The sequence below is a fragment of the Pinus tabuliformis genome, chromosome 8 (genome assembly GCF_031772625.1).
Source record: "Pinus tabuliformis cultivar Carrire ecotype Pingquan chromosome 8, CPIR1, whole genome shotgun sequence".
NCBI classification, from domain to species: domain Eukaryota; kingdom Viridiplantae; phylum Streptophyta; class Pinopsida; order Pinales; family Pinaceae; genus Pinus; species Pinus tabuliformis.
Genome location: NC_142294.1, coordinates 1,616,266,242 through 1,616,338,330, shown reverse-complemented (window position 1 = coordinate 1,616,338,330; position 72,089 = coordinate 1,616,266,242). Strand labels below are relative to the sequence as shown.

Genomic DNA, 72,089 nt, shown 5'->3' with positions numbered 1-72,089 from the left:
TAAACTGGTAAGTTAACTTACATCTGCTCAACTATTTCCCTAGTACTTCTCTCGATAGTTTCCTTTGATGCAACTCTCTTGGAGTCCATGTTAACTATAAATTCTAGAGAGATGCTCAAAAACTATTGTACTTGGAGATAGAGAAGACACCATAGCATGCAAATTTTAGCTCAAAACCAAAATCAATATCAAGACAAGATCAAGCAACAATCAGGCTAATGCTGGGACAAATTGTGAAATCCTAGTTTACAAAGTTTACTGGATGCCTGCTGGAACTATGCACTATGTAGTCCCAGCAGTCAATGGGGGAGGCTTGCTGATTGGAACTGTGCAATCCACACTTCAGTCTAGGCACATGCCAGGAGAGACTGCGTATTTCCCAATCCCAGTGGCTAGGACTAGGAGGATTGATTTGAATGGAAAAATTAGTTTTTCTGTGCTAAATTCCTCTTTAGAATATGTAAAAGCGCTTAAGGATTCATGAGGTAAATTGCAAGTTTAAACATGCGTTTTGAGTGTTTTTATGTAAATTATATGTACAAATTAACATAAACAAATGATTTAACAACAACATATAACAGACATGAACATCACCAAAACAATATCACATCAGCACATGATGAAGGAGTTCACCCTACTTGCGCTATGTCTCCTTCGTCCAAATTCCAATGGCTTGGCCCTCTCTTTTATGCTCAAAAGTGTTAATACATCAGTTTACAATGCTCAGATAGCTCCGAAACCTATTCTAATGGCTCTAGAATGCCCAAACATGCCTGTCTAGCCTATATTTGCTCCTGATTTATTCAAAAGTTGAAGAAGTTATGACTTCCCCAAGTCTTTCTGCTAATCGCACTGCAATTTACTCAAAGTCTGGCACCGTCCTACAATTTTGCCCAATTTCGCTAATCAAGCAACATTTCCATCGATTTTAGGGAAAATTTGTCGGACGCGTTAAATGGCCTATAAGGCCTTAAATCCACAAATTATGGACATATGGGGGGCCACATGCCTGATGATAAAGCCAACATCCTACCCCCGTCGGTCGAGTCCACCTCCACTCCAATGATGGTCTCGTGGGGTGGCGCATCGAAGGGCTGGCCCTTTCCCTAGAGTGTGCACAACATCAAACTTAAATACATGTCACATCCATAGTTTATTAAGAACTATTAGAATGGCGTGTTGGTAGGAGGTGTGACTTGTTACTTGGAGGTCACGAGTCCGACCCCCGCTGCTACTGCCCAGACCTTATCCAAAATTTTGGTGGCCCTCGAGCTACCACGTGGTGGCCCCTGGCTGGACAACGTGGCAGTCTGTGGTTGGCCACCGCCCATCCAATATAATTTTGCCAAATGCACCCAATAAAATTGTGCCACTTAGAACCACACCATTCACCGGAGTTGCACAGTCACCCTACCACATAGGCATGCCCAGTCAGTGCCACATCAGTAGTATGAACTGTTGACTGGGTTGTCTACATCTTTTTTCAAATTTATCTGTTTAGGAAAATGGCGATAATGAGCAGTTACGCAGTCATTCAGGTTCCACACCGATCTGACAAATTTGAATTTTGAGCTATTTTTTTGAGCACTTGATCATTTCTCCCCACTGGAAGCATTTTGAACCCCAAAATATAACTTTCAGTTGTTCAACAGGTGAGGATATAGTTCCCTCAACTTTCCAATCTCTATCCATTTGGCCTCGGAAGGATTTTTTCCTTTGAGCCCCACACGAAGTTAATCCACATTCCCTCATTTTGAAGACCTTCTTCTTTTGTCAAGAATCATGTCTTGTTGTAGTTCATCAAGGTATCTAGGAGAAAAAACTTCAATGGAAGGAATTTGGACATTTTCTTCTTGATCTTAAATCAAAGTATGCTCATACAACCTTAAGTTCTCAACATTAACAACAACATAAATTTTCATATATGAAGGCAAATCCAACATGAAGGCATTATCACCAATCTTTTCCAGAATTCTGAATGGACCATATCTAATTGGTTTCAGATTTTTACCTTCTCCTTGGAGCCTCTCTTTGCTAAGGTGAAGCCAAACTTCATCACCGACTTGAAACTTGTGATCTACCCAATTCTTGTCGTGCCTTTCTTTGTAATTTCCTTGGCTCTTTTGAGATGTTCTTGAACTCTTTGGTGTACCAATTGGATTTTTTCAATGAACCTCCTTTGTCTATGTCACTATGACCATCAATAGCAACATCCTTTCCAAAAATGAAATCCAAAGGATATTTAGGCAAGTCTCCCAAACATGCTTCAAATGGCGATGTTTGAGTTGAAGAGTGCTTGGCCTGATTGTAAGCATGTTGAATGTAGTGCAAATGTTCATCCCACAACTTAGGATGATTGCTGCAATACCCCCGAAGAAGATGTATCACTGTCCTGTTCACCACCTCTGTTTGACCATCTGTTTGTGCATGAAATGTTGTACTCTTTTCCAATTTGGTGTCCATGAATCCCCACAATCTTGACAAAAAGTTCCCAACAAAGAAAGAATCTCGATCACTAACAATGGATGTGAGCAATCCAAAATCCACCCATACATTCTGAAAGAATAACTTAGCAGTTTGTTCAACTATAATTTGCTTTTTACATGACATCAAAATAAACATTTTGTTGAACCTATCCACAACTACATACAAATAATCATGACCTCTCTTTGACAATTGAAGACCTACTACAAAATCCATAGAAACACTCTCCCATGGTCGTGAAGGTACCAGAAGTAGTGTGTACAATCCTAACTTCCTATTGCTAGGCTTATTGACTACACATAATGAACATCCTTTAATAAAATGTGACACACTTTCAAGCATACGAGGCCAATAACAATACCTCTATAGATGTTCCACCATCTTACTTACACCCAAATGACTAGCAATAAGAGAAGTATGTGCCTCTCTTATGATGTTGATTCTTTCTCCCTGTGGAATAAAAAGCTTAAAAAGATGGTACAACAAGTTATCATGCAAATGATAATCCAATTCCTCTACTTGGTTATCTTGACTCAAGCTTGCATAAACATCCTGAAAATCATTGTCTAATGCATACTGCTCAATATAACTTTCATGCAAAATAGAATTATGCTTGAGTAAATTAGTTGCACTATTAATAGGCCTAGAAAGCTTATCAACAACTTTATTGTATATACCTTTCTTATACCTTATTACCAATTGGAATTGTTGAAGAAAACCCATCCATCAAAAGTGTCTTGATTGTTGCAACTTAGATTGAGATTGCAAGTATTGTAATGGCTAATGATCAATGTGAATGATTGTTTCCCTACCCATCAAGTAATGTTTCCACTTTTTCACACTTTGCACCAATGTTTACAATTCCTTGTTATATGTAGGATAATTAATCATTGCACCATTGAAAGTTTATGAATGAAAACAGATAGGCTTACCATGTTGCATGAGGACTTCACCCATGGCGTAGTCACCAGCATCAGTTTGGATCTCAAATGACTGTCTCAAGTCTGGAAGTGCAAGTACTATGGTTGAACTGATCTTTTCCTTCAATGCATCAAAGGAATTTTTTTGTTTGCCTCCCCACTGAAAATCCTTTTTCACTCTAGTCAATGCATGCAAAGGAGCTACTATAGAAGAAAAGTTAGCAATGAATTTCCTCCAATATTGGGTTGCTCCCACAAAAATTCTTACCTCAGTAATTGTCTTGGGCCTTGGCCAATTCAAAATGACATCAACTTTGGAGGGACCTATTTTCAACTCACCTCCTCCAACAATATGAACCAAGTAAACTAAAGAAGTTTTTCCAAAATCACACTTTGACATCTTTAAATACAATTGTTCTTTCTTTAAGACATCATGTAGAAATTCTTACTGTAGATTAACCTGATAATGCAATATAACTAAAGCAAAATACTTTAATCTACTTCTACAATCAATTAGCGGAAGCTTAAAAGATTTGAGCAATATCAAGCGGAACACATGTAACCAGAGAAGAAGAATTAATACACATGAAACACATAAAATACTCAGGGGAAAGCCTCAGCTAAAAAACCCCACTATCTGTATTATCATACAAGGTGGAAATACATTAAGATTACACAAAGCCTTAGCTCTCACAGCTAGCCAGCTCTCAGTACAATCCTCCTAGATGTTCACAGGCAAACAAGGCTTCTCACAAACCTTCTCCTCTGCCCTCCAAGCCTCTTATTTCCTTGCACAGTTTATCCTAGGTGATCCTACTATTACCAAGTGTAACACTGATCACTCTGTTATGAAACCAGCACAAGAAAAGATAGAAAATATAGATCAACGCCTTAGAATTCAGCCTCTTCGTGGGGGCAACCTCCTTTACATTACATAATGAACAATTCTTCGATGATTCAAATGAAAAAACCTCCTTTCTATATATAGGAGTCTAAGGAGTCACAATATAACCCAACCGACCTAACAATAATAATATAAAGCCACAAAAATAACAATAGAGGGATTCTATGGGGCACAGTAATAACAATATGGGGATAATAGGGGAACAACAATATTAATAAGGGATGCAACTACAATAGTAATGGGGTAATCACTAGTATTATAGGGACCCAACATGCCCTTCTCCTTCAAAAAAGTGTTGTCCTCAACGCTTAAGTAGTTCTAGATGCTTCTGTATAAAATTCTCATCCTTCCATGTGGAATCTTCAGTGGATAAGTTCTTCCACTTGATAAGATACTCCAAAATTGATCGATTTCGTAGCTATCGAGTTCTTGTTTTTGTGACTGCTTGTGGTTCCAATATAATTTTTCCTTCCTTGTCAAGTTCTAGCAATATTGTTTGAACTGGGAGATTGTTGCCTATAACCTTCTTTAAACATGAAACATGCAAAACTGGGTGCAATCGAGAAGCTGCAGGAAGCTCCAATTTGTATGCCATAGTACCAATCTTTTGCAACACCTTGTACGGACCATAATACTTTGGTGATAATTTATTATCCTTCTTAGCTTGCTTGAGGGACATTTGCTTATATGGTTGTAGCCGTAGGAATACCCAATCACCTACATCAAAACTTCTTTCGCTGCGATGTTGATCTGCCTATTGTTTCATTCTATTTTGTGCCAACATGAGGTTATCCTTTAAGAGTTGAAGGACTTGTTGTTGATGTTCGATGTGATGTTCCACTGCTTGAACCTTAGAATTTTCTCTTAAATATGATGTGATGGATGGTGGCTGATATCCATAAAGTGCCATAAAGGGGGTCATTTTTGTTGTTGTATGGAAGGAAGTGTTATACCACCATTCAGCCAGAGGCAACCATTTGACCCATTGTGTCTATTTATCAGATACAAAGTAATGAAGGTATCCTTCCAAACATTTGTTTACTATCTCAGTTTGCCCATCAGATTGAGGATGATAAGATGAGCTATGAGCTAATTGAGTACCAAGACAAGAAAATAATTATGTCCAAAAATTTCCAGTGAAAATGGGATCTCTGTCACTTACAATAATCTTTGGGTTTCCATGTAGCTTTTAAATTGTTTCCATAAATGCAGTAGAAACTGTACTGGCTTTAAATGGATGTGATAATTCACAAAAGTGTGCATACTTGGTAAGTCTGTCAACTACCACCATGATGACACTATTTTCCTCAGACTTGGGTAAACCTGTGATAAAATCCATTAAAACCTCCTCCCAACGTTGGCTTGGAATGGATAAAGGTTGTAATAGACCCGGTGTCTTAATTGTTTCAACTTTATTTTGTTGGCAAACCAAACATTCTGCCACAAATTTTTGAATATCCGATTTAAGGCCATCCCAAAAAAATTCCTTCTTAACCCTATGGTAAGTTTTTAAAAATCCTGAGTGCCCTCCTAAAGGAGAAGTGTGCAATTCCATAAGAATCTTTTGTTTTAGTGGGAATTCTTACAGAGGTATAAGCGATCTTTGTACCATAAAGAATCATTTTGCCAGCTAAATGTATTAGATGTACTGGAATCTTGTTGTAACTTTCGAATAAGTGCCCACACTTCTTCGTCATTCTTCCATTCCTCCCTTGCTTCGTTTATCCAATCTGGTTGGATAATAGAAATGGCACACAACAATGCTTCCACATCCTCATCCTTTCTTGAGAGTGCATCTGCCACCACATTTTGCTTCCCTTTTTTGTAGATGATTTCAAAGTCATAACCCAACATCTTTGTGACCCACTTTTGTTTCTCTTCAAAGGATAATCTTTGTTCTAAAAAGTATTTATGGATATCATGATCCGTTTTTACCTTGAAGTGTCTTCCCATTAGGTAGGGTCGCCATTTCTTAAGTGCATGGAGTATTGCCAACATTTCCTTCTCATAAATAGCTTTGTGTAAAAACTTTCCCTTGATTGGATGACTTTCAAAAGCAATGGGTCTTTCATCTTGCATTAAAACAACACCAATTCCATTTCCTAAAGCATCACATTCCACAATAAAGGTTTTTGTGAAGTCCGGTGTGGCTAAGACCGATGCTTGGCACGTTGCCTCTTTAAGATGTTCGAAGGCCTTTGTTGCTTCTGGAGTCCATGAAAATGCATCTTTCTTCGATAATGTTGTTAGAGGTGCTGCTATTCTCCCATAATTCTTAACAAACTTGCGATAATACCCTGTCAACCCGAGAAATCCTCGCAGATGCTTTATGGATGTGGGGATTTTCCATTCCTTAATGGCTTTAATTTTGCTAGGGTCTACCTTAACTCCTTCATGAGATACAATATGACCCAGATATTCCACCTCTTATACTCCAAAGATACATTTGGATCTTTTTGCATATAATTGTTTCTCCTCCAATAGTTATAGCACCCTGTCAACATGTTCAACATGATCCTTCCAAGACTTGCTGTAGATTAGTATATCATCAAAAAATACTAACACAAATTTTCTAAGGAATAGTTTGAAAATGGAATTCATCAAACCTTGAAATGTTGAAGGTGCATTGGTAAGTCCAAAAGGCATGACAAAAATTCATAATGACCCTCATGAGTTCTAAATGTTGTTTTCAGAATGTCTTCAGTCTTCATTATGATTTGTTGATATCCTGAATGAAGATCCAACTTGGTGAAGTAAATTGATCCATGCAATTCATCCAGTAATTCATCAATGACAGGAATGGGAAACTTATCTTTAATAGTGAGCTTGTTGAGCTCCCTATAATCCAGACACATGCGCCATGATCCATCCTTCTTGTGCACTAATACTGCTAGAGCAGAGAAAGAACTTTGACTCGGTTGAATTATACCAACCTCTAGCATTTTTGCAACCATACGTTCAATTCCACTCTTTTGGTCATAGGGATATCTGTACAACCTAATGTTTGTAGGAACACTTCCTGGAATCAAATGAATAGCATGATCATGATCACGAATAGGTGGGAGCACTTTGGGAGTCTCAAATACCTTGGAATGATTGTCCAAGACTTTTTGGAGATCTGGAGAAATAGATGATTGCAATGTGGAAACATCTAGCGAACATAATTGTGCAATTACACCCCTTTGTTCCTTTTTTAGAAGCTTTGTCATACCATTAGAGCTAATTATCTTTCCCGGTTTCCCTGCAATACCCCTTAATTCAACTTCCTTTCCTTCCACGGAAAATTTCATGAAAAGTTCTTTAAAATTAAAAGCTATTGTACCCAAGGATTGTAGCCATTGGACTCCTAGTACAACATCAGCACCTCCCATTGGAATGGAAAGCATTGGGCTAGTCAATACATATTCTCCCATTGATAGCTTGATATTATGGCACTTTCCAGAGCAATTTATTGTTCCTCCATTTGCAACCATCACTTGACACTTTGGTGCTGGATATAAGAAGCAATTCAATTCTTTTGCTACCTTACAATGAATAAAATTGTGGGTACTTCCTGAATCAATAAACACTATTACCTTTTTCTTCTTGATTTGTCCTTCTATCTTGATGGTTTGAGGAGTGGTAATTCCCACCAATGCATTACAAGATATGGTCGGATTCATTTCTTCTTTATCTAGGCTTTGTTCCTGGAGTATATCCTCTACTTTTGACCTTTCTTGCTCCTTTTCTTCTTCCTCTTCGCAATCTATGTAGAATAATTTCTTCTCAGCACACTTATGACCTTTAGTGTACTTGCTATCACAATTGTAACAAAGCCCTTTTGCTCTTTTTTCTTCCAATTTTTGTGGTGTCAACCTTATAGGTTGTGGAAGACTAGAGGCAACCACACTTCCATCTTTATAGTTGTGAGTGGTATGCTTCCTGGTTGCCATAATTTTTCTTTCCATTTTTTTTACTAACCTGAATGCCTTCTCTAATGAATCAGGTTCCCAAAGGCGAACATCATGTTGGATATTATCCTTTAAAGTCCCTATGAACACATCTATCCTATGCTCCTCTGGAATATTTTTTACCCTTATGTTCAATTTTTGGAACTCCTCAATGTGCTCCATTATTGAACCCTTTTGTTTGAGACTTATCAATTGGCTAAAAAAATGGTTGCTTTTTGTATCCTCATAATGTGCTATCAATTCTTCCGTAAAAATTGCCCAAGTGATAATTTGTTTACGAGAGAAAAGCCATTGATACCATACAAACTGATTTGGTTCCAAATATAAATTTGCAATACATACCTTTTGTGTGTTTTGCACATTATTGAGATCGAAAAATTGCTCCATTTGTAATATCCATGTTGCGGGATCCTTGCCATCAAACTTCCTCATATCGATTTTTGGAATATGGTGGGTCTTTGATCCCACATTAGAGTCTAAGAAATCATGATTAACATTTCTTTTGTTCACATCATGAGTTTCCTTTACTACCTTTTCACCATTAATAAGTATTTCTTGTAGAAAATTTGTCAAATCTATCTTCAAATTTGTGTTCAAATCTATCTTCAAGTTGTCCATCTTAGTTTCCATGCCATTCATCTTAGCTTCCACGCCATTTATCTTAGCTTCTGTTAGCTTTTGTGAGAGTGACATTTGTTGCACTTGTTCTTGTAATTTTGATATATCATGTAGCATTTCTTCCTCTTCTTAATGAGTCATGCTAGAGCTTTCAGGTTGCTTACTAGGTGTTTGCATTTTCTTTCCTCGGGGAATCAGTTACCAATAATAATGCTCTACTATGCCCTTTGAATTCCTTCAAAATAAATTTTCAAACCAAGCTTAAGCAAAAATTTAAAAAAATCTACACACCTTTTTTTACTTTGTAGGAGCTCGATATTGCCTCTGATGTATCTCTATACTTTATGATCATCCAGTTCTAAAATTGTGACCTGCAGTAGCCCTCTGTGTCCTCTTTCCAATGCCACTAGTCTGACCCAAATTGGATTCTCCAAGGAAGATTTATGTGAAATCTCCCACAGTGACTTGATTATAGACTAGTTCAGTAGAGCGAACTTGTACGACGTGCCATGAGTCACTGTTTCGACCTTTGGCTCTGAAAAATATCTACAAGAATCAAAATTTCGTCCTCTTTCTGTAACTTCTTATGAAATTTCAATCCAATGCTCAGAGAGAAAGTTATGATGATTTTCCCCAAGTCACCTGTTTGGAATGTAATTCAGGAGTCTGCAAAAAGACCAACTTCCTCAGATCATATCTTCGAAAATGTAGCGCAAAAATATCTGAAATTCGGACCCGAGGTTTAGTGCAATGTCTTCTCAAATGGGTTTTGTTTTTAGCTTCTGAAACATCACAGAAAAAAGGTTATAGCGAAAATTCCACGATGACCTATTTGGAGCAGCGAAACCCTAGAATCCAAGGCTCTGATACCAAATGTTATGAAACCAGCGCAAGCAAAGATAAAAAAGATAGATCAACGCCTTAGAATTCAGCCTCTTCGAGGGGGGAACCTCCTTTACATTACGTAATGAACAATTCTTCGATGATTCAAATGACAAAACCTCCTTTCTATATATAGGAGTCTAAGGAGTCACAATATAACCCAGCCGACCTAACAATAATAATATAAAGCCACAAAAATAACAATAGAGGGATTCTATGGGGCACAATAATAACAATATAGGATAATAGGGGCACAACAATATTAATAAGAGATGCAACTATAATAGTAATGGGGTAATCACTAGTATTATAGGGACCCAACACACTCACACCGATCTGACACCCTATAAACCTGCGCAATCCTAAAGGAACCTTGTTCCTTCTGCATGGATGAGTTTCCTTTATAGGAAAAATCATGCAACTGATAGTAACCTATCCTTGACATTTAGCTCAACTAGGACTTTCTTTGAATAGACATGCATGAGTTTCAGATGAGAGAATCTTTAGTTATCTGGAGTACACTAGTTGGATGCATGCATGCATTAACTGACTGAACTCACAATTAGTTCCTCAAAAAATTTGGAACTAATTTAACTAGACTTAACTCAATAAACTGAGCTAACTAATTAAAACTCAAATACAACTCAATCTTATCTCCTTAATTAAGGGATAATCTCCTTAATTTAAGGGATAACTGTTGCATGACTTCAAAAAGACTTGTAGCTTGAATTTCTCCACCTAATTAACTCAATATGAATTAATTAATTATTTTTCAAGCAGCTGGTGAGACTAAATTCGAATTTAATTCAAAAATTTAATTCAAGGACAAATTAAAATTGGAATATAATGGATTCTATTTTTATCATTTCTTTTTTCTATTTTCAACACTCCCTCTCAACAAGAAAGGAATCCAACTCGATCCTCATCCTAAACCTTTGGAATGTTCTGCATGCAACACTTCTCTCAAGTTTTGTTGCTCCAGCAACTCCAGAAACAAAAAAACATCCAATCTGAATCAGAATGATGCCTCTGTCACCAAAGTCTCTGACTTCTATTACCTTTGTCGACCGAAAACTTTGCGCGTCTGCTAACTCAACCTTTTTGCACTGTTGTCAATCCTTCTCTGCACTCTTCAGTATATGACTGCTCTAGCCTCTGTCACTTTGATCTTTGACTGCATCAATCCCACTGATTCCTCCCACTACTATGTACTTTGGGCTCCCGTATCAAGGTACGATCCATGAGATAAGACCTCTCAATGAACCTTACCCAATTTTAGCCTTCTTGGGACTATCACTTCACATCGCCCCACCTCACACCTGGAGGTATGGCTACATGTGATCCCTCTGCTAACTTGGCTTGAAATTTCCCCCTACTAGAGGTCTCTACATGAGTGGATGCCTCCACTCGGTCTCCTCTCAGCATCTCTAAGTGTGGTTCCTCCACAATTTTCTAAGACTTCTTCTGGTGTTGCATGTTGAGAGGTAATTTACTCTCCCTCTCAACCACCAAGTCTCTAACATTTTCCTTGCTCCTCATGGCTTTGCATGCATCTTGAACCTTAAGACCATACAGGTTCTTGACTCATGAACCGATCTGTTTCACCTGTCTCGTGGTGATGTGTTTAAGGAAAACCTTTCCCTTACTAAAGACGACATCGTAGCCTTTCTCCTCCAACATCACGACTGATATCAAGTTCTTCTTCAGTCAAGGCACATACTTCACATCTGTCAAGGTGATAGGAGCTCCATGCTCCCTCTAAAAAGGAACCGTGCCCACTCCTGAAACACTAAACCTTTTATCGTCAGCCATCTCTATGCGCATCTTCAGGTCTTTCTCCTCGAGGGCACTGAATAAAATTTTATCGTTGGTCATGTGGAATGAGGCTCCATTGTCAATATACCAGACAAAACCCATCATCGATGACACCGTGCATGCGATGAGGGTAAATTCCATTTCGAACTGAGAGGCCAATGCCTCACCTTCCGATCCTATCGAGGATCCCTTCTTGGACTTCTCCAATGGGAAATTAATCGTATAATATCCCATCTCAATTTGAATTATGATATGAATCTGATTTGCTCCTGCAACCCCGAACTTCAAACTTCGAATTCTCTTCTCAGTATACTATTCACAGCTCTGATAACCTTTGCTCCGATACCATGTAGAAATTCTTACTGTAGATTAACCTAATAATGCAATATAACTAAAGCAAAATACTTTAATCTACTTCTACAATCAATTAGCAAAAGCTTAAAAGATTTGAGCAAGATCAAGTGGAACACATATAACCAGAGAAGAAGAACCAATACACATGAAAAATAGAAAATACTCAGGGGAAAGCCTCAGCTAAAAAACCCCACTATCTATATTATCATACAAGGTGGAAATACATCAAGATTACACAAAGCCTTAGCTCTCACAGCTAGCCAGCTCTTAGTATAATCCTCTTGGATGCTCAAAGGCAAACAAGGCTTCTCACAAACCTTCTCCTCTACCCTCCAAGCCTCCTATTTCCTTGCGCAGTTTCTCCTGGGTGATCCTACTGTTACCTAGTGTAACACAGATTACTCACACTGATCTCACACCATGTAAAATTGTGCAATCCTCAAGGAACCTTGTTCCTTCTACATGGATGAGTTTCCTTTATAGGAAAAGTCATGCAACTGATAGTAACCTTTCCTTGACATTTAGCTCAACTGGGTCTTTCTCTGAATAGACATGCATGAGTTTCTGACGAGAGAATCTTCAGTTGTCAGGAGTATACTAGTTGGATGCATGCATACATTAACTGACTGAACTCACAATTAGTTCCTCAAATCGTTTGGAACTAATTTAACTGGACTTAACTTAGTAAACTGAGCTAACTAATTAAAACTCAAATACAACTCAATCTTATCTCCTTAATTAAGGGATAATCTCCTTAATTTAAGGGATAACTGTTGCATGACTTCAGAAAGACTTATAGCTTGAATTTCTCCAACTAATTAACTCAAGATGAATTAATTAATTATTTTTCAAGTAGCTAGTGAGACTAAATTCGAATTTATTTTACAATTTCTATTCAAGGACAAATTAAAATTGGAATATAATGGATTCTATTTTTATCATTTCTTGATGCTATTTTCAACACTCCCTCTCAACAAGAAAGGAATTCAACTCAATCCTGATCCTGAACCTTTGGAATGTTTTGCATGCAACACTTCTCTCAAGTTTTGTTTCTCCAGCAACTCCAGAAACAAAAAAAAAATCTAATCTTAATCAGAATGATGCCTCTGTCATCAAAGTCTCTAACTACTATTGCCTCTATCGACTGAAAACTCTACACTTCTACTGACTCAGAGTTTTTGCACTGTTATCAATCCTTCTTTGCGCTCTTTAGTATCTGACTGATCTAGCCTCTATCACTTTGATCTCTAACTACATCAATCCCACTGATTCCTCCCACTACTATGTACTTTGGGCTCCTGTAGCAAGGTACGGTCCATGAGATAAAACCTCTCAATGAACCCTGCCCAATTTCAGCCTTCTTGGGACTATCACTTCACATTACCCCACCTCACACCTGGAGGTATGGAGGCATGTGATCCCTCTGCTGACATGGCTCAAAATTTCCCCCTACTGGAGGTCTCTGCATGAGTGGATGCCTCCACTCAGTCTCCTTTCAGCATCTCCAATTGTGGCTCCTCCACAATTATCTAAGACTTCTTTTGGTGATGCATGTTGAGAGGTAATTTACTCTCCCTCTCAACCACCAAGTCTCTAACATTTTCCTTGCTCCTCAAGGGTTTGCATGAATCTTGAACCTCAAGATCATACAGGTTCTTGACTCGTGAACCAATCTGTTTCACCTGTCTCGTGGTGATGTGTCTAAGGAAAACCTTTCCCTTACTCAAGACGACATCGTAGCATTTGTCCTCTAACATCACGACTGATACCAAGTTCTTCTTTAGTCCAGGCACATAATTCACATTTGTCAAGGTGATAGGAGCTCCATGCTCCCCCTGAAAAGCAACCGTGCCCACTCCTGAAACACTAAACCTTTCGTCGTCAACCATCTCTATGTGCATCTTGAGGTCTTTCTCCTCCAAGGCACTAAATAAACTTTTATCGCGGGGCATGTGGAATGAGGCTCCACTATCAATATACCAGACACAACCCATCATCGATGACACCATGCATGTGATGAGGGTAAAGTCCATTTCGAACTGAGAGGCTAATGCCTCACCTTCCGATCCTACCAAGGATCCCTTATTGGACTTCTCCGATGGAAAATTAGTCACATAATGTCCCATCTCAATTTGAAGTAAGATATGAATTCGATTTTCTCCTGCGACCCCGAACTTCACACTTCGAATTCTCTTCTCAGTATATTGTTCACAGCTATGATAACCTTTTCTTTGATACCATGTAGAAATTCTTACTGTGGATTAACCTGATAATGCAATACAACTAAAGCAAAATACTTTAATCTACTTCTATAATCAATTAGCGGAAGCAAAAAATACTTGAGAAATATCACGCGGAACACATATAACCAGAGAAGAAGAATCAATACACATGAAACATAGAAAATACTCAGGGGAAAGCCTCAGCTAAAATAGCCCACTATCTGTATTATCATACAAGGTGGAAATACATCAAGATTACACAAAACCTTAGCTCTCACAGCGAGCCAGCTCTCAGTACAATCCTCCTGGATGCTCACAGGCAAACAAGGCTTCTCACAAACCTTCTCCTCTACCCTCCAAGCCTCCTATTTCCTTACGTAGTTTCTCCTGGGTGATCCTACTGTTACCAAGTGTAACACTAATCTCACACCCTGTAAAACTTCTCAATCCTCAAGGAACCTTGTTCCTTTTGCATGGATGAGTTTCCTTTATAGGAAAACTCATGAAAATGATAGTAACTTGTCCTTGACATTTAGCTCAACTGGGTCTTTCTCTGAATAGACATGCATGAGTTTCTGATGAGAGAATCTTCAGTTATCTGGAGTACGCTAGTTGGATGCATGCATGCATTTACTCATTGAACTCATAATTAGTTCCTCAAATAGTTTGGAACTAATTTAACTGGAATTAACTCAGTAAACTAAGCTAACTAATTACAACTCAATCTTATCTCCTTAATTGAGGGATAATCTCCTTAATTTAAGGGATAACTGTTGTATGACTTCAGAAAGACTTCTAGCTTGAATTTCTCCAATTAATTAACTCAAGATGAATTAATTAATTATTTTTCAAGTAATTGGTGAGACTAAATTCGACAATTTTAATTCAAGGACAAATTAAAATTGGAATATATTGGATTCTATTTTTATCATTTATTGTTGTTATTTTCAACACATCAAGTAATTTTCTCACATGCATGACATGTTCATCAGGAGATTTACTAAAAATTAAGATTTCATCTAAGTAGACTATAACAAACTCAACAAGAAATGGCCTTAACACATCATTCATCACACGCTTGAAGGTAGCAGGAGCATTACATAAACCAAAAGGCATAACTAGCCATTCAAACAAACCTTGTTTTGTCTTGAATGTTGTCTTCCATATGTCCCCTTCAACAATTCTAATTTGATGGTAGCCACTCCTTAAGTCCAACTTAGAAAAATACTTTTCATCTTTCAATTGATCAAGTAGATCATCTATTCTAGGCAGTGGGTAATGGTTCTTTACCATAATTTTGTTCAATGCACAGAAGTCCACACACATGTGCCATGTTCCATCCTTCTTTGGCACTAAAACTAGGTGACCAACAAGGTGAATAACTTGGCCTGATGATCCCTTTATCCAACAACTCTTGAATTTGATTTTTAATTTCTGCACTTTCCATCACTGACATCTTGTACATGCCAATTTTAGGAAGAGGAATATCTTGTTGCAATTGTATCTCATGTTAGATTCCTCTCTTGGGAGGCAATCCTTTTGGTTCCTGAAACATCTCATCATATTGGTTAATAACATCAACCAATTCAGATTTCAATCTTGAGTCACAACCTTGAAAAGCTTCATTATCAACCTCATTTTTGGGTTTGATAATTAGAAGCACAAAATTCTTGCTAGAATTCACTAGTCTTTTCATCTGCCCCACGTTTACAAGTGAAATATTTAGTTTCTTGCTATGGGCTCTTACAATGTATTTTACTCCATATTTGAACAAATGGCATTTGTTTTCATGTCTATGGAAGATAGCTTTTCTGTCATAGAGATATGGGCCGCCCAAAACTATACCACATATATCTAATGGCACAACATCAAGTTCCACTTCATCTATGAAATTTGCAGTAATGGCGAATTTCAATTTACACTTTCTAGTTACTTGCAATTGTGCATTGTCACACACACATCCTAATGGATATGGCTTATGATGTGGTGGTTTCAAAGTTTAAAATTTTGAGAATGTTTACAGAGATGAGATTGGCTTGAGAGCCACTATCAAAAAGAGTATCAATTTTGTTATGTTTTTAGATTACCCTTATGTGAAAAAGTTATATCCTCTTCTTTTCATTTGGAGTTTCATTGTGTAAATTTGAGGTACTAGTGGTAGCAATGGAATCTTTTCCTTTCATACCCACAGCTGTAATTTTAGTTTCAACACTCAAATCAGATCCCAAATCTTGTTGAGTGGTTGTAGTTGTCTTTTGTTTTCCCTTGTTGTTGAATTTGTTTGGTTTCATTTCAGGATGAAACTTCCAATAATGAGCTTCATCGTGACCCTCTTTGGAATAATGTTTGCATGTTAATTTCTCTCCTTCCTTCTTAATGGATGCATTTTTCTTTCCTTTCCCTTTGAAACCCTTTTCTTTTCCTTTACCCTTAAATGGATTTTTACTACCCTCTTCTGGAGTATTTTTCCATCTTGCCTCAAGATAAGTGGTTTGCACACACACCTCATCTAGATTATTGGGATTAAACAAAAGGATAGTATGCATAAGGTAACTGTGTGACACCCATATATACTTCAACAACGTGTCTTGTGATTTCAAATCTACACCTAACATTAGAGACCTTCTTCTAAATTCTTGGGTGTAATCTTGCACATTTTGACCTTTAAGTTTTCTAAAGTTATGCCAATTAATGATGGCTTTCTACATATATGCTATAGGGTAAAACTGTCTTTTAATTGCAACAATGAAATCAGACCAAGAAATTGAGATCTTACCATGTTTTTATCTCTTCTTGTGTCTTGGATTCCCACCATACTAGTGTTGCACCCTCCAGCCTCAAGGAAGCTAGCTGAATCTTTATGGCATCATCTTGAAGGTTTTGAATTTTGTAATAGACCTCCAATTGATGAACCCAATTGTCAAGCTTCTCTGCGTTCACTTCACCATTATGCATGGGCAATTCAAATTTAACATCAAGTTTTAACAGGGGTGTTTTACCAATTACTTTTGAGTATGAGTAAGGGTTGTATTAGTGGAAGAGGATGAAGATGAAGATGAAGATGATGGTGGAGAAGGTGGAGGTTTACCTCCATTTCCATTACCTCCTCCTCCTGAAGAACCTTCTCATTTTGGAGGCTTGGAGCTTTCACCCTGCAGTCTTATATTCCTCTCTTCATAGAGGACTTTCACCATCTCTGTCATGTCAAAGAAAACCTTCCTAAAGAGCTTCTCATCCTCTGTCATATTTGTAGGCTCTCCTTCATGTGACATGCTCATTAAAGCTTCAATTGCAACTTGAGGTAAAACTGGTGGTGGAGATAGTGGAAATCTTGCACTCCTTCTCCTTAATCCAACTTCAGGACTTTCAACCAGCTTCCCTTCTCCTCTCTTGAGCTTCAACCTTGTAAGAATCACATTCACTTCCAAACAGTTAAATCCTTCTTGCACAAAGAAAACCAAGAGCTTTGATACCAAACTTGATTTGAATGGGAAAATTAGTTTTGTTGTGCTAAATTCCTCTTCAGAATATGTAAAAGTGCTTAAGGATTAATGACGTTAATTTCAAGTTTAAACATGAGTTTTTGAGTGCTTTTATGTAAATTTTATGTATAAACTAAAATAAATGAATGACTAAACAACAACATATAACAGACATGAACATCACCAAAACAGTATCATAACAGCACATGATGAAGGAGTTCACCCTGCCTGGGCTACGTCTCCTTGGTCCAGCTTCCAATGGCTTGGCCCTCTCTATTATGCTCAAAAGTGTGAATACATCAGTTTACAATGCTCAAATAGCTCTGAAACATGTTCCAATGGCTCCAGAATGCCCAAAAATGCTTGTCTAGCCTCTTTCTGCTCCTGATTTGGTAAAAAATTGAAGAAGTTATGGCTTCCCCAAGTCTTTCTGCTAATCGCACCGCAAATTCCCCAAAATATGCCACCATCCTACAATTTAGCTCAGATTTCCGCTAACCGAGTGCCATTTCCATTGATTTCAGGGTGAATTTATCACACTTTTTAAATGGCCTATAAGGCCTTAAATACGCAAATTATGGACATGTGGAGGGGCACATGCCCAGGGTTAAGGCCAACGGCCTGCCCCCATTGACCGAGCGCCCCTCCACTCTGATGGTGGTCCCGTGGGGTGGTGTGTCCCAGGGCTGGCCCTTTCCCCAAAGTGCACATGACATCAAACTTAAATACATGTCGTGTCCATATTTTATTAAGAACTATTCAGATGACATGTTGGTAGGAGGCTTGACTTGTCACTTGGAGGTCGCGGGTTCAACCCCCGCCACTCCTACCCAGACCTTATCCAAAATTTTGGTGGCCCTCGGGCTGTCACGTGGTGGCCCTTGGCTGGGCCACGTGGCAACCTATGGTTGGCCACCACGCATCCAATATAATTTCGCCAATTCAGCCAATAACATTGTGCCACTTGACACCACACCATTCATCAAAGTTGCACAGTTACTTTCATAGTCACCCTACCACATATGCATGCCCAGTCAGTGCCACGTCAACAATATGGATTACTGACTAGGCTGACTACATTTTTTTTAAATTCATTTGTTTAGGAAAATGAACAGAATATAATTATGGGATCATACGGAGCTTGTTTCATGCGAAATGAGTTGCGTCAGATTCAGGATGACGAGTACTATGCGGTCATTTAGGTTCCACACCGATCATACAACTCTAAATTTTGAGCTATTTTTTTGAGCAACTGATCAAGGATGCTCCTGGAACTGTGTAGTGTGCAATTGGAGCTAGGCCAAGGCAACCTCTGTGTAGTTCCAGATGCCAAGGCAGAGGCCTTAAGCTTGCAGAATATGCAATTCATGCAAGGGAAAACGAGATCTGGGAAATGGATGCCTAGATCTCCCCAAAGGGAGTGTGAAATAGAGCATATCTGAAGGACAGTGTGATTTTGAGTGAATATTTGACTAAGTGATGATATATGCAAGTAAAACAAGTGCAGGAATCAATCAAACTGAACGAAAATGAAGCATGTGGAAAGAGTCACCGCAACGGTGACCGTTAGTTGAAAAACGGGGTAATGCATGCAACACTTGAGAAAGGAAATGCAAAAATTAAAACAACACTCCTACAAGATAAAACATATTAAAACACCAACATTCATTCAACAAAACAAGTGAAACAACACTCTCACAAGCTAAACAAGCAAAAGTGACAGGAAAAGCAGCCAAAGGCTAGAAAAGAAAAACTTACCCAGAAAAGTGACAACGATCGCACCGAAGGTTCCTTGATCTCCTCGGGAATGCCAAACCTCCAAGATTGAATGTGAAAATGAGATTTGGTAGCATCGATTAAATAGATTTGACCAATTTAGGTTTATGACGTGAAGGCCAAAAATCAAGGAAAAGGCAACACTTGGCAGCAGTTTCCAAAATAACTCAAGTGCCTCCTTTGGACGGCTAAAAATAGATCCCTATTTTCTAGGGATGTTTATTTTCTTTTTGGTTTTTTCTTTTTTGGGAAAAGTTTCCATGCATTTCCAAGAGAGATTGCATAGTTATGGGAAGGAATGGACTACTCACTAGCTCATGCACTGAGCAGCTTCTAAGCAAGAGGCTTTTGCACAATTTCTAGGTTGAGTGGCTTTGGGATGCCTCTCATTCCCTATGCAGTTTCCCAGCTGAAGGCTAGCTGCCAACTAGCTATGTGAAATTTTAGAGCTGAAGGTTCACTATCAACTGGGACTTAGCAATTCCTAAGAGCAAGGTTGGTTGCCCTCAAAAATTGTGCAATTCTCTAAGGCAAGCCCAGAACAGGATGAAAACCAAGTCAAGAGATCATCTTGTGGGTTAGACAATCAATCAAGTAAGAAAACGCAAGCCATGATGAAAAGGATGAGGCTAAATCAAAGCACAAGTACCTGGATAAGTGCGAGATGAGCTGCTATAATTTATAAGGGAGGCTCCAAAACAAAGCATAAGAAAAATTTTGGAGGGTGGTTGTAGTCGCTACAACATTGGCAACACACTAGTAGAACTCCAGCTCTCTGCATGGACCTTATCTCGCGTAAAGAGAGTCTAATTCTTCTGGAATTATTGTTTGATTCTTCGATTGTCATTGCTTCTTCACTAGCTTGAGTTAAAGATGCAGTTCCTACCATTCTCTTTATCGACAAGACACATAACAAGCCAAGTCAAACTGAGTTGTTTCAACTGGGGATGAGGGTTATATAAATGCACAAATAATATGTATTGTCAGAGTTTTACTTTCATATCTATTGTTTCTCCGCTACCAGCAGGCCTAGACAGTACCCCGGTTGAGTCACTTTGGGAACACAAGCATTGCTCCGCTGCGAGGGTGTTATGAAACCAACTCACAAAAATATAGAAAAGATAGATCAACGACTTCAAAATTAGCCTCTTCAATGGGGAAACCTCCTTTACATTACACAAATGAATAATTCTTGGATGATATAAATGACAATACCTCCTTTCTATATATAGGAGTTTAAGGGGTCATAATATAATCAGAGCCGACATAAAAATAATAATGTAAGGGCACAACAATAACAATAGTGGGCTTCTATGGGGCACAATAATAACAATATGGGGACTACATGGCACAAAAATATAATAAGGGGGTAACAATAAGGGGTTACAATAGTAGTATAGGGACCTAACATGCCCCTCTCCTTCAAAAAGTGTTGTCCTCAATACTAGATGCTTTTGTATAAAATTCTCATCCTCCCATGTGGAATCTTCAGCGGGTAAGTTCTTCCACTTGATGAGATAATATGAAATTGATCGATTTTGTAGCTATCGGGTTCTTGTTTCTGTGACTACTTTAGGTTCCAATATGATTTTTCCTTCCTCGTAAAGTTCTGACAATATTATTTGAACTGGGAGCTTGTCACCTATAACTTTCTTTAAGCATGAAACATCAAAAATTGGGGGCACTCAGGAAGATGTAGGAAGCTCCAATTTGTATTCCATAGTACCAATATTTTGCACCACCTTGTAAGGACCATAGTACTTTTGTGATGCCCCGGAACATTGTAAATATTTTACCATAAATATTCTATTTACCATGCTTTATTTACAAACTAAAGGACGACGGTTATTTGAATTAAATAATTTTTTTTAATTATTAGTTATGGAAAAATGTCTTGAAGCATTAAAAGAAACTTGCAACTTCCGAGTAAGGAAGTTGGAAAAATGAAGTTGCTGGAATACAACCCTAACTACCTCCCTGAAGGGGAGACTCCAAGAAAAGGGAGCAAAAGGGGGGGAAAACCGTGCTGAAAGGTCAGACAGGAAAAAGAAAATTGCTAAGTGTGGTAATGACCAGGTAGCATGCACTTGGTGTGCAACGAACTTGCAGAGGGTAGTGACCTTGCAAGAGAGATCGGGAGGAGATAAAGTCGATGAGGACATATCTCATGGTTGGGTGGACAGCAAACAAATAATAACGTCAAAGAACCTTCTAAGGAGTGCTATTTGTTTCAGCAGAAGCCAGGTAAGTGGTCTAACCTGGAAACTTGAAGTTGCTGAATAAAAAGAATAATACTGGATGTTCTCATAAACAGTCAAGGGTTGTAGGTTCTTTTGTTAGTATCTGGAAAGTTGTGGTAGATAGATGAATATAAATAAATAAAGCCAAGTGTCACATGGAATAAGTCGATCTTGCGGACAAGATAGACCTTCTTAGAATCTAAAAAAGACCTAATGACAAGCAAACCAACCAGACACTATCTTTCTCTAAATATGCTTTTATAAACAATGGCAAACAAGTGTTTTTAGGGCCTACCTTAGGTCCAACACAAGCTTGTGGATGCCCTCGCTCCTTTGATCCAAATGAGCTCCTTTGTCGCGAATCTGCAAACACAAACAAGGCAAACAAATTAAATAGCACCTAAAAAGCCAAAATCATAAAACATATTTAACATGAAAGTCAAGGAGTCCATGAAACAAATAACATAAGATACTTGTTGAGAAAAATGAGTTTGATTGTATTAATTCAAAATAAGAAGAACTTTACAACCTTTGCCTTGATGTTGTACAAGCTCCTCCTAGGGTCCAGCAAGAAGTATCCTCTACTTTGACAAGTTTCACTCACTCCCCAATGAAGCCAAAAAAGTATGTGATCTCTCCTCTTGAGCTCAACTAGGAAGTCTTGATTTCACCAGCATTTACCCTAAAAAATGTTCAGCTTCTAACCTCTCCAGCAACCAGCCCAATGCTTGTATTTATAGTGCAATGGAGGGAGGTTACTAGGTCCTCCTTCAAAGGGATAAAGCCCTCCTTCAAAGGGATAGCTCCTCCCATCAAGGGATTAGCTCCTTCTCTTTTGGGATGCATGAACCACCTCAGAGTGAACAATCCACGTCAAAATTCCTTCTAGAATCCTCTAGAATTAACCCAAAGTGAGTTTTTTAAGATAAAACTTGCGCCTTTTGACTTTCACATGGGTCCGCACCTACACCGTTAGGGATAGAGTGGGCAGGTCCGCAGTTTTTGTACACAGAAGGTGCGGGACTGCAGGTGACAATGAGAGAAAGTGCGGAACCAGAGTTACATTGATTTTTAATGTCTTTCTCCCATTTCCAAAGCTTGAATTGAAGAGCTGAGGTCTGAGACTTGCTTAGGAGGACAGTACAAGTGATGATGGACCCATACTGACTGCAAATAATCATGGTGATGATATTTTTGTGTAACAGATTGCCCCCTAAAGTGCGAAATCTGTAGTAGATGAGGATTTCATTGATCATTTAGGAAGAGTGAAGTACTTTATCATTTCGAGGATCATCTTGTGGAGAGCCCGGTTGGAACCTGTAAAAACATTCAATGCAAGATATATATATGAGATCATATCATCGTTGAGGTAGGCATTCCCATATTCAGATCAAAACTGACTAGAAAAACTAACTACTGCTCTGATATAGGAATGATCTTGTAAAACATCACAAGTATAGACTCAGGTGGACACAGTATGAACGCAGCCATCTGTTTATGAATAGTCCATTATATAATGAATACAAAATTCCTCGTAGCTTGGATTGTGGAAACCAGATCCAGGGTCTTCATTTCTACTTCCCAAAACAGTACGATTCTATCCATGTGAATGAATGTGTTGATGTAGAACATGGTAGAAACCACTTGATTACCAATCAATGATGTAAACTGTTAACAAGTGTGATAGAAACCACCAGTGATGTCAATGGCTCTCAAAGTACCCAGTACAATCCATGAGATGCGAATAAATGTGTTGATGTCGAACATGTCACGGAATCCTTTGATCGAAAGTCAATGATGTAAATTGTCGTCAAAGGCAAGAAATCTGCCATTGAGGCATGCAGATCTCAAGGTACTGACGATTTCTAGATCATCTTTCTAGATAATGAGCTGATGTCGATAGAAAGCGATCCGTCGTAGGCAAGCCCACAACACGAAATCATAGATCAAGTTGAAGAAATTTAGTTGCAAGGACTGACTTAGGGATGGTCAAGATGGATGACAGATATTTTGCAGATGAATGGCTTATTGGCAGTGACCTCTTGAACACATAACGACATGATAGATGGTTTGGTGACAATTGACCCAAAGTTAATACCCGAAAACCGGCTGAAGACTTTCAATGTGGTTTGATCAACTATTAGGCAAAGGATTTCCCAACCCAGGTGAACAAAAGTGTCATGTTCAAGAGTGGTTACAAAGTATGACAAACAGATTCATTTTTCTCTCTTTTCCCCCACCATTTCTGGCAAGTACCTCTTTATTTTTGACAAGCTTGAGGAGGATAACATTTGCTTGTTTATAAGTTCATCCTTCGGATGAGTCCAACTTAGTTTAAATTCGAACCCTAAGAAGGAGTGGTTCGTTCCTATTTGTAATTGAACAGGTCCTTTACTGTGAAATTTTAACGAGTCCAGTATAGGAGAAACTCAGCGTTTTTCAATTTTAGAGAGTTTGAAAAAACTTAAGAAGACTCCAGGGTTGACCTTTTTCGTAAATTTGTGTCTCCCAAGCCCGAAAAAGTATAAAATAATACTTGAGAGAACCGCTTTATCTTTTACGACCAAGGAGTACTTTTCGTCATTAGTGCCTTTGACCCGAAAAAGTAAAAAAGCGATCAACGACACGTCGTTTTATAACCAATATCAAATTTGAAACGACAAAAATCCGGCGATCTTTTCATGTTTTTACAGTCGGAAAAGAGCTGTAAGTGGACCGTCTTTTAATTTCGTTTTAACGAGTTTAAAAGAAGAACTCGGCAATCTTTTCATGTTTCAGGAGTTAGAAAAGAGCTTAAAGGTGACTCTAAATGTTTTTTGTCGAAAATGATAGATTTCGCCTGAATAATCCTTTATTCTGCACAAAAACACAAACATTACTCATACTTGTTTGAAATGGATAAAAATGTCGCAAAAATACCTTTCCAAAGTGAAACATAAACAAATTTGCAATTTATTTACTCAAAAAACTTATAAAAAGGGCCTTTGTCAATTCATTTTTATCGTTTGAGTTTGGGTGAGAAAATAGTGCTTTTGCTCAGAAAACTTCCCATGAAGATTGCGGAAAATCCAACCGTCGGAATAGAACGTCGTCTTCTCCAGGTAATCCACATCATCCTACTCTTCATTTTTAATCGTTTCATTTTTTGTTTTAGTCATTTATTTTCATTTTTGGGAGGATTTTTAGGCATAAAACCCGCGCGTGGGGGCCCACAGGTTTACCACTGCTGGCCTGCGGATCCCAACTTTTTCTCCATTGGGAAAAAGCTTGGGGTCCGCACCTTCCATGTAGACAAAGTGAGGTCCCATGCACTGTGTCTAACCCAGAGGGTGCGGTCCCCATCGCAAGGGTTTTTAACCCAAAAATTCTCAAAAATGGACCAATCAAAATAATTTCTAGCAATTTAATTTATCCTTATACTTGATGCAGAGAGTACATCATGCTAGATTGGCGTGAACGAGAGCATGAGGACGTGGATGCCGCCGCATGGAATCATCATCCTTCACTTGATGCTTTGAGGGCGTGTGGCTTGTACAAATTCTGGGCCATTCCTGGAATGAGGGCTCAGGTGGATTTCTTACAGTGGATGGTTGACAGATGGAGCGTACAGGACCAGTGCTTCTGCATTGGCGGCCACCAACTCGAAATCGAGCTGGCAGACATATATTTCTTGACTACTTTGCCTAAGAGAGGCAAAGACTTGACTCTGTTTGGGGCTAGGGCATGTGGCCAGTCTGTCGATAGCCTCAGGTTAGAGTACTGCAACAGCCAGGCTAGAGACAAAGGGATAGACATAAAGACCATATCCCGTCCTGAGCTCATGGCGATTGCGTTCACTGTCACCAGACTTTGCGGGGCTGCCGCATTACATATTGCCACCGGATCCCAGATGCGTATGGCAGTTGATTGCTTTCGAGGCACCATCTTCAACTGGTGCGATGCTATGTTGGCCAATGTGAAAGGCCAACTGACCAGGGCCAAGAACGGACGACTAAAGACCTTTGGTTATGGGGCTTTGGTCATGAGTTTTGGCCTGGAGAGGGTTCCTATGCTGATCCCGCAGCACCTTACTGTTGGAGCTGGGCTTCCTCGAGAGCCCAAACTGATGCGATGGGTTGCAGTTATGGCCCGTCACCCGGACGAGAGGACAGAGGTTTCTCGATTCAAACTTGAGTATTTCCAATGGCTGGAAAACCAGGTCTTTTCTATTCAGGACTTCCCTTACGCTGGGATAGATTTTCGTGGTGACCCAGACATGGTTCTTCCACCAGGAGAGTAGTGGGATGAGTCAGGTAAAATCCTTTTCAACATTTTTCCTATTTTAATTTTTTGTTATTTTTCCATCGTCTCAAAACTGATAGTAAAAAATTTCAAATGCAGATGTGGGTCCACAGCGACCAGCCGCTCTCCGGCCTTACGAGAGGAAGCAACCAGTTGCACTCGCGCCAGCCCCACAAGACGAATCAGCAGAGGTTTTGGCCGAGTTGGAGGGTCATCTCGAGTGCTTGACAGGAGATATTCCGGAGACCACTATAGATGACATTCCTCGTCGACTTCAGCGCTATGTGATTGGGGTCCCGGGACCTTTTAGGAGGTTCCTTTGCAAGGTGGCCTGTGCAGTGGTTTCTTATAGAGATCATCACCAGTGATAGGATGATCGCCTATTGTGGGCACATGTGACATTTTTGTTTTTTTTACTTATCATTTTTGCCGATCATAAGGTGTTTTTCAACCTATGATCGAGGACGATGTATTTTTTGACACACTCCTATATATATATATATATATATTATCGGTTTATCTCATAAATCATGTTATGGAATAGTTTTAAATTTACATGTACGATTATTGCAAATGTCTATTTAACATTCGAGAGACAATTGCATCTGCTAATGTATTTAAAGATCTTGGAATATGCTGATATTCAATATAATCAAATTCACGTTACAAGAGACGCACTCTCAAAAATAATCTTAATAACACTAGATTTCTAATGGCATACACTCTATTAAGCTGTAATACAACGAGTTCAGAATCTAACCTCACTATCAAACTCCGAATCCCAAATGAAATAGATTCAGATAATAACTCAATCACTGCACTATACTCGGCAATGTTGTTCGTTGTTTGACTGAGGCTTACCCCATGCATAGATACTAACTCGTCAGAGGGCGAATAGATAACCCAAGCTGCGGAAGAGATGTTCCGTGTATTACGACAAGCACCATCAACGAAACCAATGTATGTTTGGAGAGGCATCGACATCTGCAATATCAAGAGTAAAACCAAGATAAGCAGGAATAATGACGAAAAAACACTCTCTAATCTAAGCACACTGTTTAAACTAAAACACGCCAGCTAGAAAGAAAAACTATCCTAACTAAAAATCTCCATACCCATCCATTAAGCATAATACCTCTTCAAGTAAAGACCATTTCTGGGTTTACCCAAAGAGTCCCCATCAAAGTCTACCGATTCATAGGCCCCTTTGGCTAGCTTTCGCTTGACAACATAGGGACTAATTTATCATTAGCTTGATCGTAAACTAAGACTAGATCTCCTTCCGAAAAATTTCAAGGGGTCACATTTCGATCATACTGAGCTTTCATGCGTTTTGCGCGAGTCTCGATCGCCAATGCAGCATCGCGTCGATTCTCATCTAATTGAGCCAAGTATAACAAACGTTTTTCCTCTTCGGAAGTGGCTAGAAGTAACTCGATGGCCATTTGCAGTGACGGGATTTTGCATTCAATGGGTAACACGGCTTCCAAACCATAGACTAGTTGAAAAGGAGTGAACACTATTGATGTTTTTACTGAAGTTCGGTACGCCCAAAGCGCTGAAAATAGCATGTTGTGCCAATTCGACCGATTAATCCCAATGATTCGTCGGATCATGACAACTAAAACTTTGTTGATGGATTCAACCAGACCATTCGCTTGTGGATAATAAGGGGTTGAACTATCGTGACGTAAACCAAGCTGGCCTGTAAGTTTGGTCATCATAACGTTTCGACAATGGTGCCCATGATCAGTGATTATCGCTTGCGGGACACCAAACCTAGAAACTATATGATTGAATAGGAAAATTGCAGTTGTCTTGCCGTCTGCCTCAAATGTAGCCATCGCCTCGGCCCACTTAGTAAAATAATCTACCGCAAGGATGATATACACATGTCCCCCGGCCGAGTGAGGGTTACATGTAATAAAATCGATACCCCATTTGGAAAAAGGACTAACGACAATTATAGGGTGGAGAGGAGTAGGTGTAGCGCGCATCTTTCGATCAAAAATTTGGCAGTTGTGGCATTTTCGGACCACCGTAATACAATCTTTAAATAAAGACGGCCAGAAGTAGCCAGCGCGCAATATCTTTTGGGCTGTGGCAAACCCAGACATATGACCGCCACACGCTCCAGAGTGACAGTCATTTAGAACCCTTTCAGCTTCCTCGTGAGTTAAGCAACGTTGAAAAACAGAGTCCGCCCCACGACGATAAAGAGTATCTCCAATAATCCTGAATTGTTGGGACTGGAATCAAATTTTTCGACGTTCTGACCTTGAAATTTCTGGCCGAAAGGATTGGGTTTGGAGATAAACGATGATATCCCCATACCACAGATCTAAAGTTCTGATTAGAAACAAGGATTCGTCCGCAATGGGCTCCTCCGCCACAGTTTCCGTGTCAGCACGCGGGAAGTCACACATTAACTCCGCAAAAACTAAAGATTTCTTAGACTTGGATTTCTCAAATTCCAAGTCGAACTCCTGCAGGATAACGATCCATTTAGAGTACTTGCCCCTTAGCAATTGCTTGGTCAAAATGTAGATCATAGGGTTGCAATCCAAAATTACTGTAGTTTTACGTAGTAAAATGTAGTGACGAAAACGTTGGACAACTTGAACGGCTGCCAATGCCAATTTCTCCACATGTGAGTGTTTTAGCTCAGTTGGAATTAAAGTTCGACTAAGTTAATATATCACATGTTCAGTTCCGAATTCATCTTCCTGTATTAAGACAATTCCAATGGTGGAATGAGAGGCGGCGAGATACAAGAAGTAATCCTGGTTGTAGTTGGGAGGATGCAACAACGGTGCATGGGTCAATGCGTGTTTGAGTGCATCAAAAGATTTATGAACTATCTCATCCCAATAGAATGGAGTATTCTGCTTCAACAACCGGGTAAAACCCTTTGTAACCTTGGTGTAGTTAGGAATGAATCATCGTAAAAAGTTTGCTTTCCCTTGCAAACTTTGGAGTTCACGAAGACTCGAAGGAGGAGGCAATTTGATGATAGCTTCGACCTTCGAGGGATCAACGCGAATGCTGGCTTTCGAAACTACAAATCCCAGAAATCGACTCGTTTCTATACAGAAGACACATTTGTGTGGGTTCAACCGAATCCGATAATGCCTACACCTCATAAAGATTTCTCGTAGATGGACGAGGTGATCAGCTCGATGTAATGAATGAGCAGGTAAATCATCGAGATAGGGTTGCACAATGTGCTTGATGTCATGAAACGCATAAGACATCGCCCTTTGAAAAGTTGCTCCGGCATTCTTAAGCCCAAAAGGTAACTTGCAATAAGCAAATGTACCCCATGGACAAATGAAAGCCGTTTTTGGTTGATCGGCAGGTAGAATATTGATTTGATTGTATCCGGAAAAACCGTCTATGAAGGAGAATATTTCGCTGCCGGCACAATCATCAATGATTTGATCGATATAGGGTGTTGGATAATTGTCTTTTGGACAGGCTCGCTTAATGTCCCTATAGTCAATGCATATTCTTATTGTTCCATGTTTTTTGTTAACCGGAACAATATTCGATACCCAATCCGTTAACGGGATCGGATAAATGAAACCTGCTTTCAATAATTTTTCAACTTCTGCTTTAATTGCAGCAGCTTTTCGTGGGTGAATCTGATGCAAACGTTGCCGGACGGGTTTAGCGTCCGGGTAAGTCTTGATCTCATGAACAACAATCGTGGGATCAATCCCTGGCATTTCCTCATAGGACCAGGCAAACACGTTGTGGAATTCTTGAAATAGGGCCTTATATAGTTGAATTTCGTCATCTGTACATGAGGCACCTATATGAATGTTCTCAACAATTCCGGGCTTAACCGAAATGTCAATAGGAATAGTTCGAGAGATGTTTCCCAAATTTAACTCTGAATCGGGATGTTGCATTGGATTCTGAGGTTCCTTGACATATTCAGTTGTAAAAATTGATGAGAAATCATTTTCAAAACGATCAATCTCAGGTAAAAACGAAGATCTGTGATGGAGATCTTCCCATGGTAAATCATCTACACATAGGATTTCACGAATTTGCTCATCAGAGTGAACAAGTTCAGAAAACGTGATTAAATCCGAGCTTGATGTGAAAAGTGATTCCTCACGGACCACATTCATTAAGTCATTTTCGGTTGAAAATGGGTCGGCAAAAGACTACACGGCTTCATAGGCAATTTCATATGGACTCAAAGGCATGGCATTACCAAATGAGTCTATCTCAGATTCAAAAGGAATGATCCAAGGATCATCATAAACAATGGTGTCTGATGTAATCATATGAATGGTTGCAAATGAAGACGATGCGTTGATCGGAGGAAAAGGAAAAGTTCCCAGTAAACCGGCATCTTTAACTAGTCCTACTCCAACATCCTTATATGGGATAGTCGTTTTACCGACATGCTGAATACTCTCAGAAGAGGCTGGGTCGGATGAAAAATAAGCCAGCTGGTCTATTGTTACGATCTTTCCATTATGTGGAAACTTTATTACTCGAAAGACCGATTAAACGACCGCTGTCATAGCGTAAGACCAACTTTGACCCAAGAGAAGGTTGTAATCTAGAGGGGCATCAACCACCTCCACATCTAGACTAACAGTTTTTCCTTCAACCCCTATAGGCAAATCCTGTAGAATGCCAAAAGGATGAAACCCAAGGCCATCAAAGGCCTTTAGAATCGTCGGGGATTGATTTAGCGAAGGAGAACCAAGCGATCTCCAACACTGTATCGACATAATACACGTTGAGGCTCCCTCATCAATTATAGTTCGATGAATAGGCCTGTTTTTTACTATCATTGGAATCTGGAAAGCCATTTTATGAGGGAAACGCGGTGTACTATTTTCTAGATCGAAAATTATTAGGTTTGAGTCCTGAACGTCAACAGCTCCTATAGCCGACAAAAGTAATTTACGTTGTGCTGGACATGATTGCAGCACTTCCAAAGCCGACATTGCCGAGGGTGAAACAGCTAAATCCTCAACAATGTTATAATTCTGAGCCGCTCTCGCATGTGGATTGAAAGCGGACTTTCGAAGTATACCCTTGGCGGGCGGTTTGATTACCATGTCTGGATTAGGTTTCTCGATTTGTAGTGGATCGGAACCGGGAGCTGAGGTTGATGGATTAGAATGAGAAGATTCTGCTTCTTTACCATCAACAGGACTTTTACTACCATAATCTTGCGATCGAGTCGCAATCCTAACATGGGACATCATTAGTATGGGTTCTTCATTGGCACTCGAGGATGAACCTATCATCTTACTGTCTTGAGCCGGAAAAGGATCCTTCAAAACAGCAGGAGTTTGGGAACCCTTGACAATCTTCGCAACCTCTGCACGATGAGGGTAGTCTCTTGTAAAATGTTCATCGTCACAAATGAGACAAGGATAACAAGGTTTGCGCTTTTCATCATTGGATTCCGCCTTTTCAGTTTTCTCCTTTGAACTTTTGTCCGTTTTATTCTTCTTCTTTCCTTTCTTCTTTCCATCGGATTTTGATTTGGCTGTAGATGACTCTACAACGTGAATATCGACGGAAATCTCTGCAGAAGAATCTCCTGTTGAGGAATCAGGCAAGGTTATAATAGGAGAAGAATTCTTGGAAGATTTCTTCTTACTTTTAGTGTTAAGCGCACCAATCATACCATCGGCGGCATGAGATCCCGAAGGAGCTGCAGCGATTTTATTTTGCTTGGGAAGATCGGGGATTTTCTCGTGTAACGTACCTGACTGAGTATAGACCAAGTCAAGGTACTGTGCTTGAGCAATCACTTGCTCCTCAGTAACAACTCCGGCTTTAGCTACATCTTCAGTGATTTTTGGCAACAAAGATTTTACAAACCACTCGGCCAAAATCTGATCCAGAATAAATACCTTCACTAAACGTCGTCGACGTCTCCACTCATGAATATGATCTGAAATATAAGTAGACGTCGATTGTTTTAACGAAGTTAACAATTCCGTGCCATTGTCATATCGGACTGGAAACTGAAAATGAGTTAAAAATGAGGTAGCTAACTGACTAAAATTATAAAAATTGCCTCGCGGTAACTCAATGTACCACTTGGCCGCGAGACCAATTAGAGTGCGCTGGAAAAGTCTAAGATGGATTGAATCATCTGAAATGGAGTTAGATGCACACCAGAGGTGGTAATTCATCACATGGTTTGACGGGTCCTCTCCTGATTTACCTTTGAACTTGGGAATGTCACTGGGCAACTTATTCGGCATTGGCGGCCAAAACGGAAGATAATTAATGGGATCGTTCGTTAGGCGCAACAAGTCAAGCAAGTCCAAAGTTGCGATAAACGGTAACTGTCGATTAGGATCCCTAAAACTCTGGGTCATGAGACCAGCCCTAGGAGGAGGATATCCAGGATAACTAGGAATAGGAATTGCTTTTGGGATATTGTATCCTCCTGAAAAGCCAGGATTAACCGGACCGTATTGGGGTTGTTGAGGTTGTTGATAAGTGTACCTAGGATACGGTTGATACTGATAGACTAGCTGCTGCACAGCAGGACCGAATTGGTATTGTCCCTGGTACGGTTGATAAGTAAATTGTGGTTGACTTGTGACAACCGTACTTGAACCAAGTTGTCCTACAGGCATCTAAACCGAAGTTTGAATCGTAGATCCAGACGGTGGTAAAGATATCTAAGGAGTAGATACAGGAACAGTAGAAACCAGAGTTGTCGATACTCCAGAAGTAGGTGGGGTAGATTGAACAGATGTTGCGGCAGTTGTAGCAGTCGTTTGAGGCGGAGTACGAGGTGTACTAGGCCCAGGCTAAGAAACTAATGAAGGTACAGAAGTTTGAATGTTAGACTGGACTGGTTGCTGGGTTGAACCAGAAACTAAGGGTTGTCCAGTTTGAGATGACAACTGTACACTTGGCTGCAACACCTGTTGAGTTTGCGATGGATCCCACACTATATTCATTCCGGGGTACTGACCCATAACAGGTTGAGAATACTGAGGACCATAACCGGGTTGAGGGTAGGATTGATAATTGAAAGGTACATTTCCCATTCCTTGAACATACGTTTGACCGGAGGGTGGTTGTAAACCTTGGTTTGAGTACTGACCTTAGGGTTGATACCCTTGAGGCACGTACTGATACTGGGGTTGACCTTGAGGTATAAATTGATACTGAGGTTGACCTTGAGGTATAAATTGATACTGAGGTTGACCTTGGGGTACATATCGAGTCTGGGGTTGACCTTGAGGACCGTACTGTCCCATAAGTATGTACTGTCCTTGAGGTTGCCCCCCAGATGCAAATTGTGTACCTTGAGGTTGCCCCCCAGATGCAAATTGTGTACCTTGAGGTTGCCCCCAGGCGTTAATTGAGGCTGCCCCCCAGGCGGTAACTGGCCACCTTGAGGTTGAGGATTGGGAATAGAACCTGACATCATAAGAATGTCTTCTACGCTCAACGACTTAGTACCATTGCTTCCAGTTAATAACCCTTGCTCAATGGGTTGAGGAGATGCTCCCGAAAAAGTACCAGAAAGGGACTGATACCCGGAGGGAACAGAAGCACCGTCGTACAAAAAGGATTCAGGCGATTGAGTAAACATGGACGACTGTCCCGACATATTTACGGGAGTATAATAACCTCTAGGTGTTGGGTGATAAGGAGCACGAGGTGGTGAAAAACTTAACCCTGAGTTTTCTAAGAAATTAGTCAAAGAAAGATACCAAGAATTGCTCCTAGGTGGACTGTAAAAAATTGATTCACGCTCCCTTAGCTCAATAACAGGTTGATTTTCGGGGATAGGGATGCCTACTTCTTCTTGCGGAGCAAGTTCTTCAATAGCAATAAGTCCAGAAGGAAGATCTTGGGTGATTACTCTTTCTACCCTAGGTGAACCAGGACCACTAGAAGTTGGAGAAACAAACCCGATGTCGGAGTAGCAGCAAATTCACTTTTAGGCTCGGATATTTTAGGTTCCTCACCTATATCACTAGTAGATGAAAAGCTACCAGTAACTTCGGAAACAGACACTGATTGTGGATTATAATCTGCTACTAACGGTTGAAAATCAGGATGTACTATCAAAGAAGATTCTCCTTCTTCAGGTGACCCAACTCTACTGTCTCTAGGAGTTACGAGGAATTTCAAGCCTTCAAGCTAGCTCGGTACTTCCTCAAGAGGTTGGCCCCGAAGTCTACGGGACTTCCTCAGTAACTCAGCCACGTTTGCAAACTCAAGAGATTGGCCCCGAACTCTACGGGACTGCCTTGGTAATTCAGCCACAGTTAAAGACTTTTAACTACTTCACACGCAAATAAAGTAAAATCTCAATGAAAACCACCTAAAGTCTCTAAAGAACCAAACAAATTTGAATCACACGCCTAAATAATCTAGGAGATCAAACACACACAAACAGTAACTTTCCGTACTGAAAACACTAGTTGGTGATGAAATCCAACGTCGCAGAGTTCAATACAGAAATGGCGGTTGGAACAGTTACCCCGACAACCTGCTTAATGAATAGACTGGCACAAGTTCCTCCACTTAACCGTCTCGAGTGAAGAGAACCCCCCAGAAAATCCAAGTGAGTCTAGCCGACGTCTGCTCGAGGTACGGTGGGATCTTCCCACCACTGTCACCTCAGGAAGAGTCCTAAAGAATATGGCCACTAAGGTTACCAACTGAGACAAATACACTTGGGGGAACAGTCTATGATCCGATACGCACGCAAGGGTAGAGTAGCAAGCTCAATCCCCTTGAAGGTTCCTTGACATAATCCAAGGTTTACCAACAAGTGACCCCAAGCTCCTCGACAATGGTTAATCCTAGGTTTACCGTTTTTAATACGTGAATATCTGGCGTCGTTCCCAATGAGGAAGGATTGATTCCCACACTGGTTCGGACACGATCTCGTGCTTCTCCTTTAAGAGGAGCTTTCCCAGAGCATAAATGCAACAATTGGATTTCTTCCCTACCACAAGATACAGCTACTTGTTTGTTTTTACTGTCTTGGAGAGTTAATTACTCTCCTACTCCAAGACGCTAGCCTAAGCTAAGTTGGTGTATCAAAGCCCTAGAAATAAAAATGTTACTAGATGAATTTTACTTTAAGCGTTATTTTTTGTTGGTTTTTGTTTAAGTCCAAAGGTGCGGAGATGAAACTCGTGGTATGAAGACTCGACTCAAAATCACTAAAAATGCACCTAAGATGATTTAAACAATCTTTTTCTCTTCGATGAACTTCTAAACTAAAAAAGAGTTTGAGAATGCAAATACTTTGTAAACACAAATCTTTCCTAATCAAACAAATTAAAAGAAGAGTTTTTGTCCTTTTCCAATGCACTCAAAACGAGACAACTAGTTATTTCACAAAAAATTCCCTTTTTCGTTTCAAAGCACTCAATCACTACAAAACAAACTTTTTCCAAAAGAGATTTTTATATTTTTTATAAAACACTCAAAACTAATGAAAATGACTAACTTTGAGATCTACAAATTATAAAAACCTATTTGAAGTCAAAGCCTACTAAAAGTCTTTTTTAAGGATGTTTTACTTAGCTAGATGTAAGCTAAGGACCAATTTATGCAGAATCACAAATAAGTCAAGAACAACCAATTTTGTTTTTTTTTTTGAAAATGAAAATCCAAACTTTAAACACAAGCTTTTTGAAGTTTTGTAAAGAGAAAACTCAAAGCGGATTCCTCAACAAGGGGAGATTTCATAAATGGTCAGACTCATAAGAAGGCTGGTAGACACTAAGGTGATCTGAAGTCCCTACAGCTTCTAAGCTTAGAGCCACTACACAAACAAAATGAAAAACAAGCCCAACAAGCAAAACTCCTAGGAATTTCACCTAAAACCCTAACACTAATGAAATCAACCTAAGGAAAGCTTCTGACAAGTTATATGCAGGTCTGGGCAGTGGATAACAATTTCTAAACAAAAAACTAAGCTGACTAACAGAGGAAATCTTAGGTTTTTCAAAATTTTGACAGGGTCCGCAGACCCACATTTGACACAGGTGTGGTCCCGCTCTGTGCTAAAAGCCAAGTTGCGGGTAGGTACGCACTGTGTCAAACGGCTAGGGTGCGGTCCTCTCCCAAAGCTATGAAAAACAAAAAATAACCCTGGATCTACAAACTCTACCCAATTTTACACACAACAAGCCAAAACAGAAACAAAAACATAGTTTCTCAGGTCAAAATAAAAACAAGGAAAACAATCAAGTCCCCAAAGGAGTCGCCATTTTGTCACACGGAACAAGTCGATCTTGCGGACAAGATAGACCTTCCTAGAATCTAAAGAAGACCTAATGACAAGCAAACCAACCAGACACTATCTTTCTCTAAATATGCTTTTATAAACAATGGCAAACAAGTGTTTTTAGGGCTTACCTTAGGTCCAACGCAAGCTTGTGGATGCCCTCGCTCCTTCGATCCAAATGAGCTCCTTTGTTGCGAATCTGCAAACACAAACAAGGCAAACAAATTAAATAGCACCTGAAAAGCCAAAATCATAAATCATATTTAACATGAAAGTCAAGGAGTCCATGAAACAAATAACATAAACAATGTAAACTTTGAAACGGGAACTATAAACTCAAAACGGGAACTCTGGCCCAAAAACCCCAAAAAAACCACAAAAACAGTGCTCAAAACGAAAAGTGTGTATACTGAACGATGTTTTTTTTTTTAGGTGTCAATTTTGCGGCTGTTTTAAAAATGGCAGTGACTACGAAATTTTCCTGCAAAATATAGCTTCAGAACGAAAGTGTTGATACTGGAATAATGATTTTTTTTTTAGGTGTCAATTTTGCGGCTGTTTTAAAAATGGCAGTGACTACGAAATTTTCCTGCAAAATATAGCTTCAGAATGAAAGTGTTGATACTGGAATAATGATTTTTTTTTTAGGGTCAATTTTCATACTTTTTAAAAAATGCTAATAAAACCAATTTTTTATGTCACAAACAAAGTTAAATTTTAAGGAAAAAACACATTAATGTTTCTGGTAGAATATCATTTTGGGCCGCCCCCTCCCCCCGCGGCCCCCCGCCCGGGCCGCCCCACCCCCCTCCCTCCAACTCCCCCCCCCCGCCCCCCCCCCCCGCCCGGGCCGCCCCACCCCCCTCCCTCCCCCTCCCGACCCACCCCGCCCTCCCTCGCCACCCACGGGCCGCCCCGCCCGACCCGGCGGCGGGTCGATTCCCGGAATCAAGATGCAAGTTTGTGTATCATGCAAGATGCAAGAGACATGCCCAAAGTATTTATCATATAACATGAACCAACGTCAAAACAATGGGTAGAGGAATAGGTCATTTGATAGAGAAATCTAGGTTGATAGGGATAGGTCATATGATAGAGAAGCCTACGTTGATAAATGTTGACCAAAAAGAAAGAAGAAGAAGAGGAGGATAGACACACTTAATTGGAACTTTACTTTGTTGATTGGATTTTTATAATTAAAGAAAGGTGAAAAGAAGTAAAAAATAGCAATGACATGTTGGTAGTGTGTGATTGTGGTTGGCTATTGTTGGTAGTTTGTGATTGTGGTTGGCTATTGTATTCTTACCCATTGTTCTACATTGGATTGAGGGATTAGAGAGCAAAGGTTTGAAGTGAACTCTTGATTTAGTAAAGAGGCACCAAATAAATTTTCAATTTGAATAAATACAATTTCATTGATTAATGTTGTTATAAACCTATTTTAAAATTAAATAATAAAATTAACAATTTATTCAAGTGTTATGTATAAATGGAAAACACATTCATGAAATGACATTTATATCATAAAAACAAAAAGTAGTATCTTGTTTCCTTAGGCACCAAAACACTTATCTCGTGATACATCTCACATCACCAAAATTATAAAAATTAACTATATTATAACTTTATTATTAATATTATTATTATTAAAAAGAAACTTTCACTCCCCTTAAAGTTTAAATTTAAGTTTAAGTGTCAACTTGACAAGTGCTTCACCATTATCAGATTAATCATAAAGTAGGAATTATTTTTTAAGAGTTTATTTGAAGCTTTTGTAAAACCAGTGTTAATTTCCATAAAAAGCAACACATAATCATAATGCTAATAAAAGTATATAATGATATTCATAGTTAAACAATATTCAATAGGGTATCATAATGCTAATAAAAGTATATAATGATATTCATAGTTAAACAATATTCAATAGGGTGGGGAAAACTGTAATAAAATGTCTAATTAAAATTTAAAGTTAAATGTTTAGATTTTGAGTTTAATATTTCGGTTTTTATGCGAGGCATAATAAATTAAGACTATTTATTATACGATAACCACGTTGCTTTGATATAATATACTCTGTGCGTATGATATTTAAAAAATATGATAAAATCTTTATTAGAATTTATTAACATCTTTAAATTATGGAAATGTATTTAGTTGTCCCTCATTTTTGCGAAATTTCACGGAGCGTGACGATCAAGACTTTTAAACTTTAAACTTCCACTTATCTTTTAACTGCTTAAAATCGTGTCACATCAGAGTTCGATGATGAAACGTTTAAACCGCACCATGATGCAACAAGGAAATGGTTCCGCAGTACCGTTTATTGATATGATTGACTTAAAAATTGACATCTACCAATGATTCCAATATTGAAACAGGAGGATTGGCATCCACGAGGAGTCATACCTGCCGGCTGCAAGCTTCGATGCTATTATTTGTAATCTTCGCTCAGATTCTTCAACTCCCTTTGGCATGTGAAAGACTCTTCCGACTAAAAAAAGCTATATAAGTATATAGCTTCATCTGAGTTGCTATGCATGGTTACGTATAGCCAATCCCCCTGTTGTCTCCTATCTTATGCGCTTTGTTAGCCACATCGGCTGTTATAGCAGGAAGAACAGTTCTTCGCTGCAGCCGAATAATCACCACCCTTGTGTTCCGTGTTCGAATCTCTAGGCCGTCTTTCAATCATGTCTAATACGCTCAGAAAGCGCTGTCGCGAGCCGGAGGTTCTGCTGGACTCCAATGAGGTCCGGGATTTCAAACGCTTCAATGGCGAAGAAACGGATCTATTTCGTCATTTCCCGCTACTAGACAAAACCCTAGCAGAAGAACAAGCAGCCTGCTGCGAGGATGTCGTCTGTGGTGTCATGAGAAGCCTGGAGGAAGAGATCAGCGCGACATGTTCCACATTTTATGCCCCCATCTCGGCGGATAATTCCTCTGCTTCCAATATTTCTCGCGGCTACGAGAGCCAAACACTAGTTTCGGATATTGATCTGTGTTACCTCCTAGAGGCTTCAGACGATGATCTCGGTATCCCTTCGGGCCCCGTTCTGGATTTTAAGGATGCGGTTTGTCAATTTCCCAAGGAAATCTTGAGCGCCGAGGGTTTGTCCGAGAACCCGCATCAGAAATTCCAGGGTGAAAATTGGGACTTCAAAAACGAGTTTGAAAACTATCAACAGTTTGCAGTGTATGAAGATTCGTGGGTTGCGAGCGAGATGCAGGATTATATAAACAGAGATTTTGTCAGCCAAGACGTGTTTTTGGACGGAGATTTTTCTACGGCATGAGGTGAACTCATTTGAGCTGCGCAGCGCCACCCCGGGGCCGCCCCGCCCCGCCCGACCCGGCGGCGGGTCGATTCCGGGAATCGACCCGCCGCCGGTCGGGCGGGGCGGGGCGGCCCGGGGGTGGCGCTGCGGGGCGCCGCTGCTGCGCAACGCCACCCCCAGCCGCCCCGCCCCGCCCGACCGGCGGCGGTTCGATTCCCGGAATCGACCCGCCGCCGGGTCGGGCGGGGCGGGGCGGCCCGGGGGTGGCGCTGCGCGGCGCCGACGATGCGCAGCGCCACCCCCGGGCCGCCTCGCCCCGCCCGACCCGGCGGCGGGTCGATTCCGGGAATCGACCCGCCGCCGGTCGGGCGGGGCGGGGCGGCCTGGGGGTGCCACTGCGGGTGTCTTTCATTGATCTGAATTATTGAGAATCTCAAATCATTTGGCTCCCACATATGATATATGACCAACTTTCCATTTACAAACATGAACTCAGATCTGTGCGCATTTTTGTGAAAACTTTTGTCAATCCCTTCTAACATAAGCCAAACATCCTGTTCTGGATCATAAGCGCGGATGCTTGGTTGAAATATTTCAGGTCGGTTGATGTCACCGTGACAAGTAATTAACATGTTTTGCACAACAGCTGCCTTAATGCATTTCCAGAAAATTTGGAATAAATTGCCTCGATCTCGTTCTCGTTCTCAGCTATCTTATGAAAAAAGAAGCTATCCGTTCAAAACGGCTTAAGATTTTAAAATGTATTCAAGGTAACGTTCGTTCTTCTAGAAGATTATTTCCGCTGGTCACGAGCATGAAAATTGGTGAGCAATGAATTATACACATGGTAACACCGTTTTATCCGCTGTTACAAGCAAGGGATGTGCTTGGCCATTTGTTGTTCTATATTGTTCTTTGCCATAATATCCTTGATTCCAGAGACTTTCCTTCGTCCTACTGATAGCAATGAACACCATCGATGTGTAAACAGTTGGATAACCAATTAAGATACAAGATCACCAGTGATCAGGTTTGTATTCAAAAGAAATATATTTATTATTTATTTATGTGTGTTTAAGGTTCACAGAACATGAGCTATATAATAAGCCTTAGTTGTAGGTTCAAAGATGGCAAGCGAGTGTTCTTTTACGACTATCTCAATTCGGATTATGTACTTTTTAATAATATTTAGGATTGTGCTAATTATTTTATTATTATAACATATGTTTTGTTTGTTTTTTTATTAAATTATGAATTTTTATTTTTATTTTTATAATGCTTTGCACCAATATGGATTGTTATTAGAGCTTTTGTATTAATATGTCGCTAATTTTATGACTTTTGTCTTCAGAGGTATTAAATAGTTAACATCTACATGTATTTTTCTTAATTTTATATTTTTTGTTTTTTTCAATTTTACATTTTTTTCATATAAGTTGGTGCTTCTTGTAAGGTTTATTTTTATATATCTTTTTAATATTCTTGTAAATTTTATTTTTATATATATTTTTAATATTTTTCAATTTGAAAGTGCCACATTTTTTTTAAGGCATCAATAGTCATTTTAGTGTTCATAAAACATCATAATAGCATCATTATGTTTTGTTGCACCTATTATTGTTACATAGTTGCACATTATTTTTAAGTAACTTATTATAATCAATCTTGTCATTTTATCATCCTTGTTTCTAATAAATATATCATTTTGCATTTAAGTAATATAATTTAGCATTAGATTTTATACTATGTTAATATTATGAATCATGATTTAGAGGTATTGAAATTATAGTTAGGTTATGAAAACTTTTGAGCATGGCACCTCAAATCTATTACAACATTATTTAAGAGGAAATCATATCAATAGGCATACTTATGAAAGAGAGATAAAAGGTAAACATATGAACAAGAGAGAAATGGGTTCTATAAGTTAAAAAGTTTATCACAATATCAAAATATGATGTTACGAATAATGTATGAATTGTTTATTTATACACAGATTATGACATGGGGTAGCATCTTCCTGCATGGAGTATGGGCCCACTTAAATTCTTCTGCGAACCTTACAAACCCCAGACAAATGTGATGACAAATGTGATGACCGAAATGAAATTATTTCTTTTATGAATGATTTTCAAAGGAATCAATGGCACATTTAGGACATTTTGATTCATCTTCAAAGGAGAGAGCACAACTGTGATTTTCGCATTGATTTTTAAGTTAATTATTATTTTTTGAAAAAAAAAATTGTTATTATTATTTTTTTGACATGAAATTCATAAAAAATACTATTATTTGACCATTTTTAGTTAATATTTTTGTATAAAAATTGTGATTTTGACATGTTAATTCTAGCAAAAAATTATCAAAACGTTTAGTTTTTTTGTTATATTTATGTTAAAAATGGTTATTTTTATATCCATTGTTAAAAAATGTTGTTTTTTAGAAACAATTATTTCATGTGGATTGAAAAATTAATTAAGGATGTCTAAATATGTAGATTATCTAAAATTCAAACTATCGACTTTCTAATTTAAAAACGCAAAACAATAAAAAGCCCACTAAAAAAAAAAAAATTAAGATAGAGAACAAGAAAATATGAATACAATGACGACTTCAAAAACTATCAAATTTAGAAAATAATTTTTTACATTTCACACACTAGAAAATTTAAAGTCAAAAAATAGGTCTTTTAAAAAAAGGGTGTGATGCAGAATACTCACTTTTTAAAATCAGGATGAAAATCACTACCATTCACTACCATTCTAAAACTTAATGCACATGAAAAAAATTAAAGTTCCAAAAACCATGTTCTAAAAAAAACATGTGTATTCTGCATCACCACTTTTGAAAATCGGGTCATTTTTTTGCCACCTCTACAAAACGGGTAACAGTATCAGTTCCCGTTTCAAAGTTTACATTGTTCATAAGATACTTGTTGAGAAAAATGAGTTTGATTGTATTAATTCAAAAGAAGAAGAACTTTACAACCTTTTCCTTCACGCTGTACAAGCTCCTCCCAGGGTCCAACAAGAAGTCTCCTCTACTTTGACAAGTTTCACTCACTCCCCAATGAAGCCAAAAAGGTATGTGATCTCTCCTCTTAAGCTCAACTAGGAAGTCTTGATTTCACCAGCATTTACCCTCAAAAACGTTCAGCTTCTAACCTCTCCAGCAACTAGCCCAATGCCTGTATTTATAGTGCAATGGAGGGAGGTTACTAGGTTCTCCTTCAAAGGGATAAAGCCCTCCTTCAAAGGGATAGCTCCTCTCATCAAGGGATTAGCTCCTTCTCTTTTGGGATGCATGAACCACCTCAGAGCGAACAATCCACGTCAAAATTCCTTCTAGAATCCTTTAGAATTAACCCAAAGTGAGTTTTTTAAGATAAAACTTGCGCCTTTTGACTTTCACAGGGGTCTGCACCTACACCGTTAGGGACAGAGCGGGTAGGTCCGCAGTTTTTGTACACAGAAGGTGCGGGACTACAGGTGACAATGAGAGAAAGTGCGGAACCAGAGTTACATTGATTTTTAATGTCTTTCTCCCATTTCCAAAGCTTGAATTGAAGAGCTGACGTCTGAGACTTGCTTAGGAGGACAGTACAAGTGATGATGGACCCATACTAACTGCAAATAATCATGGTGACGATATTTTTGTGTAACACCAAGAAATGAATAGGTACCTTTGGGGGTTAGCTGATCCGTTTAGAGCTGAGATTCTGTCTATGGGAAAACTGTAGCAGAGGGAGCCTGAAGTATGAGGCTTAAAGATTAAGCGAAAATTTATAATTTGAATCTGTCTCGGGAGATACTCAGATGAGTTAAACACAGGGGGAAAAGAACCAATTCTAAACAAATTATAATACGTTAGGGATGAGACGGCTGTCCAAATCTTTGAATGTTAGAGTGCTAGGGTTTAGCTGTACCCGGCCCATTGTTAGCGAGGGTAACACCATACCGGTCTGAAAACGACTGCGGCAACTAGTACAACATAGTCTGGGAGATAGAATCATTCTGTCGAGTTATTCAGAGGGAAGTGGAACACCTGTACAGAGTTAAATCTTAATTATTTTTAGGATAGTGTAAGTGTGCTATTCTTGTTATGGGGTATTCGAGTAAACCAGAAATTCTTCGACTCAGGTTTTCGTAGAGACAAACCCTCAAGATTGCCTCTAGGGTCCGAGTCACTCAGGGAAGCTTCGATTATCAACCCAAAAAGGAGAAAACAAAAGAAGCATAACAGGATTCATAACCCTGGAAGCATGAGCATTAACAAAACTTGCAGTAAGACTTTATTTTCTTCATAATAATAGAAACAATCACCCCTTTAAAAACAATTTCAAATGTGTAGACATGCAGGAGTATTATAAATAAACTTAATATGAAAGAAACAGTAATGGGTGCCTATCTGGATTATAAGAAAACTATAATTCATATAAAGAAACAATGAACAGTAGACTTCGAGAACATAATCAATTAACCCCTGAAGCCATAGTCCATCCAGACGCAGGCACAACCAATACAATATTAGAACCAGTCTCATTACAGTCACAGGAAAGGGAAAAATAACAATTATACATATATATATATATATATATATATATATATATATATATATATATATATATATATATATATATATATATGTATATGTATATATGTCAACAAGAAAGGTTGCAGAGACATAATCACATAAGAGACCATTAGGGAACAACTCTTGCAACCTACGATTTCAACATGGAGCAAATTCTAACTAGCATAAAGAATATGGTTACGAACAAATAACTATATTTTCATAAGTAATAAGGTCCTTCCATGAATATGGACAAACATTAGAAATCCTAAGTTTTAGCAAACCCAGAGCAACGAGACTATAGATAGAGTTAAATTACAAGCTGGAAGTTGCATGAGGAAATTACCCCGAGTGGTCTCAAACGAAGGACCACTGGGGGCCCTCAGTTGTTAACAATAAACCCTACCCAGCACTATCCGGGTCTACGCCTGGGAATTTAAACAATAATAGCAAGAACGAACTGTAGCTTCCAAAACTGGAGTAAAATTTCCAGATAACCTACAGAATTCATCCATGTCCTCGACCCAAAACCTTTAATTGCATAGAGTGCTTACCCAGAATAAACGACCAACACTAACTCATGAAAAGGGTTGCCTGTGTGAAAACTTCTGAATCCAAAGCTTCATCTCCCTCTATCCTGCGATCAGAAAACTGAGATTAGCAGTAGAAGTTTAGAAAATCAAGCTTGTAGAAAAAAGAGAAAACGAAAACTGCAATACGCATCACAGTGAGGTGGCAAGGAAAAAACAACCTGGCTTGTGATCGGGCTATCCAAGCGCCAAGGGAGGTCTCAGCCGCTCCATAACCATTGGCTACCTTTGGTAACTAGAGCGCTCACCGTGCAAGGAGAAACCAGATATCAGAACCCAAATGCATCAAGTAGAGGAAAGAATGAGGCATAACCATGGTGAGGTGGTGGAATAGCCTCTCGGAAGAAGCCAGGTCATTGGATGGGCCTCCCTCCTCCTTCGTCGTCGATGGGGTGAGGAATCCACGGTCGCAGACTCCAAGGGTTCATCTGTCGTGCCACGTCAAGCCAGACAGTGCAACGTTTAATATAATGTAGTGAGCAATAAAACCAAAGGGATCACAATGTGTTGTTTACAGTGTGGGAGGATAGAGAATAGAGCACAGTAGATTGAGCTGTCAGTCAGCAGTGTCCAACATAAATGCGCCTGGGAACACAACCATAGAATTGGATTGGGAACCGAACCAAAGCTTGTGCCAAGGGATGGCACGTCAATAGGGTACAAATACGCATTTAATAAAAACATAACTGGTTAATTAAACCCCCCTGTATGTCCTCCGAAGGGTAATGGTTAGGTGCTAGAACTCTGGGTAAAAATTTTTAATTTACTGTGTACTTATGTAGGTTTAGGTATGTCACAACTTTGGTGATAATTTATTATCCTTCTTAGCTTGCTTGAGGGAAATTTGTTTGTATGCGTGTATTTGTAAAAATACCCAGTCCCCTATATCAAAACTTCTTCCATTGCGATGTTGATCTACCTGTTGTTTCATTTGATTCTGCGTGAAAGTGAAGTTATCCTTTTCCTTCTTGATATGTTCCTCTATCTTGAGAGTTTGAGGAGTGGTAATTCCTGTCAATGCATTACAATATATGGTCGGATTCATTTCTTCTTTCTCTGGGGTTGGTTCCTGGTGTATATCCTCTTCATTTGACGTTTCTTGATCCTTTTCTTCCTCCTCTTCACAATCAATGTAAAATAATTTCTTCTCAGCACACTTATGACCTTTAGTGTATTTTATATCACAACTGTAACAAGGGCCATTTTCTCCTTTTTCTTCCAATTTGTGTGGTGTCAACCTTGTATGTTGTGGAAGGCCAGGAGTTACAAAACTTCCATCTTTATAATTGTGAGTGGTAGGATTTCTTGTTGCCATAATTTTTCTTTCAATTTTTCTTGCCAACCTAATTTCCTTCTCCAATGAATCAGGTTCCCAAAAACGAACCTCATGTTGAATGTTATATTTTAAATTCCCTATGAAGACATCAATCCTCTGCTTCTCTAGACTATCGTTTATCCTTATATTCAATTTTTGGAAGTACTTAATGTGCTCTGCCATTGAACCCTTTTGTTTGAGATTTATCAATTGGCTAAAGAAGGTGTTTCTCTTTGTATCCTCATAATATGCTATCATTTCCTCCATGAAAATTGACCAAGTGTCAAGTGGTTTATGAGAAAAAATCCCTTCATACCATAAAAATTGATTCGGTTCTAAATATAAATATGCAATACGTACCTTTTGTAACAGTTGCACATCATGTAGATCAAAATATTTCTCCATCTGTAGTATCCATGTTATGGGATCCTTGCCATCAAACTTCCTCATATCAATCTTTGGAATATGGTGGGTCTTCAATCCAATGTTAGACTATATGAAATCATGATTAACATTTTATTTTTTCTCATCATGAGTTTCCTCTACTACCTTTTCGTCATTAGGAGACCTTTCTTGTGGTATTTTTGTTCCACCTTCCTTTAAACCTTCCATGTCTTTCTTCAAATCTTCCATGCCTTTCTTCAAATCTTCTTCCCTACCATCGATATTAGCTTCCATGGCACATATAAAACTATTTATCTTAGCTTTGATCGCATTCTTCAAATCATCCATCCAATTTTTCTTACTAGGTGTTTCTATTTTCTTGATTCAAGTCATTCCTTTTTGTTTCTTTTAGCATCTCGATATTGAATCTGTTGTATCTCTGAAACTTTGGATATCCAAGCTCTGAAATTGTGACCTACCGTAGCCCTTTGCATCCTCTTTCTAATGCCATTAGTCTGATCAAAATTGGATTCTCCAAGAAAGAGTTATGCCCAATCTTCCAAGGTGACCTGATTATATACTTTTTCAGTAGAGTGAACTTGTATGAAGTGGCACGTGTCACTGTTTCAACCTTCGGACCTAAAAAAATATACAAAAAAGTACAGTCTATCCTGTTTCTATAACTTCTTATGAAATTTCAATCTCATGCTCGGAGTCAAAGTTATGATGATTTTCCCAAGGTCATCTATTGCGGATATTCGGGAGCCTGCAGAAACCCTAAATGTCTTGGACAGTATCTCCAAAAATATAAAGAAAAAATATCTGAAATTTGGGTTTGAGCTTCACCAAGATTTAGGCTCAAATGGATTTTATTTCCAGAGTCTGAAACTTCGTAGAAAAAACATTATATCGAAAATGCCATGATGACCTATTTGAGATGGAATTTTGGAGCTTGCAAAAACCATAACTTCCTCAGATCATATTTCCAAAAATATAGTGAGACAAGATTTTCAATTCGGACCCAAGGTTAAAAAATATTTCGGCTCAAATGGGGTTTTTTTTTGCTTATGAAACCTCGTAGAGACAAAGTTATAGCAAAAATTCCATGATGACCTGTTTGGAGTAGCAAAACCCTAGAATCCAAAGCTCTGATACCAAATTTTATGAAACTAGCTCACAAAAAGATAGAAAACATAGATCAACGACTTCAAAATAAGCCTCTTCGAGGGGGTAACCTCCTTTACATTACACAAATGAACAATTCTTGGATGATACAAATGACAAGACCTCCTTTCTATATATAGGAGTCTAAAGGGTCATAATATAATCAGATCCGACATAACAATAATAATGTAAGGGCACAACAATATCAATAGTGGGCTTCTATGGGGCACAATAATAACAATATAGCAACTACATGGGCACAACAATATAATAAAGGGATAACAATAAGGGGTTACACTAGTAGTATAGGGACCTAACAGAGGGAGCCTGGATAGTACCCCGACAGAGTTACTTGCTTCGCCTCTCTACGTGGGAAGCCTTTCTCTTCTTTCTCCTTTATTTTATTTTTTTTCATTTTTATTTTATTTCAAGGAGTTGTGCATAAGAACTTATTTATTTCATGAGGTGGAAGAGGGATCCCAACTTATTGAGAATAGAAGAGGTTGTCCCTTTAGAGATGGATGTTCATATATACCTCTAATATACTCATTAAGGTTTCCCCACTCTCCTTACTCTACTTGACTGAGTTGACAAGGATTAACCAAATATAGAAAACCGATTAGAGTAGGTGATACGAGTTAAGAGTGCAATCATAGTGATGTTACCATGATTCTCTCTGAAGGGAACATATTTTCCATCAGGGTATCATCGAATAGATGAAACACAAGATTCTCATAAAGATAGGGAATAGACAAATAACCAAGTGTTGATAGTTATACAAGTTACTATTGGATTTCACCCTACTTGTATAAGGGCCAAACATAGTTTCATGCAGAAACTAACGTACGGGTGCACAAGAAAACAAGCAAAGGAAGGAAGCAAGACAAATCAAAACAAAGTAAGAAAATCAAGAAATAAAACAAGAAAGAAAACACCACTCCTACTCCTAAGCTAAGCAGAGCATGGGCCAACTCATCTGAAGTGATATTTTCAATGTAGTCACCGACGCATTGGTTGGCTCATGTATGTGAAAACATGATTGACAAGAAAGATATTCAATCAAACCAACAAACAAGAAAGGTAAAAAAATGCAAGCCAAATTGTTTTAAGCTTAAATGAATCCATAGAAAGGCACTTTGTGTATGTATCATGGTGTCTTGTCACATTGCGCATGGAAGACAAGCATGTACACACCTTTGAACTTGAAAAATGAGAAAACATGAAGAAAGAAGAAAACTTATGTTTCACCACAGTGTTTGCTATTTATGACTCCTCCAATGCATGAAAAATAGGATCGTTTAATTCTGGTGGAGGACGCGAAAACTGTGAAATAGATTGATTTTCAGCATGAACAAGAGAGTGGTGAGGAGCCTGGGGATATTCAACAGGTTTCTTATCATAAGTGGGACTAACCTTAAGGCTACGAGAACCTGGCATGACCATCATCTCGAGTTGAAGTGCCTCGACAGCTTGAGGAGTTTCAACTTCATAACGAGATGGATCATCAAAGACTGGTGTCTTAGAAATATTAACAATAATTGAATCAGAATTGTGATCAGATGAGTGAGTGAAAATATCACAACAGCCAGGATCAAGAAATTCAAGATGAACAATGGCATCCTCATGATTTGATGAATCATAAAGAGGGGGTGATGAAAAACAAGAGTTTCCACCCTCTAAGTTTCCGGAAATGTAAGATGAGAGATTAGGTGGATCTGGTAAGATAGATGTGTCTTGTCCATAATCAAATGAAAGACTGACATCCCACGTGTTTTGTGAATGATCAGAGGTGGAAACGTCCGGAGATGAACTTTCACAAGATGGAACATAAATGATAGAATCGTGGAAGATGTCAGGATAAAGTAGACGAGGTGTGAATGGAAGGGGATCATCCTTCACTGCAGATTCTTGTTCAAACTCCCACACATATTCATCAAAAATGATAGTGTAGGTTGGTTTTTTAACACCAACTCCATCCAAAACTTGATCCTCATGAACATCATATGTGAAATTAGGAACGGATGAACATAACACACCAAAATCTGGAGGATCAAAGGAAACAAAGGATGGAGGCTGCATAGATGAGATCACGTGAGAACCATCAAGCTTGTGATTCAAATCTATGCAGAAATCCTAAGCGGGTTGGGTAGGAGGAGATGATGACATTTCAACAGGTGGATTCACAACTTCTCCCACGTCGTCCTGTGGAGCTAGAGTTGTTTGATGAGAAGGGGACGAAGGGTCACTTGGGACAAAAACCTCATACGTCTCATATTTATAAGCTCTAACACTGAGGTATGTTGGGAGAGAGTTGAAACTTTCTAATTCGTGTCGATTCTCATAGATGTGAACAAGATATTGAAATATTCCCTCCAAAAATTTCCAGTCAACTTCATCTGCAAGAAATCCATAACAATAATGAAGAAAACGATCATGAAAGTGATCAAGAGATTCGTTGGGTGCTTTTCGCAATTTTAAATTTTTTTTAATGAAGTGTTTTACAGTCATAAAAGACTAAAGAACGACATAATTATCTAAGCAGGTGATTGAAAGAGTGTATAGAGGCTAAGGGCAATGTGTGACACCATTGCTTTGTGCGCCCTTTGAACGTGAAAGAGAAAAACCCACGTGATGTTTCATCTAAGGGGACATCATATCGGTGAGAGAAGCTAGCAAAGGCAATTGTGTGCCTGAACAGGTGTGTTCAATTATCTCCATTGAACTTATATTTCAACAAGTCATCTATAACATTCGTAGGCACATCGAAATCAACAAAGTGAGAGAAACATGTTGGGGTTGTGATTTGGACATAAGTCATGAAAGATGTGCAGAAATTCAAAACAGACTTCAAGGGATCATCTTGTCATCTGGCCCTTCTTATAGTGCCAGAAATGTTGACCTTACTAGCCCCGCCAACATTCAGGGGATCCCCCTAATAAGAAGTCCCAACTAGATATTAGACTATTTGGAGTAGGAGACCCAGCAATGGGTGGTAATGTAATGCCTTGACCACGATAGTGTGCAGAGATAAGTATGATAACTTTGGGTTGAAGCAAGTGTGTGACCTTGTGGTAGATCACATGCGATGAATGGGGGTTATAACACACAGAGGGGAAAAGTAGGTGTGCCCCTTAGAAGCCTGTAATAATACGCAGCTTGAAAGGAACACACGAGCATAATGACATCACAAGCCAAAATGCGGAATAGTCCACAAATTAAAGTGACGAGTTAATCCAACAACACGCATTCAACAAGATTCATACAATTTCATACAAAGTAGTTGATAAGAAAATGCATAAGTTAAACAACATACATTGCTAAAGAAACCAAAATAGTACAACTACAATAACAACATGCATGAAAGTGTGTTCGCTATGTTATTATTATTATAAGTGAAATTTTCATCCATACATACACCATTGACTGCCACTAGCCCCAATAGTGGAACATTACAATCAAGAACACCTGCTCCTCCAAAGAAGTATACTCGCTCTATGCTATGGAGTAGCCAAGGATCGTTACAATACTCCCAAGCCTTTTCTAAGCCTAGGCCTAGCCAAAATCTTGGCTCCCAAAAGCCCATTCTATGAGTTATGAGGTTCTATTTATAACAAAGGGTGGGGTGACCCTTGACATTCCCCTTTGTGACTCTTTGACTACCCTCATGACTCTTCAACTTCTTTACAAATAACTCATTACATAACATGATGAATTTTCACATTCCACTGATGACACTTGGAATTTCACTTACAACATATTTAAAAATAATATTACATTTTCCACATTTACCCAGGTGAGCCAAAATAGGCTATAGGAAACCTAACAAGACAAATCACTATGACTCTGAAGTTTGGGGAAATACCAACTCAGCAACCTCCACTTGGTGCCTCTCGGTCACGTACTCATGCCAAGCTTGGTATTTTGTGATCATCTCCTCAAACTACTTAATGGTATCTTTCTGATAGCCTCTTGCCTCCATAGCATCAGGGTATATGGTCTTGGAACCTGTATCCAACTCGTCTTGAAGTATGTGCAACATGGTGTTGACCATGACAGGAACACCAATGTACTTTTGCGTGTTTTGTGCGCTCAGCTCCAAGTCATCTCTTGTGGCCTCTCATCTTAGTTTTTCCACATACTTATCAATCTCTAGCTAGACTTGTTCTTGTGTTTAGCTTTGGTGAGGGAACCGATTTACGGGATCCTGTGCATTCTCACCATGAAATCCAAACTCTTATACAACTGTGCATATGAGGCCTATATGATGCTAACGAATGGGGCAAGTTTCTCATAGTTCTGGATCAACATCCAGACTTTTGCTTTCTCCAACTCTGCCTGAGGCTTCATCATATTTGGCAAGTAAAGCGGGGACCCCTTGTACTACATTGTCTACTCTTTCACATGGGCGATGGCAGCATGTATGTTCCTGAGAGTTTGAACAAACTCTTTGCTCTATTGTTGTAAGTCGTGCACATGAACAACTTCTTTATGCACGGTGACAAATCCTTCATAGAGCTTCTGCACGGTAGTCTCAAGTGTTGATACTTCAAGAAGTATCACTTTCCTCATCCCTTACATTGTGGAAACCGTGCTCTACTCGCTAAGTAGTTTTGCCTCTTGCCTGGCGGCCTGAAATTTCTTTTTCATTTTCTTATTCTCATCCAGCATGAACTTAACATTTGATCTTGTGGCTTCTACATAAGCCAAGGTGGCATCAGCAAGGGTAGCTAGATGCTTTTTGAAATCTTGCACTATCACCCTTTCCTTCATGAATGTAGGTGGCGCGTGATCATTTGGAAATTTCTTCCTCCACGCTTATACAATCTTCTTCGACAACTCGTCAAATGAAAGATTGTACACATCCATCACTAGATGATCATCAAGGAGAACAACCTCTCCTTGCTCGCTCAGGACTGGTTTTGACACTGGAGGTGGTGGATACTGAGAGGTGACCTCTAGTGCTCCTGGAATAAGGTCAATCTCTTCATTCTGTGGATTCTGCCCCAGCTCCATGTCTGTCACTTCCATTATTTTCTCAATCTGCTGAGAAATATCCCGATCCTACATTTATTCACCCTCTTCTTCAGCTTTTGGTTGTTCTGACTCCTCAACCTGTATGGGCGTTGTTGCTTTTTCATTTTGCCTTGCCTTTCTTCTTCCTCCTATTTCTTCTTCTCTTCCCTTTATCTCCTTCTCAACTTTTGTTATTCCTTCGACTTCTTCTTCGTTTCTTGTAACTTTAGTTCTTCTTCCTACAACTTTTGTTTTTCTCTCTTCCATCGCTCTTACCTCTTTATTTGTTTCTCCCTCTTTTCTTCTGCTTCCAAATCTGATTTCTAAGTGAAATGATATTCTCTCATTTTATAGATTTGCTATACCTGTGGGTTTTCAGCAATCTTCCTCTTGGCATTGTCTTGCACTGGATTGTTTCTTATTGTTGTTGCTGTTGTTACTTCCTACGATGTTCTTGCCTTTAGAGCAGCCTTCCAAGTTGTGACTATACTGAGTGGCTCGTGGAGCTTTGATTCATTGTAACAGTACCTCCAAGGGTCTTCTTCGTGCCAGTCAAATGTCTCGTGGATCCATGGATAGTACACCTTTGCATAGTAGTTCTTGCAAATATTGTGGGGATCATATGGATTAAAATATTTTGTATTGAACTCAAACTTCAATATCTCCTTAGCTTCATCATATATATCTTTCAAACTCTTAACCTCGTATAATCTGATCCATAAAGGAAGAGCAGGCCATGGTGCCTTCTTCTTCCTATGTAGTCCTGATGATAACCCTTTGGAGAGGTGATATCAGACCTCTTGCATGACCATGTTTTCTATGGCATACCTTGGTATAACATGCATAGGATTCTCTCCACCAAACACTCTGATGAAGGTTCTATCAAGTGAGGCATACCAATCTGCAATGTTAAGTATCGCCTCCATTGCTTCTCAGGACATGCAAGGTGGATCCTGCTCAAAGATAAGCTTATACAACGAGATGATGAAATGATCAATCAACCTTGCCATTACTCCTTGGTAGTTGCAATTGGAAATCAAATTTCAATAAATGTTGATGGCGGTATCTTTTGGTGTCCATGTCCAACACATGCCAGGAAACTGTTGTTGGGCACAGATTTCATCCAGTAAGTATGCATACATGTAGAATATCGCTTGCTCATTCTTGGGCAGATTTAGGGCATTAGTCACATGGGATTTCAACTAACGAGCCAACAAGTTTGACCGGTTTAATGGCCTTACATCACTTACCAACTAGTCCAATACAACTACCCAACCTTCGGAAAAGGTCTTTGTGCCCTCTTGATTTTATATTTGGCATGCAAAGACGATCAAGAACTGGTAGGCCTTCTTGAGAGACTTTGTCTTATAAACATGATTGGGTGTATGTCTGACGACTCTTTCACCCAGTGCTTAACTATATGTCTCATGTTCACTAGGTTGTGGGTGGCATAGAAACGTGTGTCCATGCACCTCACCGACTGAGGTAAATGATACATATAATAAAAATTTTGGCCCTGAAGGTGGCATGCTCTATCCTGTTGACACTGCTCAATGTCATAGTTTTTAGATCTGTGTGAGACAATCCATCTGATAATGTCCACACATGGGAAGGTGGGGTACCCGCATGCAACCTTGTATAATCCTAATTGGTGGATACTGATATAAACCTGCCAGTCATGTAAGTCTTCCTCAATGAATAACTGAGTGTCTACATAAACTAGTAAGTTAACTAACATCTGCTCAACTACTTCCCCAGTATTACTCTTGACAGTTTACTTTGATGCAGCTCTCTTAGAGGCCATGTTAATTGTAACTGCTAGAGAGATGCTCAACAACTGTTTTACCTGGAGACGGAGAGGAAACTCATGGAATGCAAATGCTAGCTCAAAACCAAAAGCAACTTCAAGACAAGATCAAGCAATAATTAGGCTAATGTTGGGACAGATTGTGCAATCCTAGTTTACATAGGTGACTAGATGTTTGCTGGAACTGCACAGTCCCAACGGTCAGTGGGGGAGGCTTGCTGGCTGGAACTATGCAATGCACAGTTCAGTCTAGGCACATGCCAGGAGAGACTACGCATTGCGCAGTCTCAGTGGCTAGGAATGGGAGCCTAGCTCCTAGAATTTCACAGTGCGCAGTTGGAGCCAGGCCAGGGCAGCCTCTGTGTAGTTCCATAAGCCAAGGTAGAGGCCTTGAGCTCCCAGAATGCACAGTGCATGCAAGGGAAAGTGAGATCCGGGCAAGGGAAGCCCAGATCTACCCAAGGGGAGTGTGAAATCGAGCAGATCTGAAGGATGGTGTGATGTTGAGTGCATATTTGACTAATTGATGATGCATGCAAGTGAAACAAGTGTATGAATCAATCAAACTAAACAAAAATGAAGCATGTGGAGAGAGTCGCCACAATGGAGACCGTCAATGTAAAAACGGGGTAATGCATGCGACACTTGAGAAAGGCAATGAAAAACTTAAAACAAAACTTCTACATGCTAAAACAAGTTAAAAATCCAGTAATTTTTCAAAAAAACAAGTGAAACAACGCTCTCTCAAGCTAAACAAGCAAAAGTGATTGAAAAACCAACAAAAGGCTAGAAAAGCAAAAATTACCCGAAAAAGCGACGAAGATTGCACTGAAGGTTCCTTGATCTCCTCAAGAATTTCAGAGCCCCAAGATAAAATGTGAAAATAATCTCTGGCAATGTCGATTAAATAGATTTGGCCAATTTAGGGTTTATGATGTGAAGGCTAAGAATTAAGGAAAAAGTGACACTTGGCGGCAGTTTCCAAAATAACTCAAGTGCCTCCTTTGGGCTACTAAAGATAGATCCCTATTTTATGGGGATGATTTTTCACTTTTTTTATTTTTTCTTTTTTGGGAAAAGTTTCCATGCATTTCCCGAATAGATTCCACAGTTTTGGGAAGGATTGGGAAACTCATTGGCTCATGCACTGAGCAGCTTCTGGGCAGGATGCTTCTACGCAATTTTTGAGTTGAGTGTCTCTAGGCTACCTCTCACGCTCTGCGCAATTTCGCAGTTGACGATTGGTTGTCAACTAGCTATGTGTAATTTTGTATTTGAAGGCTCACTGTCAGTTTGGACTGTGCAATTCCCAAGAGCAATGTTGGTTGCCCTCAAGGATTGCGCGGTTCTCTAAGGCAAGCCAAGAATAGGATGAAAACCAAGTCAAGAGATCGTCTTGTGGGTTACATTGTCAATCAAGTTAGAAAAATCAAGCCATGATGCAAAGGATGACCCTCAATTAAAGCAGAAGTACCTGGTTCAGTGCGAGATGATTTGCTGTAATTTAGAAGGGAGACTCCAAAACAAAGCATAGGCAAAATTTTGGAGGGTGGTTGTAGCTGCTACAACAGAACCAAATAAATAAACTCATGTACCATGTATTCACACCTTAGCTAGGAAATCATCCATGCAATATGTTACTCACAAAATCATCCCACTGAAGTTGTTGATCCAACCTTCTTCTTGTGCTCCCTTACTTTCCTTTGATTTCCTTTACTTCCCTTTCTCCAAATCCAGGTGAATTCCAAAATGATCCAAGAATACTCTAAGTGTGCAAGAGTGTATGAGAAAGAGAATGAAAGGAGCGAGCCAAACTGAACTAACAAAAGTTGTGAACTGATCCTCTGATGTCTTTTTATTATTAATGTCTCCTTTTTCTTTCATTTTCCTTCATTTTCCCTTTTGATTTCCTTAGCATACAAGCTTGTGTCTCTTCACCTTCCTTTTCTCCTATTTTCCTTTATTTCTCATAATTAAATTCCAATTAATGCCTCTTTTCCTTTTCCAATTCATTTGCCAATTTCCATATCCATAAATAAACCAAAATTGGTGCCCACTATAGTGTTTTCCCAACACTTATCTTGGAATACATATCCGATGACCTTGGTCTTATTTTGCCTTTATTATCCTTTATTACATGAAACTTTAACCTAGGGTTGTCACAAACCCCTCCCCTTGGGGAAACACCCTCCTCAGTGTTATATGACACATATGACCAACAAACCGTTGAAAAAAAAACATACTGCTTATGCATCTTTATAACACACCTCAATGCATTATTTACAATGACATCCTACTAAAAGCAAAAAAGCATACAACTTATTGGAGATTTATAACACAACTCATCATGGTATTTACAAGCATACATATATATACACATACCAAAAAATCATTTGCTTGAACCAACAAATAATGAACGATAAAAATCCTGCATCTGATTAGCCATCTCCCATGTAGCTTCAGCGAGCCCAAAGTGCTCCCACTACACTTTAACCTTCTTTATTGATCAATTATGGAGCATGAATTGTTTCCACTGCATTATGCACTGAGGTTCTGGATGGAACTCTCTCTCTATCTCCACCTATAATACATACCAATCAATTACATGATCATCATCCTATACATATCTATTAAGTAATGAAATATGGTAAACACCATGGACGTTCACTATTGGTGGACATGCAAGTCGGTAGGCCACTGGTCCAATCCTCTCAAGGATCTCAAAAGGCCAAAAATACTAAGGTGCAACTTGGCACATGACCCAATCCTCAAATATTTTCTCTCTGGCTTGATGTGCAAGTACACATGCTCCCCAACCTAAAACTCCTTGAATGCTCTATGCCAATCTACATAAGTATTCTGCATGTCCCATGCAACCTTTAAATTCCTTTTAATAACATGCATTTCATGTTCCATATTAACCAACATATATGGTCCAATCAACACCCTATTCATTGGATCACTCCAACTAATAGGAGTATTACAAATCTGCCCATAAATATCCTCAACTGGACTCATCCTTAATGACTCTTGATACCCATTATTATATGAAAATTTCACTAGTAGAAGATACTTCTCCCACTTCCTTTGTTGATGCATGACATACATCCTCAACATGTTCTCAATAATCTTGTTATACCTCTCTGACTGTCCATCTATCTGTGGATGATAAGTTATATTGAAAACCAACTTTGTCCCCAAGCCTACTAATAACTCTTTCCAAAACTTGGAAGTGAACTTGGAAACTTTTCTGATGTGATCTTCTTGGGAACACCATGCAATCTCACTATCCCCCCGATGAAAATCATAGCTACCTCACTAGCTGAATTAGTAGACTTAACTGCAACAAAGTGAGATACATTACTTAACTTGGCAACCACAACCATGATGGAATCATGTTTCTTTGATGTCCTTAGCAAACTTGTAATGAAGTCCATGGAAATGAACTCCCATTTCCATTCTAGAATAGGAATAGGTTGTAATAAACCAACTGGATGCTTACACTCTATTTTCACCTGTTGACAGTCCATACATCTAGCAACAAACTCAACCACCTCTTTATTAAAATTAGGCCAATGATAAAACTTCTTAACAATTTTCAATGTCTTTTGATATCTCGGGTGACGTAAATATGGCTTGACATGAAACTCTTTTAGGATGAGCTTCTTCAACTCACTACTATCGGGCACATAAATTATGTTCCTAAATCTGACCAAGCCATCCACCGTGAGTTGATGCTCCTCATCTCTATCACCTTCACACTGTTGCTACAACCTGTGCTTCATTTGTTGATACATGTCATCATGGTGTCCTACCTACAAGATCCTCTCCTATAAATCTATCCCATAAGAGCTCACGACTAAAATATGATTCACCTGCACTCTCCTACTGAAATTATCTGCAACCTTGTTTTCCATTCCCTTTATGCATCTGATCTTAAAGTTCAACTCACTGAGGGTAGCCAACCATCTAGCTTGATTGGAAATTAGATTAGGTTGGTCAAACAAGTACCTCATTCCATTGTGATCACTCATCAGAATAAACCTCCTACCAATAAGATAATGCCTCCACACCTTCAAGGCATGAATGATAGTTTCCAACTCAAGATCATCAGTCACCTAGTTCTTCTCATGCTCATTCAACTTCCTTGACTCATATCATACCACCTATCCTTCCTGCATCAGGACTCCACTGGGTCCTTTCTTGCGGACATCTATACATACCATGAACTCCTTATCAATATCTTCAATCTTCAATACTGGAGCATTTGTAAAAAGTTACTTCAACTACTTAAAACTAGTTGCACACTCCTTATTTCATTCAAACTTCTTTCCTTTCCTCTGAAAAGATGTAATAAGATAGGAAATATGTGAGAAGTTCCTAATGAACCTCCTGTAATAACCTGCTAGTCCCATGAATGACCTGAACTCAACGACATTCCTAGGAGTTGGCCACTTAATGATAGCTTTAATCTTTTTAGAATCAACTATTATACCTTCCTTGGAAATAACATGCCCTAAGTAATGAACCTAAGACTAAAATAAACTACACTTGCTAAGCTTTGCATACAATTGATGCTCTCTTAGCAATCTTAACACTCTTGCTAGGTGCTCTGCATGCTCTTCCTCATTCTTAGAATATATTAATATATCATCAATAAGCATTATTACAAACTTATCCAGATAAGAACGAAACACATTGTTCATCAAACATATGAAAGTGGTTGGAGCATTAGTAAGACCAAAAGGAACCATCAAAAACTCATAATTCCCATACCTAGTACAAAATGCATTGTTGGAGATATCTTCTTCTTTGATGTGCACCTGATGATATCTTGATCTCAAGTCAATCTTTGGAAACAATGTTGCTTCCTTCAGTTGATCAAAAAAATCATCAATCCATGGCCATGGGTACTTATTCTTTATGGTCACCTTGTTCAAATTCCTATAATCAATGCACAACATGAGAATACCATCCTTCTTTTTCTCAAACAACACTGGTACACACGAAGGTGACACACTTGGCCTTATGTATCATTTATCAAGAATCTCTTTAAGTTGCAACTTCAATTCCAACAACTTTGGAGTGCTCATCCTGTAAGGTGCCTTTAATTTTGGTGCTCCTCTTCGTACCAACTAAATAAAGAAATCCACTTCCCTATGAGGTGGTAACTCTGAAATATCAGTAGGAAACACATCTTGAAACTTCTGCAAAATAGGATACTTTTTCAAGACTTCATCATCCTCAACATCCTTCCCCTTGTCACTGGAAACATGCACCGCAAATAATACACACATTTTCCTACAATTGCACTTAGCTTGCATAGTTGTAACCATTCTCACTGATGCATGCTTATTCTTTCCCTAGAAGATTCTCTTCTCTCCATCATCAGTACTCAATAACCTTCTCGTAGCAGTCTACCCTGGTCGAGTGAGTAAAAAACCAATCCATACCCAAAAGCATGAGATATGATCCCAAAGGAATCACATTTAGATGTGCTAATGTAGACATACCATTCAAATCAAATGCACAAGGTCTCATCCAATGATGAACTCTTTTCTTGCTACTTGTAGCCAACTGCAATAACGAAGACTCTGCATGCACTTCTTTATTCAATCTACACTTATCCACCAGGTCAGGACTAACATAACTATAATTAGACCCATGATCCATCAAAATGGAAACAACTCAATCAAAGAGCTTACCTTCCATCTCAATAATGGATGCCTGGTGATCTCCTTGCCTATTATCAATTGTTGTATAAATACAAGGAATGCAATGACCAACATCCCCAACTGTCTATGACTCTTGAGCACTATAAATATGAGGACTTCCACCCTAGTATAATGGAAAATCCTTCTTGCGATGATCCTTGCCACAAATCTAACATTGCAATGGTTCTTTACCACTACCTTTATTTTGTTGCTCTCTAGGCTAAGGTCCATGTCCCATCTCAACTGAATTAAACTTCTTGTAAGGAGCCACATTTTGTTTCTCACCTGCATCTTGAGGTCTTTCTTGCAGGCCATTTTCCTTTAGCCTTATAATTCCCTTTCCAATCATGCTTAGGCTCAAACTTATGCTTCACCTGCTCATAACAATGCTTCAACTTCCCAATGACTTCCTCCAATGACCGAATCTCATCATACTCAATCTGATCCTTGAATGCTAACGACAGACCGCTAATGAACCTTTGATCCTTTGTCTTTTCACCCTTGAGGTAAGGCACTTACCTCAAAAACTATAGAAACTTAGTCATGTACTCTTCATCTGTCATAGATCCCATCTTCAACTCATAGAATTCCTTAGCCTTTCCATCATAATATCTCTCAGACAAGTAGTTATTTCTAAAGAGACTTTTAAACTCATGCTAACTTTACTCTTCTAACTTGATGCCTTTGACATGCTTCGCATCTTCCCACTAGATATTTACTTTTCCTTTGAGACTGAAAATAACTATCCTAATTGTTACAGGTCATTTTGTCACATCCACTCAAAAGGCTTGAAAACCAGATCAATTGACATCCTTGAACACTTTTTCAATATTCCTTTGTAAATCCTTGAGCATCACCTCTCCAAAAAGTTTGTGTTTCTAGGGAAATCAACTCAAAAAAATTATTTTTAGCCTCGACACACTGTGCCTGCCTTTGCACCTACAATGGTTGTAAGTTACATAACTGAGCACCTGCACTAACCAATGTAGGTTTTTCTACTTTGTAGGTGTGATGGTTCTAAAATTTTGAGAAAATTAAAATATATTTTTGAATCTTCTCCTTCCAAAATCTTCTAAGGTGGTTTTAACCATTTACCATGGATAGAGATCTTGAATTCTTATATGATCCTACTCTAGTCGTGTTATCTCTTGTCCCTAGAGCTTATCCTCCTCCAAATGTGGATCTCAAGCCTAGATTGGTAAATCCTAAACTACCACTTTTACCCTATAAATCTACTGCCTCCCGTAGAGTCTAAGTTGGATTTTGGAGATTACTAGTGCCCTCAAGTTGTTGTTTTGAGCTTAAGGAATCATCATCCATTTATGCATTAGGGTTGAGTGTGAAAGTTTTCTTTGTGGCAAGGAAGGACAAAAAAATTGGGGAGACATCTACAAAGTTAGCTTTTATGTATGGTTGTAATTCTCTCCTTTATTTATTAATACAAAAAGCACTTTGTTTTCATATACTTGTATCATTTTGATTCTTATGTATTTCAATACCATTCTAACTCATTGATTAGAGATATTATTTTATGTTATGTGGATATTTTAGTTCCCTTGCTTGTTTTATTCATTGTTGCAGGTTCCATTTACAACACATGGAGCTAGAGTTGGAGCTTAAAAGCAAGGAGAAGAGGAGGACTTACTACAGATTCTAGGTAGGTCTCTTTTCATTTTCTAATCTCTCTAAGGAAAACATAGATTTATTTATTTATTTTTATTTTTATTTTTTATTTTTTTTTAATATCTTTGTTGTTCTAAATTAGACCACTAGATCTAGAGAGTTCATTTTTGTCCGCAAAATTGAATTTCCATATAAAAAATTGGTGACTCCGCTGAGGAACGAGATTTCCCTTAGTGGTTTCCTTTGCCTTAGAATTTTGTCTCCTTTCAAAGCTACTTTGATTGACTTATTCAGACAGTAATTGACCTTAAGAAAACACATTTTTGAGCTTGGTAGGGTTTTTTGTGTCGTGTTTTGACCAAATTAACCCCAACACACTCTTTGTTCCAAGGCAGAGTGACCCAGCGCAATCCCTCCTCCTCACATTGGTTCACACTATTCACATGTTATGGTCCTATAAAATGCAAAAAAATTCATTTCTTTTCCTTTCTCTTCATTTTTGTTTTCGTCCAGAAGGTTTTATTTAGTCTCTAAATTTGTCTGTCTTTGTAAAGCCATCATAGTGTTTACATTTGATTTTGTTAGCCATTGATGATGTTTTATTTGATTTTTTATTTCTTCTTATCACGTAGGTATTTGTAAACATTTGGCTTGATTCTTGATTAATTGAAGAGATTTTTATATCACAGTTTCATTTTGTGTGATTTCTTTTATAAATGATCTAGTTGCATTTTAGTTTCATCGCATTTGAAAATTAAAAGGAGAAAAGGAAAATTTTCATTATTTGCATTACATATAGGGTTTTTAATTTGAATTGGAGAAATTAGATTGAAATATATATTTAGGGAGCTTTTTTTGTTGCGTCATTGATTGTTGCATTATTTTATGTCTCTTCCCTCTCATAGATACATCTTCATTGAAAATAAAAGAGTTCCTATTATCATACTAGTTGCATCATAGGGAATTTAGGTGAACTTGTATCACGAGCCTTGAAACTAAAACATAATTGAAGGTCAACTTTTAAAATTTATTCAATCAATCTAAGGAGAATTTGGAACACTAATGACACACATAGAGGTCTAGGCTAGAGACATGTTCCGACATCTTTAAACTTAGGAGTTTTCATTACTTGTATGTGTTACATTCTAGGTGTTGTTAGTGTTCCATATATGTAAGTATATCAGATCATTCTCTGTGTACCCTTGGGTATATTGGATGGCACTCCATGTATGAAAAGTATATTGGAATACTTCATATTGTATAGGACATGACACATTAGACAACACTACCATGGAATGTGCTTCCATGTACCTCCAAGTATATTTTGGAGGTCCCCTGTAGGTTTCTATCCTACCATAAGTAACCAAGTTGGCCACCTTGTTATCTATGATACATCAAGCACAACATTCATGGATATTTCCTGCACATATTGGAAATGGAATTATGCAGTTAACAGTGACTTGGTAATCCTTATTTTCCTAGTTACCCCTTTGTTTTATTTTGTGTCTTTAGTTTCTAAATCAATTAATTGACCATGGAACGACATCTTAACTATGGAAAAACTCTTTAGTAGATCTTAGGTTGAAACCAATGGAAACAATTCCTGAGTCTACCAGTCAAGGAATCCCCTCTAATGGTAATCATGGTCCTTTTCCTCCTTTTGGAAACATTGGTGCTCCTTATATGGCAACATTCCCCCTTCACGGATTTACCATTGTTTTACTAGTCTAGTTATTTTCAAACTCCTTAGTTCTGAATGTCGAAACTGCTTCTCAACCAAGTAGTCCTCCAACTGAATGACATCAACCTCAAGTTGATCCTAAAATTGAGTGTTTTCCTTCTTCACATTTTATTCCTTCATCCTTTTCTTCCTACCCCCCTAGTGAAAGTCTGGATGCTATTAATCAGGAAACTAAGAAGTAGAAGAAAAGAATGAAGAATAAGAAGAAACATAAGCAGGGGGGAACCAAGTAAACATTGTTATGAATGCAACTAATGTTAAGAAATATTCCAATAAGTCCCATAATGTTGAATTCCCCTTCATTCATTGTAAGGGTGACCACCTTCTTCGAGATTTCTCTGGTATTCCACATGTATTAGAAGTGTGGACCAAATGATTACATCAACCCTTGTCATTGGCCTCTGGAGATCATGATAGTGATAAAACATCAACTAGTGATAATGAGTACCACGGGAAAAAGGGTAAAGTTAAGATTCCATGTAGGTTACATGAAGGGAATCATCTTATTCACCTATTTCCTTATATGGATGAATCCTCAGAAGTGTTGGAAAACCTTATCGCTTCTCAGCCACAATTTTTGGCAAGTAACCGGAAGCTTTCTCCCAATCCTCCACTAGTTGATGAAGTGATTAATCTTAATCCAATCAGTCATACTCTCTTTGAACGTGAATTCCATGAGTCCATTCCTAACCAACCATAGGTTGAGAAAATGGTTGACTTTATTCCACCTTCAGTTGATCGCATTTTTCCTATATAAAGTGACTTCATACCACTTTTGTTCTTCTTTTTTCTTTAGATCCTGTCAGATAAGGGGGAATTTATCTCGTTCCTATGAAACCCCCTCCAATAAAACAGGGAATTTCCTTTCATTGGAATCAATTAACTAAACCTCGTCTCCCTTCTTACATGCATTTTCAGATCAAGGTGAAGGCTTGTGATAGAAAATTATGTCACACTGTTATAGATGATGGATATTATGTTATCATTTTATCTTCTACTGCTTGGAAAGCCTTAGGTTCTCCTTAGCTTGTGTCTATTGCTATGAATTTGTTAACTTTTACATAATAACCAGTCAACCTTTAAGGGTCCTTTCTTAGTTTCCTATTACTTTGAAAGGAAAAACCATTTGTATTTAAGTTATAGTAGTCATGGGCCCCTTGGATTTCAATTTACTCTTGGGGTGAGACTATGTTTACACTATGAACGTTATCGTGTCCACCATCTTTCGAGTGATGTGTTTCCTTCATGATGGAAAATTTGTGACTATCGACCAACTTTCATACATTGGCCCTGATTTGACTGCTAATCATCTGACTTCGCTGAATGTTCCAAATATGAAAGTGGTATCTTCCCTGACACATATTGTTCTCATATCTACTATTAAAAAAATCCTATCTCTGTTTTCTTGACTTCATTTGACCTAGATCCAATAGGTGATATGGTGAATAATTTATTGGGGGAATTGGACCCTTATATTTCCAATAGATCCCTTGATTTGTATCCCTTCTATAACATTGTCCTCCCATTTAATGAGAACCTCTTCGATTCCATGGCCTCCTAAGGGGGCCATGATCAAGGTAAATAACCTTGGAGTAGAGTTCCTTTTCTTGGGTCAAGCTCATTAAAAAATGAAACAAGGTGTCATGAGCATAGTTCTTTTTGGCTTATTGTTTGTTTTCACTTGGTGTTTTTCCCTTTCCCAAGGAACAACTGTGATGAGTGGTCTTAGTAGCTAGCCTCATGACCTTTGCATGTTTTGAGAAGTTCCATTATGACTAGAACTAGTTTCTACCCTTTATACCACTCGTTTCTCCAGGAGGGGTCCTCTTTCAACTCTTTTCAAACTCCCCAACCATGAAAATATTTCTGAGCACTTGTCTTTTCAAACTCGTTAAAATAAGTGAAAATAAGTATACCCAATATGAGTTTAACCATTTTCCAAACCGAGATAGACTATTTACGAAAAAGGAATACGTTAGTCGAACATGACTAAAAGGTTCTCCTGAGTTTTGTTTTTTGCCTTTTCGGAATCGAGACTAAATTTACTAAAAGGAACCTTTGGAGTTTTCGTTTTTGCCTCTTTTTCAAACTCTCTAAACATGAATAATAATTTGAGTTACACCTTTGCTAGACTCGTAAAATCATCAAACAACATTGGAATCATCAAACATGATGAGATTGAACCACTCCTTCTTAGGGTTCTTAAATATACTCATAAATATTCATTTGAATGATGAACTTATAGATCAAGCATATGTTATCCTCCTCAAGATTTTTAAAAATAGAGAGGTACTGACCAAAAATGGTTGGGGAAATTTGGAAAACAAGGTACTTAATCTATAAATGGTAGTGAGTTTCTCTTGAACATGACACTCTTTCACTTCATCTTTGTGACTGTTGGGATGGGAAATATACTTGTCTCTTTGGGTAATGACACCATGTTAAAAAGCCTCCATAATCGGTTTCGAGTCAATGCTGCCAAATCCATAAAGTGTTGTCGATATGTTCAAGATAAGTCCTTAAATTGACATTTGTTACAATACCCTAAGCCTTACTTCATGTATCTCGTGCCTTAACAAGCTTTGCATCAAGATCATTCTGTCTTGAATCTTGGTATATGTTCCATGTCGTTGATTTAGGATACATCAAGTCCCTCCTGCGATGGGTCACTTCCTATAGACATCAGCTCATTATCCAGGAAGTTGACTTAGAAACTTCTTTCGGTACCTTGGAGCTTGCATACCTAAATGGAAATTTTCTCACTCTAGGTCACAGGTCCTCATCATTGGCCTTTGACTAAAATATTTTGTGTGGTCTTCGACTCTATCTCATTCATTCACACCACATAGATTGTACTATAGTACCAAGTTGAGAGCCATTATCATTATCGGCAGTTTCTCTCATGTATGTTAATGACTTGCATCATTGGCCAGTAGTCATATGGTGTCTACCATGTTCGACTCTAGCTCATTTATTCCCATGGTTAGACTCATATTATTGAGTGATGAGGTAAAAGACCCTAGATCTAGTTCTATCCATCTAGGTTGTGATTTCAGGATTCATATAAAATTACAAAGTGTGATGGCTATGATCATTTAGATAGTCATCTAAGCATGGGTCCACAATCTTTCATCAGTGGACGAGACTTCTTGATCGTTGTACATGTAATATTGGCTTATATGCTAAGCATGGATATACCTCCCTCAATAATGATATCATGATAATAATACCTATTATAACAGATGATTATCTCGACCAATTTCTTCTTGATCCAGACTTGTCACAAGGTAAAGCACTCCAGTCTTCAGCCACTGCATATGACTTTATACTTTAGGGGGTGATCTATTACAGGTCATTTTGTCACATCCAATCAAAAGTCTTGAAAATCGAATCTGACGATATACTTAAACACTTTTTCATTATCGCTTTGCAAATATCTAAGCATCAATTCTCCAAAAATTCCGAGTTTAAAGGTTAACTATCTCAAAAAGATTGTTTTTGGCCCTAGCACACTCTGCATGCATGTCCACCTGTAATGGTTGCAAGTTGCATAACTAAGCACCTACACTGACTAGTGCAGGTTTCTCTACTTTGTAGATGCGATGGTTCTAGAATTTAGGGAAAATTAAAAAATATTTTTGAATCTTCTTCCAGAAGCTTCTAAGGTGGTTTTAACTATTTACCATGGATAGAGATCTCGAAATCTTATATGATCTTGTAGAAAATCTGTGATAATTTAACCCGATAATGCAATATAAATCAAAGAAGAATACTATAACCTACTTCTACTATCAAATTGCGGAAGCTTAAAGATCAAGCTGAACATTATAACCAAAAGAAGAAGAATCAATGGCACAATACACATGAAAATACTTTGGGGAAATCCTTAGATAAAAACCCCACACTATTGTATTATCATACATGGTGGAAATACATAGGAATTATACAAAGCCTTAGCTCTCACAGCTAGCCAGCTCTCAGTACAATCCTCACAGATGATCACATGCAATCTTGGCTTCTCTCCAGCCTTCCTCTCTGCCCTCCAAGATCCTATTTCCTTGTGATGTTCCTTGTGGATTATTAGCCTTTTACCAAGTGGAAAACCAAGCCTTCAAAACTACGCAATCCTCAAGAACGAATCCTTAATTGCATGCATGAGTTTTCTCCATGAGAAAACACATGCAACTGATAGTACACTGTCCTTGAACATTTATCTCAACTGGGTCTTTCTTAAAATAGACATGCACAATTTTCTGATGAGGGAATCTTCAGTTAACTAGAGTAGCACTAGTTGAGTGCATTAATGACTGTTAACTCACTATTAGTTCCTCAAAAAGTTTGGAACTAATTTAATTGGACTTAACTCAGTAAACTGAGTTAACTAATTACAACTCAAGTATAACTCAATCTTATCTCCTTAATTTAAGGGATAACTCTTGCATGACTTCAAAAAGACTTCTAACTTGAATTTCTCCAACTAATTAATTTAAAATAAATAAATAAATTATTTCCAAGTAGTTGTTAAGACTAAATTCGATTTTAATTCACAATTTAATTCAAGGACAAATTAAATTGGAATATTCTTACTGCCATATTTCAACACTCCCTCTCAACAAGAAAGGGATTATCTAGCACCCTGATCCTGTCTCTATGGAAGTCGAATTTACACTTTGACAATGCCTTTGTCAAAATGTCAACATCTTGCTATTTTGTTGAAATATACTGCAACAACATGATCCTCTCAACCTGTGAAAAGCCATGGGAAACAAATTTTGCCTTATGCTTCTCCACACTACCATCAGTAGCTTGCTTTACCTTGTAAAGCCAACAGAAACTCGCAACTGACTTGTTCTCTCGTCTCGGAACCATGTCTAAAACATTGTTACGAAATATGGAGTCATACTCCTCCACCATAGCATCAACCCAAATCGGATGTTGCATTGCTTCCTCAAAGGAAGATGGATTAGTCTCAACACATTCCCCAGCAAGGGCCATGTATCCAGTGTACCTCTCAGGTGACCTCCTCTATCTACGCTGAGAATATGGTGCTCCCACATTCTCTCTTGCATCCTCCAACAATCTGTTAGCTTCTCTTGTGTGCTTCCGTCCATCTCTAGAAGACTCTGCTTGAGTGGATGTCTCCACTCCTGGAACCTCTGCATGCAGCTGCTTCACATCAATCTGAGGGTCCTCCTCCTCAGGAACCAACAATTCCTCCACAACCCATAGTTTGAGCTCCCTCTCAAGGGAAACTCGCATGGCCTTCTGCTCATCAAACTTGAGATCTCTGCGAACCACTGTCCTCTGACTGGTAGGAAAGTACACCCGATAGTTGTGAGGCGTATCAATGTACCCAACAAATATCCCCAACTCTGCTGTCGGCTCAAGATTCTTCCGTGCATCCTTTGTCACATGGCAATGTACCGATGAGCCAAGGATCCTCAAGTGACCCACATCTAGTCTTTTACCGGAGAAAGCTTCCTCTAGTGTCTTCATCCCAAGTATGCAATGCAGGCTTGTATTTTTCAAATAGACCATTGTGTTGCATGCCTCAACCCACAAGTGAAGTGGTAGGCCTTGGTCATGTAGCATTGCCCGTGCTGCCCCTACAATAGTTCTATTCTTCCTCTCGACCACCCCATTTTGTTGTGGGTTATGAGTTGCCGTCAACTCTCGTTTAATTCCTTCCACTGCACAAAAGTCCTTAAACACTTGAGAGACATATTCTCCACCGTTGTCACTTCTCAAGGCCTTGATCTTCTTCCCTGATGTTGTGGGGAAAAGTATCCGACTCGGATGACCCTATCCCTACTCTAAAGGTGACAGTCTTTAGCAACAACTGAAAGTAAAGCTTTGATATTTTCCTTTATGAAAGTACAGAGAAGGAAGAAAAGATTGACCAACCTGGTGTCTTTCGCTTTTGTCGATCCTTATCCTCTCTCTTTGTCTCTTGTTCCCAGCTCCTTGCTCCCTTTGCCGGTCCAGCTACACACAGATCCTGCACAAACGAGAGAAGAAAACTACAAGATACATGTACTCATAACTGATGCATGGATTAGAGTGAATCAAATATACAAGTAAATACAATACATCAATGCAATACAAGTATATAGGAGAACATTCAAAGCTTTATTGATAAAAGTAACAGGGTTCTGAGAAGGTTACAACCATCAATGGCTCCAATCCAGCAGCACCTCCCCAGCAGCAAGAAGTCTCCTCTTCACCTCTATAAAAGCAATCACCCAATAGCTCTAACTGTAAACCAACAGCACCTCCTTGCTTTGCACAAAATTCCAGCCTCCTTAGACCTCATAGAAGAGCTCTATATATAGGAGATTTGGAGAAAGGATGAGTCAGCTTGAGGCTGGCATAAAGCTGACTAGTGTCCTCTCCCACTTTAGTTAAACTTCAGTTCTTGAGTCCACTTGGAGATCCTTGCTTACACATGGAGATCAAGTACCTCTTACTCATCACAGGGCGAATCCCTTGAACCAAGTGTCATTTTGGAAGCTTCCTGGGCAATTGACACCTTGCAGAAGGACTGTGCCACTTGGCCAATCTCGCCCAGCGCAGGTAGCCTTCATTAGATTTGACTTTCAGCGCAGGTACAAGGAGGAGCAGTTGCATTCCAGCGCAGATGCTCAGTGGAGCAGCTGACATGATCCAAAAATAGCCTGTTTTTGAGTGTTTTCAGGTGGAGAACTGATGGGAAGTGCTGTGGTTTGCTGACCTTGTTCTTCTAGGGGTAAGAACAACATGTTTAGGGACTGAGGATCCCTGTAATTATTGACATTTCATGCTCCATGCTGCGAGGCACAAAAATGTCTATAACAGTTGCCCCCTAAAGTATGAGGCCGTTTATCGAGTGAAATGCTTTATCTAGAGGGTCCGAAGTTCATTCCAGTGCTGAGGAGGCGCCCTGTAATACAATACAATACAATACATTATTTTTCATTCTGTTTTCATGATCTAGCTGAGGCGGGCATTCCCATGCTCAGCTTTATAAATACATTTTGGTACATAGAACAGACGATCGTCTGATAGTAGACTGATAATTTTCTGCTGAAATTATCATCCTTTGAATAGGATGATCATCTGCTGCAATGATGTACATGACAAATGCTTTTATATTCCCTGAATATGTATCGCAGCCCGGATGGATGAAACTAGATCCGGGGTCTTCAAACTCGTTCGATCTTCACTCTAAGTACAAGTCGATCCATGTGAGAATTTCGCTGAAGTCGAACATGGAAAGACATCGCTTGATTACCGGTCAATGATGTAAACCGTTAACAAGCGCGAGAGGAATCACCGATAATGATAATGACCCTCAAGGTACTGCAGTACAATTCACGTGGCGTGAATAAAGGACTTGGCGTCGAACGCCACGCAAAATCTTCTGGTCGAAGGTCATTGATGTATACCTGTCGCCGGAAGTGAGAAACTTGCCATTGAGGCATGCAAGCTTCAAAGTACTGATGGGGTTGTTCCTAGATCAACTTCTTGGATAATGAGCTGAAGTCGACAAGAAGCGATCCGTCAAAGGAGGGCCTTAATGAATCCCACATCAATGACACGGAACGGAGCTAATGATTTTAGTGGAGGTGAAAACAAACTGTGATATATGATTCAGGGTGGCGATCATGAATGGATGAAGGATAATGTATGGCAGTGGATGGGACACGGTTGACACTTTCAGAATGACCCCTCTTGAACATATAACGACACTGATGCGATGGATCGGTAGCATTACCCCAAATGTGGATGGTTTGGCGAGGACCATGGTGATGAGACCGGTGAATGAAACAACCCAACCCGATGTGGTACGGAGGAAAAGTGTCATGTTCAAGAGTGACTTGCTACCATTAAACTTTGATGTTCTCCCAATTTTTCCCCAGTCATTTCTGACCAGTACCTCTTTATTTTTGTCAAGCTTGAGGAGGATAACATATGCTTGTTCTATAACCTGCCCTTCGGGCAAGCCCATCGCTATGATTTAACGAGCTTAGCGATAGGGAAACTCGTTCTCGTCTAAAGACAAGTTTGTCGCTATTTAATGAATTTAACGAGTCTAACGACAAGGAAAACTCGGTCCTTTTCATTTTTAGAGAGTCTGAAAAGGTACAGAAAGTTAACTCCATAATTCCTTTTTCGTCATCTAATCCCTTAAGTCCGAAAAAGTATAAAACAATACAGAAGGGATGGGTGTTCGGTACTTTTAACGAGCCGAACAAGACAAGCGCTCGATCTTTTTGTGTAATAATCCCTCAGGTCCAAAAAGATTAAAGTCTAAATGAGGGATAGCTCTTCCGGTCCTTTTAACGAGCTGGAAGGCCAAAACTCGGCAAACTTTTCATATTTTACGAGTCAGTGAAAAGAGCTCAAAGAAGACTCGTCTTTTGAGGAACGAGTGATAAACAGGGATAGCAACTGATTCCAGGTACAGGTTGGAATTTTCCAATCACGGCAGTGTCACAAGGATGGCTAGGTGAAATCACTCTTCGCAGCTATTTCTCAAAAGAGGTAAACACACAAATGGAGGTGAATGATCGGCCAAATGAACAGTGGAGGTGACGGTGCACAAACACGACCAAGGCTTTTATGGCTGATGAATTTACGATCTCAAAAGGGTATTTACCGGTTCATTTTTTCTGAATGAGCTTGAACTCTAAAGGAAAGCCTGCTCATAAACTTAT

The 72,089-nt window shown here is 38.9% G+C and overlaps 1 protein-coding gene across 1 annotated transcript; it reads left to right on the top strand.

The window, feature by feature from the left end:
* Window positions 1-38,747: 38,747 nt before the first annotated feature.
* LOC149242260 (uncharacterized) lies at window positions 38,748-39,488 on the top strand. The gene has a single exon (XM_089367662.1). It carries the CDS (start codon window positions 38,883-38,885, stop codon window positions 39,486-39,488), a length of 606 nt encoding a protein of 201 aa, XP_089223788.1. The 5' UTR covers window positions 38,748-38,882.
* The last annotated feature ends 32,601 nt before the right edge of the window (window positions 39,489-72,089 follow it).

Excerpts from the sequence above, each read along its gene's own strand:
- LOC149242260 (XM_089367662.1), top strand. The coding sequence starts at position 38,883 with ATGTCTAATACGCTCAGAAAGCGCTGTCGCGAGCCGGAGGTTCTGCTG.